The sequence below is a fragment of the Haemaphysalis longicornis genome, unplaced genomic scaffold (assembly GCF_048455015.1).
Source record: "Haemaphysalis longicornis isolate Haplotype H1 unplaced genomic scaffold, Haemaphysalis longicornis Haplotype H1 scaffold_1, whole genome shotgun sequence".
In the NCBI taxonomy this organism is placed as follows: domain Eukaryota; kingdom Metazoa; phylum Arthropoda; class Arachnida; order Ixodida; family Ixodidae; genus Haemaphysalis; species Haemaphysalis longicornis.
The window spans coordinates 46,701,738-46,769,232 of NW_027526203.1; the positions used below are offsets into that span (position 1 = coordinate 46,701,738).

Sequence of the window (67,495 nt, forward strand, 5' to 3'; positions counted from 1 at the left end):
AAGGCGCTTTTCCCACACGTGACTAGCGCGAGCTCGAAAACTGACTTCCGCCTCACAAATTCGTGACACTCTCCTGCTTCGTTTTCTTTCTTCCCATCGTTCGCTCGGTTACAACGCGGTCGCCGTTGGCACACCACGGTATAGCAGCCGGCAAAATTCGGTGCACTAAAACTACTCGCCGCACGCAACGTACTCCAAGCAGCGGGCACCGGTGGGCGTATATAGCTCCCTGCTGTAGCTATATAGAGGGACTCTAGCGCGCGTTACTATGCCGTCATCTCGTAGCGCGTCGGCGACGCCTAGAATACTGTTGTATATCGTGTTTGAACCTGCTACGCAAATATCACTTCTTCGGATATGACACCCAATAAGGACGACAACGAACCACCCGAAGGACCGATGAACGTAGAGCACGCAGTGCATTCTGGGCTTCTGGGCTTTTGTGAACTTGAAAGAAGAAGCTCGAAAACTGACCTCTCAATCACAAATTTGCAACACTCTCCTCCTTCGTTTTCTTTCTTCCCATCGTTCGCTCGGTTACAACGTGGTTGTCGTCGCCATACCAGGGTATAGCTTTTTCGGGTGCCACTTGACGCCGAAGGCGCTTTTCCCACACGTGACTACCGCGAGCTCGAAAACTGACTTCCGCCTCACAAATTCGTGACACTCTCCTGCTTCGTTTTCTTTCTTCCCATCGTTCGCTCGGTTACAACGCGGACGCCGTTGGCACACCACGATATAGCAGCCGGCAAAATTCGGTGCACTAAAACTACTCGCCGCACGCAACGTACTCCAAGCAGCGGGCACCGGTGGACGTATATAGCTCCCTGCTGTAGCTATATAGACGAACTCTAGCGCGCGCTACTCTGCTGTCATCTTGTAGCGCGTCGGCGCCGCCTAGAATACCGTTGTATATCGTGTTTGAACCTCCTACGCAAATGTCACTGCTTCGGATATGACACCCAATAAGGACGACAACGAACCACCCGAAGGACCGATGAACGTAGAGCACGCAGTGCATTCTGGGCTTGTGGGCTTTTGTGAACTTGAAAGAAGAAGCTCGAAAACTGACCTCTCAATCACAAATTTGCAACACTCTCCTCCTTCGTTTTCTTTCTTCCCATCGTTCGCTCGGTTACAAAGCGGTCGCCGTCCCCACACCACGGTATAGCAGCCGCCAAAATGCGGCGCACTAAAACTACTCGGCGCACGCAACGTACTCCAAGCATCGGGTTCCGGTCGAGGTATATAGCTCCATGCGGGAGCTATATAGAGGAAATCTAGCGCGCGCTACTCTGCCGTCATCTCGTAGCGCGTCGGCGCCGCCTAGAATACTGTTGTATATCGTGTTTGAACCTCCTACGCAAATGTCACTGCTTCGGATATGACACCCAATAAGGACGACAACGAACCACCCGAAGGACCGATGAACGTAGAGCACGCAGTGCATTCTGGGCTTCTTCGCTTTTTGTGAACTTGAAAGAAGAGGCTCGAAAACTGACCTCTCCCTCACAAATTCGCGACACTCTCCTCCTTAGTTTTCTTTCTTACCATCGTTCGCTCGGTTACAACGCGGTCATTGGCGCCACAACAGGGTATAGCTTTTTCGAGTGCCACAGGACGCCGAAGGCGGTTTTCCCACACGTGACTACCGCGGGCTCGAAAACTGACTTCCGCCTCACAAATTCGCGACACTCTCCTACTTCCTCTTCTTTCTTCCCATCGTTCGCTCTGTTACAGTGCGGTCGCCGTCGCCACACCACGGTATAGCCGCCGCCAAAATGCGGCGAAATAAAACTACTCGCCGCACGCAACGTACTCAAAGCAGCGAGTACCAGTTGACGTATATAGCTCCCTGCGAGAGCTAAATAGAGGAACTCTAGCACGTGCTACTCTGCCGTCATCTCGAAGCGCGTCGGCGCCGCCTAGAATACTGTTGTAAATAGTGTTTGAACCTCCTTGCAAATATCACTGCTTCGGATATGACACGCAATAAGGACGACAACGAACCACCCGAAGGACCAATGAACGTAGAGCACGCAGTGCATGATTGGCTTCTGGATTTTTTGTGAACTTGAAAGAAGAAGCTCGAAAACTGACCTCTGCCTCACAATTTCGCAACACTCTCCTCCTTCGTTTTCTTTCTTCCCATCGTTCGCTCGGTTACAACATGGTCGCCGTCGCCACACCAAGGTATAGCAGCCGCCAAAATTCGGCGCACTAAAACTACTCGCCGCACGCAACGTACTCCAAGCAGCGGGTACCGGTGGATGTATATAGCTCCCTGCGGGAGCTATATAGAGGAACTCTATCGCGCGCTACTCTGCCGTCATCTCGTAGCGCGTCGGTGCCGCCTAGAATACTGTTGTATATCCTGTTTGAACCTCCTGCGCAAATGTCACTGCTTCGGATATGACACGCAACAAGGACGACAACGAACCACCCGAAGGGCCGATGAACGTAGAGCACGCAGTGCATGCTGGGCTTCGGGGCTTTTTGTGAACTTGAAAGAAGCTCGAAAACTGACCTCTGCCTCACAAATTCGCGACACTGTCCTCCTTCGTTTTCTTTCTTCCCATCGTTCGCTCGGACAACGCGGTCGTCGTCGCCACACCCGGAAATAGCTTTTTGGGGTGCCACTGGACGCCGAAGGCGCTTTTATTACTCGTGACTAGCGCGAGCTCGAAAACTGGCTTCCGCCTCACAAATTCGTGACACTCTCCTTCATCGTTTTCTTTCTTCCCATCGTTCGCTCGGTTACAACGCGGTAGCCGTGGGCACACCACGGTATAGCAGCCGCCAAAATTCGGTGCACTAAAACTACTCGCCGCACGCAACGTACTCCAAGCAGCGGGCACTGGTGGACGTATATAGCTCCCTGCTGGAGCTATATAGAGGGACTCTAGCGCGCGCTACTCTGCCGTCATCTCGTAGCGCGTCGCGAAGCCTAGAATACTGTTGTATATCGTGTTTGAACCTCCTACGCAAATGTCACTGCTTCGGATATGACACCCAGTAAGGACGACAACGAACCACCCGAAGGACCGATGAACGTAGAGCACGCAGTGCATTCTGGGCTTCAGAGCTTTTTGTGAACTTGAAAGAAGAAGCTCGAAAACTGACGTCTCCCTCACAAATTCGCGACACTCTCCTCCTTCGTTTTCTTTCTTCCCATCGTTCGCTCGGTTACAACGTGGTCGTCGTCGCCACACCAGGGTATAACTTTTTCGGGTGCCACTGGACGCCGAAGGCGGTTTTCCCACACGTGACTACCGCGGACTCGAAAACTGACTTCCGCCTCACAAATTCGCGACACTCTCCTCCTTCGTTTTCTTTCTTCCCATCGTTCACTCGGTTACAATGCGGTCGCCGTCGCCACGACCATGGTATAGCCGCCGCCAAAATGCGCCGCACAAAAACTACTCGCCGCACGCAACGTACTCCAAGCAGCGGGTACCAGTGGACGTATATAGCTCCCTGCGGAAGCTATACATAGGAACTCTAGAGCGCGCTAATCTGCCGTCATCTCGTAGCGCGTCGCGCCGCCTTGAATACTGTTGTATATCGTGTTTGAACCTCCTGCGCAAATGTCACTGCTTCGGATATGACACGCAATAAGGACGACAACGAACCACCCCAAAGACCGATGAACGTAGAGCACGCAGTGCATGCTGGGCTTCGGGGCTTTTTGTGAACTTGAAAGAAGAAGCTCGAAAACTGACCTCTGCCTCACAAATTCGCGACCCTGTCCTCCTTCGTTTTCTTTCTTCCCATCGTTCGCTCGGTTACAACGTGGTCGTCGTAGCCACACCAGGGTATAGCTTTTTCGGGTGCCACTGGACGCCGAAGGCGGTTTTCCCACACGTGACTACCGCGGACTCGAAAATTGACTTCCGCCTCACAAATTCGCGACACTCTCCTCCTTCGTTTTCTTTCTTCCCATCGTTCACTCGGTTACAAAGCGGTCGCCGTCGCCACGACCATGGTATAGCCGCCGCCAAAATGCGCCGCACTAAAACTACTCGCCGCACGCAAGGTACTCCAAGCAGCGGGTACCGGTGGACGTATATAGCTCCCTGCGGAAGCTATATAGAGGGACTCTAGCGCGCGCTACTCTGCCGTCATCTCGTAGCGCTTCGGCGCCGCCTAGAATACTGTTGTATATCGTGTTTGAACCTCCTCCGCAAATGTCACTGCTTCGGATATGACACGCAATAAGGACGACAACGAACCAGCCGAAGGACCGATGAACATAGAGCCTGAAGTGCATGCTGGGCTTCTGGTCTTTTCGTGAACTTGAAAGAAGTAGCTCGAAAATTGACCTCTGCTTCACCAATTCGCGACACTCTCCTCCTTCGTTTTCTTTCTTCCCATCGTTCGCTCGGTTACAAAGCGGTCGCCGTCCCCACACCACGGTATAGCAGCCGCCAAAATGCGGCGCACTAAAACTACTCGCCGCACGCAACGTACTCCAAGCATCGGTTACCGGTGGACGTATATAGCTCCATGCGGGAGCTATATAGAGGAACTCTAGCGCGCGCTACTCTGCCGTCATCTCGTAGCGCTTCGGCGCCGCCTAGAATACTGTTGTATATCGTGTTTGAACCTCCTACGCAAACGTCACTGCTTCGGATATGACACCCAATAAGGACGACAACGAACCACCCGAAGGACCGATGAACGTAGAGCACGCAGTGCATTCTCGGCTTCTGGGCTTTTCGTGAACTTGAAAGAAGAAGCTCGAAAACTGACCGCTCAATCACAAATTCGCGACACTCTCCTCCTTCGTTTTCTTTCTTCCCATCGTTCACTCGGTTACAATGTGGTCGCCGTCACCACGACCATGGTATAGCCGCCGCCAAAATGCGCCGCACTAAAACTACTCGCCACACGCAACGTACTCCAAGCAGCGGGTACCGGTGGACGTATATAGCTCCCTGGGGAATCTATATAGAGTAACTCTAGAGCGCGCTAATCTGCCGTCATCTCGTAGCGCGTCGTGCCGCCTTGAATATTGTTGTATATCGTGTTTGAACCTACAGCGCAAATGTCACTGCTTCGGATATGACACGCAATAAGGACGACAACGAACCACCCCAAGGACCGATGAACGTAGAGCACGCAGTGCATGATGGGCGTCTGGACTTTTTGTGAACTTGAAAGAAGAAGCTCGAAAACTGACCTCTGCCTCACAAGTTCGCGACACTCTCCTCCCTCGTTTTCTTTCTTCCCATCGTTTGCACGGTTACAACGCGGTCGCCGTCGCCACACCACGGTATAGCAGCCGCCAAATTTCGGCTCACTAAAACTACTCGCCGCACGCAACGTACTCCAAAAAGCGGGTGCCGGTAGACGTATATAGCTCCCTGCGGGAGATATATAGAGGAACTCTAGGGCGCGCTACTCTGCTGTCATCTCGTAGCGCGTCGGCGCCGCCTAGAATACTGTTGTAAATCGTGTTTGAACCTCCTACGCAAATGTCACTGCTTCGGATATGACACCCAATAAGGACGACAACGAACCACCCGAAGGACCGATGAACGTAGATCACGCAGTGCATTCTGGACTTCTGGGCTTTTGTGAACTTGAAAGAAGAAGCTCGAAAACTGACCTCTCAATCACAAATTCGCGACACTCTCCTCTTTCGTTTTCTTTCTTCCCATCGTTCGCTCGGTTACAACGTGGTTGTCGTCGCCACACCAGGGTATAGCTTTTTCGGGTGCCACTGGACGCCGTAGGCGCTTTTCCCACACGTGACTACCGCGGACTCGAAAACTGACTTCCGCCTCACAAATTCGCGACACTCTCTTCCTTCGTTTTCTTTCTTCCCATCGTTCGCTCGGTTACAACGCCGTCGCCGTCGCCACACCAAGGTATAGCAGCCGCGAAAATGCGGCGCACTAAAACTACTCGCCGCACGCAACGTACTCCAAGCAGCGGGTACTGGTGGACGTATATTGCTCAGTGCGGGAGCTTTATGGAGGAACTCTAGCGCGCGCTACTCTGCCGTCATCACGTAGCGCGTCGCCGCCGCCTAGAATACTGTTGTATATCGTGTTTGAACCTCCTGCGCAAATGTCACTGCTTCGGATAGACACGCAATAAGGACAACAACGAACCAGCCGAAGGACCGATGAACATAGAGCCTGAAGTGCATGCTGGGCTTCCTTTCTTTTTGTGAACTTGAAAGAAGAAGCTCGAAAACTGACCTCTGCCTCACAAATTCGCGACACTCTCCTCCTTCGTTTTCTTTCTTCCCATCGTTCGCTCGGTTACAACGCCGTCGCCGTCGCAACACCACGGTATAGCAGCCGCCAAAATGCGGCGCACTAAAACTACTCGCCGCACGCAACGTACTCCAAGCAGCGGGCACCGGTGGACGTATATAGCTGCCTGCTGTAGCTATATAGAGGGACTCTAGCGCGCGTTACTCTGCCGTCATCTCGTAGCGCGTCGGCGATGCCTAGAATACTGTTGTATATCGTGTTTGAACCTGCTACGCAAATATCACTGCTTCGGATATGACACCCAATAAGGACGACAACGAACCACCCGAAGGACCGATGAACGTAGAGCACGCAGTGCATTCTGGGCTTCTGGGCTTTTTGTGAACTTGAAAGAAGAAGCTCGAAAACTGACCTCTCCCTCACAAATTCGCGACACTCTCCTCCTTCGTTTTCTTTCTTCCCATCGCTCGCTCGGTTACAAAGCGGTCGCCGTCCCCACACCACGGTATAGCAGCCGCCAAAATGCGGCGCACTAAAACTACTCGCCGCACGCAACGTACTCCAAGCATCGGGTTCCGGTCGACGTATATAGCTCCATGCGGGAGCTATATAGAGGAACTCTAGCGCGCGCTACTCTGCCGTCATCTCGTAGCGCGTCGGCGCCGCCTAGAATACTGCTGTATATCGTGTTTGAACCACCTACGCAAATGTCACTGCTTCGGATATGACACCCAATAAGGACGACAACGAACCACCCGAAGGACCGATGAACGTAGAGCACGCAGTGCATTCTGGGCTTCTGGGCTTTTTGTGAACTTGAAAGAAGTAGCTCGAAAACTGACCTCTGCCTCACAAATTCGCGACACTCTCCTCCTTCGTTTTCTTTCTACCCATCGTTCGCTCGGTTACAACGCGGTCGCCGTCGCCACACCACGGTATAGCAGCCGCCAAATTTCGGCGCACTAAAACTACTCGCCGCACGCAACGTACTCCAAAAAGCGGGTGCCGGTAGACGTATATAGCTCCCTGCGGGAGATATATAGAGGAACTCTAGCGCGCGCTACTCTGCTGTCATCTTGTAGCGCGTCGGCGCCGCCTAGAATACTGTTGTATATCGTGTTTGAACCTCCTACGCAAATGTCACTGCTTCGGATATGACACCCAATAAGGACGACAACGAACCACCCGAAGGACCGATGAACATAGATCACGCAGTGCATTCTGGACTTCTGGGCTTTTGTGAACTTGAAAGAAGAAGCTCGAAAACTGACTTCTCAATCACAAATTTGCAACACTCTCCTCCTTCGTTTTCTTTCTTCCCATCGTTCGCTCGGTTACAACGTGGTTGTCGTCGCCACACCAGGGTATAGCTTTTTCGGGTGCCACTGGACGCCGAAGGCGCTTTTCCCACACGTGACTACCGCGGACTCGAAAACTGACTTCCGCCTCACAAATTCGCGACACTCTCTTCCTTCGTTTTCTTTCTTAACATCGTTCGCTCGGTTACAACGCCGTCGCCGTCGCCACACCAAGGTATAGCAGCCGCGAAAATGCGGCGCACTAAAACTACTCGCCGCACGCAACGTACTCCAAGCAGCGGGTACTGGTGGACGTATATTGCTCAGTGCGGGAGCTTTATGGAGGAACTCTAGCGCGCGCTACTCTGCCGTCATCACGTAGCGCGCCGCCGCCGCCTAGAATACTGTTGTATATCGTGTTTGAACCTCCTGCGCAAATGTCACTGCTTCGGATATGACACGCAATAAGGACAACAACGAACCAGCCGAAGGACCGATGAACATAGAGCCTGAAGTGCATGCTGGGCTTCCTTTCTTTTTGTGAACTTGAAAGAAGAAGCTCGAAAACTGACCTCTGCCTTACAAATTCGCGACACTCTCCTCCTTCGTTTTCTTTCTTCCCATCGTTCGCTCGGTTACAACGCCGTCGCCGTCGCAACACCACGGAATAGCAGCCGCCAAAATGCGGCGCACTAAAACTACTCGCCGCACGCAACGTACTCCAAGCATCGGGTACCGCTGGACGTATATAGCTCCCGCAGGGAGCTATATAGAGGAACTTTAGCGCGCGCTACTCTGCCGTCATCTCGTAGCGCGTCGGCGCCGCATAGAATACTGTTGTATATCTTGTTTGAACCTCTTGCGCAAATGTCACTGCTTCGGATATGACACGCAATAAGGACGACAACGAACCACCCGAAGGGCCGATGAACGTAGAGCACGCAGTGCATGCTGGGCTTCGGGGCTTTTTGTGAACTTGAACGAAGCTCGAAAACTGACCTCTGCCTCACAAATTCGCGACACTGTCCTCCTTCGTTTTCTTTCTTCCCATCGTTCGCTCGGACAACGCGGTCGTCGTCGCCACACCAGGGTATAGCTTTTTGGGGTGCCACTGGACGCCGAAGGCGCTTTTCCCACACGTGACTAGCGCGAGCTCGAAAACTGACTTCCGCCTCACAAATTCGTGACACTCTCCTGCTTCGTTTTCTTTCTTCCCATCGTTCGCTCGGTTACAACGCGGTCGCCGTTGGCACACCACGGTATAGCAGCCGGCAAAATTCGGTGCACTAAAACTACTCGCCGCACGCAACGTACTCCAAGCAGCGGGCACCGGTGGACGTATATAGCTCCATGCTGTAGCTATATAGAGGGACTCTAGCGCGCGTTACTCTGCCGTCATCTCGTAGCGCGTCGGCGACGCCTAGAATACTGTTGTATATCGTGTTTGAACCTGCTACGCAAATATCACTGCTTCGGATATGACACCCAATAAGGACGACAACGAACCACCCGAAGGACCGATGAACGTAGAGCACGCAGTGCATTCTGGGCTTCTGGGCTTTTGTGAACTTGAAAGAAGAAGCTCGAAAACTGACCTCTCAATCACAAATTTGCAACACTCTCCTCCTTCGTTTTCTTTCTTCCCATCGTTCGCTCGGTTACAACGTGGTTGTCGTCGCCACACCAGGGTATAGCTTTTTCGGGTGCCACTTGACGCCGAAGGCGCTTTTCCCACACGTGACTACCGCGAGCTCGAAAACTGACTTCCGCCTCACAAATTCGTGACACTCTCCTGCTTCGTTTTCTTTCTTCCCATCGTTCGCTCGGTTACAACGCGGACGCCGTTGGCACACCACGGTATAGCAGCCGGAAAAATTCGGTGCACTAAAACTACTCGCCGCACGCAACGTACTCCAAGCAGCGGGCACCGGTGGACGTATATAGCTCCCTGCTGTAGCTATATAGAGGAACTCTAGCGCGCGCTACTCTGCTGTCATCTTGTAGCGCGTCGGCGCCGCCTAGAATACTGTTGTATATCGTGTTTGAACCTCCTACGCAAATGTCACTGCTTCGGATATGACACCCAATAAGGACGACAACGAACCACCCGAAGGACCGATGAACGTAGTGCACGCAGTGCATTCTGGGCTTGTGGGCTTTTGTGAACTTGAAAGAAGAAGCTCGAAAACTGACCTCTCAATCACAAATTTGCAACACTCTCCTCCTTCGTTTTCTTTCTTCAAATCGTTCGCTCGGTTACAAAGCGGTCGCCGTCCCCACACCACGGTATAGCAGCCGCCAAAATGCGGCGCACTAAAACTACTCGGCGCACGCAACGTACTCCAAGCATCGGGTTCCGGTCGAGGTATATAGCTCCATGCGGGAGCTCTATAGAGGAAATCTAGCGCGCGCTACTCTGCCGTCATCTCGTAGCGCGTCGGCGCCGCCTAGAATACTGTTGTATATCGTGTTTGAACCTCCTACGCAAATGTCACTGCTTCGGATATGACACCCAATAAGGACGACAACGAACCACCCGAAGGACCGATGAACGTAGAGCACGCAGTGCATTCTGGGCTTCTTCGCTTTTTGTGAACTTGAAAGAAGAGGCTCGAAAACTGACCTCTCCCTCACAAATTCGCGACACTCTCCTCCTTAGTTTTCTTTCTTACCATCGTTCGCTCGGTTACAACGCGGTCATTGGCGCCACAACAGGGTATAGCTTTTTCGAGTGCCACAGGACGCCGAAGGCGGTTTTCCCACACGTGACTACCGCGGGCTCGAAAACTGACTTCCGCCTCACAAATTCGCGACACTCTCCTACTTCCTCTTCTTTCTTCCCATCGTTCGCTCGGTTACAACACGGTCGCCGTCGCCACACCACGGTATAGCAGCCGCCAAAATTCGGCGCACTAAAACTACTCGCCGCACGCAACGTACTCCAAGCAGCGGGTACCGGTGGATGTATATAGCTCCCTGCGGGAGCTATATAGAGGAACTCTATCGCGCGCTACTCTGCCGTCATCTCGTAGCGCGTCGGCGCCGCCTAGAATACTGTTGTATATCCTGTTTGAACCTCCTGCGCAAATGTCACTGCTTCGGATATGACACGCAACAAGGACGACAACGAACCACCCGAAGGGCCGATGAACGTAGAGCACGCAGTGCATGCTGGGCTTCGGGGCTTTTTGTGAACTTGAAAGAAGCTCGAAAACTGACCTCTGCCTCACAAATTCGCGACACTGTCCTCCTTCGTTTTCTTTCTTCCCATCGTTCGCTCGGACAACGCGGTCGTCGTCGCCACACCCGGAAATAGCTTTTTGGGGTGCCACTGGACGCCGAAGGCGCTTTTATTACTCGTGACTAGCGCGAGCTCGAAAACTGGCTTCCGCCTCACAAATTCGTGACACTCTCCTTCATCGTTTTCTTTCTTCCCATCGTTCGCTCGGTTACAACGCGGTAGCCGTGGGCACACCACGGTATAGCAGCCGCCAAAATTCGGTGCACTAAAACTACTCGCCGCACGCAACGTACTCCAAGCAGCGGGCACTGGTGGACGTATATAGCTCCCTGCTGGAGCTATATAGAGGGACTCTAGCGCGCGCTACTCTGCCGTCATCTCGTAGCGCGTCGCGAAGCCTAGAATACTGTTGTATATCGTGTTTGAACCTCCTACGCAAATGTCACTGCTTCGGATATGACACCCAGTAAGGACGACAACGAACCACCCGAAGGACCGATGAACGTAGAGCACGCAGTGCATTCTGGGCTTCAGAGCTTTTTGTGAACTTGAAAGAAGAAGCTCGAAAACTGACGTCTCCCTCACAAATTCGCGACACTCTCCTCCTTCGTTTTCTTTCTTCCCATCGTTCGCTCGGTTACAACGTGGTCGTCGTCGCCACACCAGGGTATAACTTTTTCGGGTGCCACTGGACGCCGAAGGCGGTTTTCCCACACGTGACTACCGCGGACTCGAAAACTGACTTCCGCCTCACAAATTCGCGACACTCTCCTCCTTCGTTTTCTTTCTTCCCATCGTTCACTCGGTTACAATGCGGTCGCCGTCGCCACGACCATGGTATAGCCGCCGCCAAAATGCGCCGCACAAAAACTACTCGCCGCACGCAACGTACTCCAAGAAGCGGGTACCAGTGGACGTATATAGCTCCCTGCGGAAGCTATACAGAGGAACTCTAGAGCGCGCTAATCTGCCGTCATCTCGTAGCGCGTCGCGCCGCCTTGAATACTGTTGTATATCGTGTTTGAACCTCCTGCGCAAATGTCACTGCTTCGGATATGACACGCAATAAGGACGACAACGAACCACCCCAAAGACCGATGAACGTAGAGCACGCAGTGCATGCTGGGCTTCGGGGCTTTTTGTGAACTTGAAAGAAGAAGCTCGAAAACTGACCTCTGCCTCACAAATTCGCGACACTGTCCTCCTTCGTTTTCTTTCTTCCCATCGTTCGCTCGGTTACAACGTGGTCGTCGTAGCCACACCAGGGTATAGCTTTTTCGGGTGCCACTGGACGCCGAAGGCGGTTTTCCCACACGTGACTACCGCGGACTCGAAAATTGACTTCCGCCTCACAAATTCGCGACACTCTCCTCCTTCGTTTTCTTTCTTCCCATCGTTCACTCGGTTACAAAGCGGTCGCCGTCGCCACGACCATGGTATAGCCGCCGCCAAAAGCGCCGCACTAAAACTACTCGCCGCACGCAAGGTACTCCAAGCAGCGGGTACCGGTGGACGTATATAGCTCCCTGCGGAAGCTATATAGAGGGACTCTAGCGCGCGCTACTCTGCCGTCATCTCGTAGCGCTTCGGCGCCGCCTAGAATACTGTTGTATATCGTGTTTGAACCTCCTCCGCAAATGTCACTGCTTCGGATATGACACGCAATAAGGACGACAACGAACCAGCCGAAGGACCGATGAACATAGAGCCTGAAGTGCATGCTGGGCTTCTGGTCTTTTCGTGAACTTGAAAGAAGTAGCTCGAAAATTGACCTCTGCTTCACCAATTCGCGACACTCTCCTCCTTCGTTTTCTTTCTTCCCATCGTTCGCTCGGTTACAACGTGGTTGTCGTCGCCACACCAGGGTATAGCTTTTTCGGGTGCCACTGGACGCCGAAGGCGCTTTTCCCACACGTGACTACCGCGGACTCGAAAACTGACTTCCGCCTCACAAATTCGCGACACTCTCTTCCTTCGTTTTCTTTCTTCCCATCGTTCGCTCGGTTACAACGCCGTCGCCGTCGCCACACCAAGGTATAGCAGCCGCGAAAATGCGGCGCACTAAAACTACTCGCCGCACGCAACGTACTCCAAGCAGCGGGTACTGGTGGACGTATATTGCTCAGTGCGGGAGCTTTATGGAGGAACTCTAGCGCGCGCTACTCTGCCGTCATCACGTAGCGCGTCGCCGCCGCCTAGAATACTGTTGTATATCGTGTTTGAACCTCCTGCGCAAATGTCACTGCTTCGGATAGACACGCAATAAGGACAACAACGAACCAGCCGAAGGACCGATGAACATAGAGCCTGAAGTGCATGCTGGGCTTCCTTTCTTTTTGTGAACTTGAAAGAAGAAGCTCGAAAACTGACCTCTGCCTCACAAATTCGCGACACTCTCCTCCTTCGTTTTCTTTCTTCCCATCGTTCGCTCGGTTACAACGCCGTCGCCGTCGCAACACCACGGTATAGCAGCCGCCAAAATGCGGCGCACTAAAACTACTCGCCGCACGCAACGTACTCCAAGCAGCGGGCACTGGTGGACGTATATAGCTGCCTGCTGTAGCTATATAGAGGGACTCTAGCGCGCGTTACTCTGCCGTCATCTCGTAGCGCGTCGGCGATGCCTAGAATACTGTTGTATATCGTGTTTGAACCTGCTACGCAAATATCACTGCTTCGGATATGACACCCAATAAGGACGACAACGAACCACCCGAAGGACCGATGAACGTAGAGCACGCAGTGCATTCTGGGCTTCTGGGCTTTTTGTGAACTTGAAAGAAGTAGCTCGAAAACTGACCTCTGCCTCACAAATTCGCGACACTCTCCTCCTTCGTTTTCTTTCTACCCATCGTTCGCTCGGTTACAACGCGGTCGCCGTCGCCACACCACGGTATAGCAGCCGCCAAATTTCGGCGCACTAAAACTACTCGCCGCATGCAACGTACTCCCAGCAGCGGGTACCGGTGGACGTATATAGCTCCATGCGGGAGCTCTATAGAGGAAATCTAGCGCGCGCTACTCTGCCGTCATCTCGTAACGCGTCGGCGCCGCCTAGAATACTGTTGTATATCGTGTTTGAACCTCCTACGCAAATGTCACTGCTTCGGATATGACACCCAATAAGGACGACAACGAACCACCCGAAGGACCGATGAACGTAGTGCACGCAGTGCATTCTGGGCTTGTGGGCTTTTGTGAACTTGAAAGAAGAAGCTCGAAAACTGACCTCTCAATCACAAATTTGCAACACTCTCCTCCTTCGTTTTCTTTCTTCAAATCGTTCGCTCGGTTACAAAGCGGTCGCCGTCCCCACACCACGGTATAGCAGCCGCCAAAATGCGGCGCACTAAAACTACTCGGCGCACGCAACGTACTCCAAGCATCGGGTTCCGGTCGAGGTATATAGCTCCATGCGGGAGCTCTATAGAGGAAATCTAGCGCGCGCTACTCTGCCGTCATCTCGTAGCGCGTCGGCGCCGCCTAGAATACTGTTGTATATCGTGTTTGAACCTCCTACGCAAATGTCACTGCTTCGGATATGACACCCAATAAGGACGACAACGAACCACCCGAAGGACCGATGAACGTAGAGCACGCAGTGCATTCTGGGCTTCTTCGCTTTTTGTGAACTTGAAAGAAGAGGCTCGAAAACTGACCTCTCCCTCACAAATTCGCGACACTCTCCTCCTTAGTTTTCTTTCTTACCATCGTTCGCTCGGTTACAACGCGGTCATTGGCGCCACAACAGGGTATAGCTTTTTCGAGTGCCACAGGACGCCGAAGGCGGTTTTCCCACACGTGACTACCGCGGGCTCGAAAACTGACTTCCGCCTCACAAATTCGCGACACTCTCCTACTTCCTCTTCTTTCTTCCCATCGTTCGCTCGGTTACAACACGGTCGCCGTCGCCACACCACGGTATAGCAGCCGCCAAAATTCGGCGCACTAAAACTACTCGCCGCACGCAACGTACTCCAAGCAGCGGGTACCGGTGGATGTATATAGCTCCCTGCGGGAGCTATATAGAGGAACTCTATCGCGCGCTACTCTGCCGTCATCTCGTAGCGCGTCGGCGCCGCCTAGAATACTGTTGTATATCCTGTTTGAACCTCCTGCGCAAATGTCACTGCTTCGGATATGACACGCAACAAGGACGACAACGAACCACCCGAAGGGCCGATGAACGTAGAGCACGCAGTGCATGCTGGGCTTCGGGGCTTTTTGTGAACTTGAAAGAAGCTCGAAAACTGACCTCTGCCTCACAAATTCGCGACACTGTCCTCCTTCGTTTTCTTTCTTCCCATCGTTCGCTCGGACAACGCGGTCGTCGTCGCCACACCCGGAAATAGCTTTTTGGGGTGCCACTGGACGCAGAAGGCGCTTTTATTACTCGTGACTAGCGCGAGCTCGAAAACTGGCTTCCGCCTCACAAATTCGTGACACTCTCCTTCATCGTTTTCTTTCTTCCCATCGTTCGCTCGGTTACAACGCGGTAGCCGTGGGCACACCACGGTATAGCAGCCGCCAAAATTCGGTGCACTAAAACTACTCGCCGCACGCAACGTACTCCAAGCAGCGGGCACTGGTGGACGTATATAGCTCCCTGCTGGAGCTATATAGAGGGACTCTAGCGCGCGCTACTCTGCCGTCATCTCGTAGCGCGTCGCGAAGCCTAGAATACTGTTGTATATCGTGTTTGAACCTCCTACGCAAATGTCACTGCTTCGGATATGACACCCAGTAAGGACGACAACGAACCACCCGAAGGACCGATGAACGTAGAGCACGCAGTGCATTCTGGGCTTCAGAGCTTTTTGTGAACTTGAAAGAAGAAGCTCGAAAACTGACGTCTCCCTCACAAATTCGCGACACTCTCCTCCTTCGTTTTCTTTCTTCCCATCGTTCGCTCGGTTACAACGTGGTCGTCGTCGCCACACCAGGGTATAACTTTTTCGGGTGCCACTGGACGCCGAAGGCGGTTTTCCCACACGTGACTACCGCGGACTCGAAAACTGACTTCCGCCTCACAAATTCGCGACACTCTCCTCCTTCGTTTTCTTTCTTCCCATCGTTCACTCGGTTACAATGCGGTCGCCGTCGCCACGACCATGGTATAGCCGCCGCCAAAATGCGCCGCACAAAAACTACTCGCCGCACGCAACGTACTCCAAGAAGCGGGTACCAGTGGACGTATATAGCTCCCTGCGGAAGCTATACAGAGGAACTCTAGAGCGCGCTAATCTGCCGTCATCTCGTAGCGCGTCGCGCCGCCTTGAATACTGTTGTATATCGTGTTTGAACCTCCTGCGCAAATGTCACTGCTTCGGATATGACACGCAATAAGGACGACAACGAACCACCCCAAAGACCGATGAACGTAGAGCACGCAGTGCATGCTGGGCTTCGGGGCTTTTTGTGAACTTGAAAGAAGAAGCTCGAAAACTGACCTCTGCCTCACAAATTTGCAACACTCTCCTCCTTCGTTTTCTTTCTTCCCATCGTTCGCTCGGTTACAACGTGGTTGTCGTCGCCACACCAGGGTATAGCTTTTTCGGGTGCCACTTGACGCCGAAGGCGCTTTTCCCACACGTGACTACCGCGAGCTCGAAAACTGACTTCCGCCTCACAAATTCGTGACACTCTCCTGCTTCGTTTTCTTTCTTCCCATCGTTCGCTCGGTTACAACGCGGACGCCGTTGGCACACCACGGTATAGCAGCCGGAAAAATTCGGTGCACTAAAACTACTCGCCGCACGCAACGTACTCCAAGCAGCGGGCACCGGTGGACGTATATAGCTCCCTGCTGTAGCTATATAGAGGAACTCTAGCGCGCGCTACTCTGCTGTCATCTTGTAGCGCGTCGGCGCCGCCTAGAATACTGTTGTATATCGTGTTTGAACCTCCTACGCAAATGTCACTGCTTCGGATATGACACCCAATAAGGACGACAACGAACCACCCGAAGGACCGATGAACGTAGTGCACGCAGTGCATTCTGGGCTTGTGGGCTTTTGTGAACTTGAAAGAAGAAGCTCGAAAACTGACCTCTCAATCACAAATTTGCAACACTCTCCTCCTTCGTTTTCTTTCTTCAAATCGTTCGCTCGGTTACAAAGCGGTCGCCGTCCCCACACCACGGTATAGCAGCCGCCAAAATGCGGCGCACTAAAACTACTCGGCGCACGCAACGTACTCCAAGCATCGGGTTCCGGTCGAGGTATATAGCTCCATGCGGGAGCTCTATAGAGGAAATCTAGCGCGCGCTACTCTGCCGTCATCTCGTAGCGCGTCGGCGCCGCCTAGAATACTGTTGTATATCGTGTTTGAACCTCCTACGCAAATGTCACTGCTTCGGATATGACACCCAATAAGGACGACAACGAACCACCCGAAGGACCGATGAACGTAGAGCACGCAGTGCATTCTGGGCTTCTTCGCTTTTTGTGAACTTGAAAGAAGAGGCTCGAAAACTGACCTCTCCCTCACAAATTCGCGACACTCTCCTCCTTAGTTTTCTTTCTTACCATCGTTCGCTCGGTTACAACGCGGTCATTGGCGCCACAACAGGGTATAGCTTTTTCGAGTGCCACAGGACGCCGAAGGCGGTTTTCCCACACGTGACTACCGCGGGCTCGAAAACTGACTTCCGCCTCACAAATTCGCGACACTCTCCTACTTCCTCTTCTTTCTTCCCATCGTTCGCTCGGTTACAACACGGTCGCCGTCGCCACACCACGGTATAGCAGCCGCCAAAATTCGGCGCACTAAAACTACTCGCCGCACGCAACGTACTCCAAGCAGCGGGTACCGGTGGATGTATATAGCTCCCTGCGGGAGCTATATAGAGGAACTCTATCGCGCGCTGCTCTGCCGTCATCTCGTAGCGCGTCGGCGCCGCCTAGAATACTGTTGTATATCCTGTTTGAACCTCCTGCGCAAATGTCACTGCTTCGGATATGACACGCAACAAGGACGACAACGAACCACCCGAAGGGCCGATGAACGTAGAGCACGCAGTGCATGCTGGGCTTCGGGGCTTTTTGTGAACTTGAAAGAAGCTCGAAAACTGACCTCTGCCTCACAAATTCGCGACACTGTCCTCCTTCGTTTTCTTTCTTCCCATCGTTCGCTCGGACAACGCGGTCGTCGTCGCCACACCCGGAAATAGCTTTTTGGGGTGCCACTGGACGCCGAAGGCGCTTTTATTACTCGTGACTAGCGCGAGCTCGAAAACTGGCTTCCGCCTCACAAATTCGTGACACTCTCCTTCATCGTTTTCTTTCTTCCCATCGTTCGCTCGGTTACAACGCGGTAGCCGTGGGCACACCACGGTATAGCAGCCGCCAAAATTCGGTGCACTAAAACTACTCGCCGCACGCAACGTACTCCAAGCAGCGGGCACTGGTGGACGTATATAGCTCCCTGCTGGAGCTATATAGAGGGACTCTAGCGCGCGCTACTCTGCCGTCATCTCGTAGCGCGTCGCGAAGCCTAGAATACTGTTGTATATCGTGTTTGAACCTCCTACGCAAATGTCACTGCTTCGGATATGACACCCAGTAAGGACGACAACGAACCACCCGAAGGACCGATGAACGTAGAGCACGCAGTGCATTCTGGGCTTCAGAGCTTTTTGTGAACTTGAAAGAAGAAGCTCGAAAACTGACGTCTCCCTCACAAATTCGCGACACTCTCCTCCTTCGTTTTCTTTCTTCCCATCGTTCGCTCGGTTACAACGTGGTCGTCGTCGCCACACCAGGGTATAACTTTTTCGGGTGCCACTGGACGCCGAAGGCGGTTTTCCCACACGTGACTACCGCGGACTCGAAAACTGACTTCCGCCTCACAAATTCGCGACACTCTCCTCCTTCGTTTTCTTTCTTCCCATCGTTCACTCGGTTACAATGCGGTCGCCGTCGCCACGACCATGGTATAGCCGCCGCCAAAATGCGCCGCACAAAAACTACTCGCCGCACGCAACGTACTCCAAGAAGCGGGTACCAGTGGACGTATATAGCTCCCTGCGGAAGCTATACAGAGGAACTCTAGAGCGCGCTAATCTGCCGTCATCTCGTAGCGCGTCGCGCCGCCTTGAATACTGTTGTATATCGTGTTTGAACCTCCTGCGCAAATGTCACTGCTTCGGATATGACACGCAATAAGGACGACAACGAACCACCCCAAAGACCGATGAACGTAGAGCACGCAGTGCATGCTGGGCTTCGGGGCTTTTTGTGAACTTGAAAGAAGAAGCTCGAAAACTGACCTCTGCCTCACAAATTCGCGACACTGTCCTCCTTCGTTTTCTTTCTTCCCATCGTTCGCTCGGTTACAACGTGGTCGTCGTAGCCACACCAGGGTATAGCTTTTTCGGGTGCCACTGGACGCCGAAGGCGGTTTTCCCACACGTGACTACCGCGGACTCGAAAATTGACTTCCGCCTCACAAATTCGCGACACTCTCCTCCTTCGTTTTCTTTCTTCCCATCGTTCACTCGGTTACAAAGCGGTCGCCGTCGCCACGACCATGGTATAGCCGCCGCCAAAAGCGCCGCACTAAAACTACTCGCCGCACGCAAGGTACTCCAAGCAGCGGGTACCGGTGGACGTATATAGCTCCCTGCGGAAGCTATATAGAGGGACTCTAGCGCGCGCTACTCTGCCGTCATCTCGTAGCGCTTCGGCGCCGCCTAGAATACTGTTGTATATCGTGTTTGAACCTCCTCCGCAAATGTCACTGCTTCGGATATGACACGCAATAAGGACGACAACGAACCAGCCGAAGGACCGATGAACATAGAGCCTGAAGTGCATGCTGGGCTTCTGGTCTTTTCGTGAACTTGAAAGAAGTAGCTCGAAAATTGACCTCTGCTTCACCAATTCGCGACACTCTCCTCCTTCGTTTTCTTTCTTCCCATCGTTCACTCGGTTACAATGTGGTCGCCGTCACCACGACCATGGTATAGCCGCCGCCAAAATGCGCCGCACTAAAACTACTCGCCACACGCAACGTACTCCAAGCAGCGGGTACCGGTGGACGTATATAGCTCCCTGGGGAATCTATATAGAGTAACTCTAGAGCGCGCTAATCTGCCGTCATCTCGTAGCGCGTCGCGCCGCCTTGAATACTGTTGTATATCGTGTTTGAACCTACAGCGCAAATGTCACTGCTTCGGATATGACACGCAATAAGGACGACAACGCACCACCCCAAGGACCGATGAACGTAGAGCACGCAGTGCATGATGGGCGTCTGGGCTTTTTGTGAACTTGAAAGAAGAAGCTCGAAAACTGACCTCTGCCTCACAAGTTCGCGACACTCTCCTCCCTCGTTTTCTTTCTTCCCATCGTTCGCACGGTTACAACGCGGTCGCCGTCGCCACACCACGGTATAGCAGCCGCCAAATTTCGGCTCACTAAAACTACTCGCCGCACGCAACGTACTCCAAAAAGCGGGTGCCGGTAGACGTATATAGCTCCCTGCGGGAGATATATAGAGGAACTCTAGGGCGCGCTACTCTGCTGTCATCTCGTAGCGCGTCGGCGCCGCCTAGAATACTGTTGTAAATCGTGTTTGAACCTCCTACGCAAATGTCACTGCTTCGGATATGACACCCAATAAGGACGACAACGAACCACCCGAAGGACCGATGAACGTAGATCACGCAGTGCATTCTGGACTTCTGGGCTTTTGTGAACTTGAAAGAAGAAGCTCGAAAACTGACCTCTCAATCACAAATTCGCGACACTCTCCTCCTTCGTTTTCTTTCTTCCCATCGTTCGCTCGGTTACAACGTGGTTGTCGTCGCCACACCAGGGTATAGCTTTTTCGGGTGCCACTGGACGCCGAAGGCGCTTTTCCCACACGTGACTACCGCGGACTCGAAAACTGACTTCCGCCTCACAAATTCGCGACACTCTCTTCCTTCGTTTTCTTTCTTCCCATCGTTCGCTCGGTTACAACGCCGTCGCCGTCGCCACACCAAGGTATAGCAGCCGCGAAAATGCGGCGCACTAAAACTACTCGCCGCACGCAACGTACTCCAAGCAGCGGGTACTGGTGGACGTATATTGCTCAGTGCGGGAGCTTTATGGAGGAACTCTAGCGCGCGCTACTCTGCCGTCATCACGTAGCGCGTCGCCGCCGCCTAGAATACTGTTGTATATCGTGTTTGAACCTCCTGCGCAAATGTCACTGCTTCGGATAGACACGCAATAAGGACAACAACGAACCAGCCGAAGGACCGATGAACATAGAGCCTGAAGTGCATGCTGGGCTTCCTTTCTTTTTGTGAACTTGAAAGAAGAAGCTCGAAAACTGACCTCTGCCTCACAAATTCGCGACACTCTCCTCCTTCGTTTTCTTTCTTCCCATCGTTCGCTCGGTTACAACGCCGTCGCCGTCGCAACACCACGGTATAGCAGCCGCCAAAATGCGGCGCACTAAAACTACTCGCCGCACGCAACGTACTCCAAGCAGCGGGCACTGGTGGACGTATATAGCTGCCTGCTGTAGCTATATAGAGGGACTCTAGCGCGCGTTACTCTGCCGTCATCTCGTAGCGCGTCGGCGATGCCTAGAATACTGTTGTATATCGTGTTTGAACCTGCTACGCAAATATCACTGCTTCGGATATGACACCCAATAAGGACGACAACGAACCACCCGAAGGACCGATGAACGTAGAGCACGCAGTGCATTCTGGGCTTCTGGGCTTTTTGTGAACTTGAAAGAAGTAGCTCGAAAACTGACCTCTGCCTCACAAATTCGCGACACTCTCCTCCTTCGTTTTCTTTCTACCCATCGTTCGCTCGGTTACAACGCGGTCGCCGTCGCCACACCACGGTATAGCAGCCGCCAAATTTCGGCGCACTAAAACTACTCGCCGCATGCAACGTACTCCCAGCAGCGGGTACCGGTGGACGTATATAGCTCCATGCGGGAGCTCTATAGAGGAAATCTAGCGCGCGCTACTCTGCCGTCATCTCGTAGCGCGTCGGCGCCGCCTAGAATACTGTTGTATATCGTGTTTGAACCTCCTACGCAAATGTCACTGCTTCGGATATGACACCCAATAAGGACGACAACGAACCACCCGAAGGACCGATGAACGTAGTGCACGCAGTGCATTCTGGGCTTGTGGGCTTTTGTGAACTTGAAAGAAGAAGCTCGAAAACTGACCTCTCAATCACAAATTTGCAACACTCTCCTCCTTCGTTTTCTTTCTTCAAATCGTTCGCTCGGTTACAAAGCGGTCGCCGTCCCCACACCACGGTATAGCAGCCGCCAAAATGCGGCGCACTAAAACTACTCGGCGCACGCAACGTACTCCAAGCATCGGGTTCCGGTCGAGGTATATAGCTCCATGCGGGAGCTCTATAGAGGAAATCTAGCGCGCGCTACTCTGCCGTCATCTCGTAGCGCGTCGGCGCCGCCTAGAATACTGTTGTATATCGTGTTTGAACCTCCTACGCAAATGTCACTGCTTCGGATATGACACCCAATAAGGACGACAACGAACCACCCGAAGGACCGATGAACGTAGAGCACGCAGTGCATTCTGGGCTTCTTCGCTTTTTGTGAACTTGAAAGAAGAGGCTCGAAAACTGACCTCTCCCTCACAAATTCGCGACACTCTCCTCCTTAGTTTTCTTTCTTACCATCGTTCGCTCGGTTACAACGCGGTCATTGGCGCCACAACAGGGTATAGCTTTTTCGAGTGCCACAGGACGCCGAAGGCGGTTTTCCCACACGTGACTACCGCGGGCTCGAAAACTGACTTCCGCCTCACAAATTCGCGACACTCTCCTACTTCCTCTTCTTTCTTCCCATCGTTCGCTCGGTTACAACACGGTCGCCGTCGCCACACCACGGTATAGCAGCCGCCAAAATTCGGCGCACTAAAACTACTCGCCGCACGCAACGTACTCCAAGCAGCGGGTACCGGTGGATGTATATAGCTCCCTGCGGGAGCTATATAGAGGAACTCTATCGCGCGCTACTCTGCCGTCATCTCGTAGCGCGTCGGCGCCGCCTAGAATACTGTTGTATATCCTGTTTGAACCTCCTGCGCAAATGTCACTGCTTCGGATATGACACGCAACAAGGACGACAACGAACCACCCGAAGGGCCGATGAACGTAGAGCACGCAGTGCATGCTGGGCTTCGGGGCTTTTTGTGAACTTGAAAGAAGCTCGAAAACTGACCTCTGCCTCACAAATTCGCGACACTGTCCTCCTTCGTTTTCTTTCTTCCCATCGTTCGCTCGGACAACGCGGTCGTCGTCGCCACACCCGGAAATAGCTTTTTGGGGTGCCACTGGACGCAGAAGGCGCTTTTATTACTCGTGACTAGCGCGAGCTCGAAAACTGGCTTCCGCCTCACAAATTCGTGACACTCTCCTTCATCGTTTTCTTTCTTCCCATCGTTCGCTCGGTTACAACGCGGTAGCCGTGGGCACACCACGGTATAGCAGCCGCCAAAATTCGGTGCACTAAAACTACTCGCCGCACGCAACGTACTCCAAGCAGCGGGCACTGGTGGACGTATATAGCTCCCTGCTGGAGCTATATAGAGGGACTCTAGCGCGCGCTACTCTGCCGTCATCTCGTAGCGCGTCGCGAAGCCTAGAATACTGTTGTATATCGTGTTTGAACCTCCTACGCAAATGTCACTGCTTCGGATATGACACCCAGTAAGGACGACAACGAACCACCCGAAGGACCGATGAACGTAGAGCACGCAGTGCATTCTGGGCTTCAGAGCTTTTTGTGAACTTGAAAGAAGAAGCTCGAAAACTGACGTCTCCCTCACAAATTCGCGACACTCTCCTCCTTCGTTTTCTTTCTTCCCATCGTTCGCTCGGTTACAACGTGGTCGTCGTCGCCACACCAGGGTATAACTTTTTCGGGTGCCACTGGACGCCGAAGGCGGTTTTCCCACACGTGACTACCGCGGACTCGAAAACTGACTTCCGCCTCACAAATTCGCGACACTCTCCTCCTTCGTTTTCTTTCTTCCCATCGTTCACTCGGTTACAATGCGGTCGCCGTCGCCACGACCATGGTATAGCCGCCGCCAAAATGCGCCGCACAAAAACTACTCGCCGCACGCAACGTACTCCAAGAAGCGGGTACCAGTGGACGTATATAGCTCCCTGCGGAAGCTATACAGAGGAACTCTAGAGCGCGCTAATCTGCCGTCATCTCGTAGCGCGTCGCGCCGCCTTGAATACTGTTGTATATCGTGTTTGAACCTCCTGCGCAAATGTCACTGCTTCGGATATGACACGCAATAAGGACGACAACGAACCACCCCAAAGACCGATGAACGTAGAGCACGCAGTGCATGCTGGGCTTCGGGGCTTTTTGTGAACTTGAAAGAAGAAGCTCGAAAACTGACCTCTGCCTCACAAATTCGCGACACTGTCCTCCTTCGTTTTCTTTCTTCCCATCGTTCGCTCGGTTACAACGTGGTCGTCGTAGCCACACCAGGGTATAGCTTTTTCGGGTGCCACTGGACGCCGAAGGCGGTTTTCCCACACGTGACTACCGCGGACTCGAAAATTGACTTCCGCCTCACAAATTCGCGACACTCTCCTCCTTCGTTTTCTTTCTTCCCATCGTTCACTCGGTTACAAAGCGGTCGCCGTCGCCACGACCATGGTATAGCCGCCGCCAAAAGCGCCGCACTAAAACTACTCGCCGCACGCAAGGTACTCCAAGCAGCGGGTACCGGTGGACGTATATAGCTCCCTGCGGAAGCTATATAGAGGGACTCTAGCGCGCGCTACTCTGCCGTCATCTCGTAGCGCTTCGGCGCCGCCTAGAATACTGTTGTATATCGTGTTTGAACCTCCTCCGCAAATGTCACTGCTTCGGATATGACACGCAATAAGGACGACAACGAACCAGCCGAAGGACCGATGAACATAGAGCCTCAAGTGCATGCTGGGCTTCTGGTCTTTTCGTGAACTTGAAAGAAGTAGCTCGAAAATTGACCTCTGCTTCACCAATTCGCGACACTCTCCTCCTTCGTTTTCTTTCTTCCCATCGTTCACTCGGTTACAATGTGGTCGCCGTCACCACGACCATGGTATAGCCGCCGCCAAAATGCGCCGCACTAAAACTACTCGCCACACGCAACGTACTCCAAGCAGCGGGTACCGGTGGACGTATATAGCTCCCTGGGGAATCTATATAGAGTAACTCTAGAGCGCGCTAATCTGCCGTCATCTCGTAGCGCGTCGCGCCGCCTTGAATACTGTTGTATATCGTGTTTGAACCTACAGCGCAAATGTCACTGCTTCGGATATGACACGCAATAAGGACGACAACGCACCACCCCAAGGACCGATGAACGTAGAGCACGCAGTGCATGATGGGCGTCTGGGCTTTTTGTGAACTTGAAAGAAGAAGCTCGAAAACTGACCTCTGCCTCACAAGTTCGCGACACTCTCCTCCCTCGTTTTCTTTCTTCCCATCGTTCGCACGGTTACAACGCGGTCGCCGTCGCCACACCACGGTATAGCAGCCGCCAAATTTCGGCTCACTAAAACTACTCGCCGCACGCAACGTACTCCAAAAAGCGGGTGCCGGTAGACGTATATAGCTCCCTGCGGGAGATATATAGAGGAACTCTAGGGCGCGCTACTCTGCTGTCATCTCGTAGCGCGTCGGCGCCGCCTAGAATACTGTTGTAAATCGTGTTTGAACCTCCTACGCAAATGTCACTGCTTCGGATATGACACCCAATAAGGACGACAACGAACCACCCGAAGGACCGATGAACGTAGATCACGCAGTGCATTCTGGACTTCTGGGCTTTTGTGAACTTGAAAGAAGAAGCTCGAAAACTGACCTCTCAATCACAAATTCGCGACACTCTCCTCCTTCGTTTTCTTTCTTCCCATCGTTCGCTCGGTTACAACGTGGTTGTCGTCGCCACACCAGGGTATAGCTTTTTCGGGTGCCACTGGACGCCGAAGGCGCTTTTCCCACACGTGACTACCGCGGACTCGAAAACTGACTTCCGCCTCACAAATTCGCGACACTCTCTTCCTTCGTTTTCTTTCTTCCCATCGTTCGCTCGGTTACAACGCCGTCGCCGTCGCCACACCAAGGTATAGCAGCCGCGAAAATGCGGCGCACTAAAACTACTCGCCGCACGCAACGTACTCCAAGCAGCGGGTACTGGTGGACGTATATTGCTCAGTGCGGGAGCTTTATGGAGGAACTCTAGCGCGCGCTACTCTGCCGTCATCACGTAGCGCGTCGCCGCCGCCTAGAATACTGTTGTATATCGTGTTTGAACCTCCTGCGCAAATGTCACTGCTTCGGATAGACACGCAATAAGGACAACAACGAACCAGCCGAAGGACCGATGAACATAGAGCCTGAAGTGCATGCTGGGCTTCCTTTCTTTTTGTGAACTTGAAAGAAGAAGCTCGAAAACTGACCTCTGCCTCACAAATTCGCGACACTCTCCTCCTTCGTTTTCTTTCTTCCCATCGTTCGCTCGGTTACAACGCCGTCGCCGTCGCAACACCACGGTATAGCAGCCGCCAAAATGCGGCGCACTAAAACTACTCGCCGCACGCAACGTACTCCAAGCAGCGGGCACTGGTGGACGTATATAGCTGCCTGCTGTAGCTATATAGAGGGACTCTAGCGCGCGTTACTCTGCCGTCATCTCGTAGCGCGTCGGCGATGCCTAGAATACTGTTGTATATCGTGTTTGAACCTGCTACGCAAATATCACTGCTTCGGATATGACACCCAATAAGGACGACAACGAACCACCCGAAGGACCGATGAACGTAGAGCACGCAGTGCATTCTGGGCTTCTGGGCTTTTTGTGAACTTGAAAGAAGTAGCTCGAAAACTGACCTCTGCCTCACAAATTCGCGACACTCTCCTCCTTCGTTTTCTTTCTACCCATCGTTCGCTCGGTTACAACGCGGTCGCCGTCGCCACACCACGGTATAGCAGCCGCCAAATTTCGGCGCACTAAAACTACTCGCCGCATGCAACGTACTCCCAGCAGCGGGTACCGGTGGACGTATATAGCTCCCTGCTGGAGCTATATAGAGGGACTCTAGCACGCACTACTCTGCCGTCATCTCGTAGCGCTTCGGCGCCGCCTAGAATACTGTTGTATATCGTGTTTGAACCTCCTCCGCAAATGTCACTGCTTCGGATATGACACGCAATAAGGACGACAACGAACCAGCCGAAGGACCGATGAACATTGAGCCTGAAGTGCATGCTGGGCTTCTGGTCTTTTCGTGAACTTGAAAGAAGTAGCTCGAAAATTGACCTCTGCCTCACCAATTCGCGACACTCTCCTGCTTCGTTTTCTTTCTTCCCATCGTTAGCTCGGTTACAACGCGGTCGCCGTTGGCACACCACGGTATAGCAGCCGCCAAAATCCGGTGCACTAAAACTACTCGCCGCACGCAACGTACTCCAAGCAGCGGGCACCGGTGGACGTATATAGCTGCCTGCTGTAGCTATATAGAGGGACTCTAGCGCGCGTTACTCTGCCGTCATCTCGTAGCGCGTCGGCGATGCCTAGAATACTGTTGTATATCGTGTTTGAACCTGCTACGCAAATATCACTGCTTCGGATATGACACCCAATAAGGACGATAACGAACCACCCGAAGGACCGATGAACGTAGAGCACGCAGTGCATTCTGGGCTTCTGGGCTTTTCGTGAACTAGAACGAAGCTCGAAAACTGACCTCTCAATCACAAATTCGCGACACTCTCCTCCTTCGTTTTCTTTCTTCCCATCGTTCGCTCGGTTTCAACGTGGTTGTCGTCGCCACACCAGGGTATAGCTTTTTCGGGTGCCACTGGACGCCGAAGGCGCTTTTCCCACACGTGACTACCGCGGACTCGAAAACTGACTTCCGCCTCACAAATTCGCGACACTCTCTTCCTTCGTTTTCTTTCTTCCCATCGTTCGCTCGGTTACAACGCCGTCGCCGTCGCCACACCAAGGTATAGCAGCCGCGAAAATGCGGCGCACTAAAACTACTCGCCGCACGCAACGTACTCCAAGCAGTGGGTACTGGTGGACGTATATTGCTCAGTGCGGGAGCTTTATGGAGGAACTCTAGCGCGCGCTACTCTGCCGTCATCACGTAGCGCGTCGCCGCCGCCTAGAATACTGTTGTATATCGTGTTTGAACCTCCTGCGCAAATGTCACTGCTTCGGATATGACACGCAATAAGGACAACAACGAACCAGCCGAAGGACCGATGAACATAGAGCCTGAAGTGCATGCTGGGCTTCCTTTCTTTTTGTGAACTTGAAAGAAGAAGCTCGAAAACTGACCTCTGCCTCACAAATTCGCGACACTCTCCTCCTTCGTTTTCTTTCTTCCCATCGTTCGCTCGGTTACAACGCCGTCGCCGTCGCAACACCACGGTATAGCAGCCGCCAAAATGCGGCGCACTAAAACTACTCGCCGCACGCAACGTACTCCAAGCATCGGGTACCGGTGGACGTATATAGCTCCCGCAGGGAGCAATATAGAGGAACTCTAGCGCGCGCTACTCTGCCGTCATCTCGTAGCGCGTCGGCGCCGCCTAGAATACTGTTGCATATCTTGTTTGAACCTCCTGCGCAAATGTCACTGCTTCGGATATGACACGCAATAAGGACGACAACGAACCACCCGAAGGGCCGATGAACGTAGAGCACGCAGTGCATGCTGGGCTTCGGGGCTTTTTGTGAACTTGAACGAAGCTCGAAAACTGACCTCTGCCTCACAAATTCGCGACACTGTCCTCCTTCGTTTTCTTTCTTCCCATCGTTCGCTCGCACAACGCGGTCGTCGTCGCCACACCAGGGTATAGCTTTTTGGGGTGCCACTGGACGCCGAAGGCGCTTTTCCCACAAGTGACTAGCGCGAGCTCGAAAACTGACTTCCGCCTCACAAATTCGTGACACTCTCCTGCTTCGTTTTCTTTCTTCCCATCGTTATCTCGGTTACAACGCGGTCGCCGTTGGCACACCACGGTTTAGCAGCCGCCAAAATCCGGTGCACTAAAACTACTCGCCGCACGCAACGTACTCCAAGCAGCGGGCACCGGTGGACGTATATAGCTGCCTGCTGTAGCTATATAGAGGGACTGAGGGACTCTAGCGCGCGTTACTCTGCCGTCATCTCGTAGCGCGTCGGCGATGCCTAGAATACTGTTGTATATCGTGTTTGAACCTGCTACGCAAATATCACTGCTTCGGATATGACACCCAATAAGGACGACAACGAACCACCCGAAGGACCGATGAACGTAGAGCACGCAGTGCATTCTGGGCTTCTGGGCTTTTTGTGAACTTGAAAGAAGAAGCTCGAAAACTGACCTCTCCCTCACAAATTCGCGACACTCTCCTCCTTCGTTTTCTTTCTTCCCATCGCTCGCTCGGTTACAAAGCGGTCGCCGTCCCCACACCACGGTATAGCAGCCGCCAAAATGCGGCGCACTAAAACTACTCGCCGCACGCAACGTACTCCAAGCATCGGGTTCCGGTCGACGTATATAGCTCCATGCGGGAGCTATATAGAGGAACTCTAGCGCGCGCTACTCTGCCGTCATCTCGTAGCGCGTCGGCGCCGCCTGGAATACTGTTGTATATCGTGTTTGAACCTCCTACGCAAATGTCACTGCTTCGGATATGACACCCAATAAGGACGACAACGAACCACCCGAAGGACCGATGAACGTAGAGCACGCAGTGCATTCTGGGCTTCTTCGCTTTTTGTGAACTTGAAAGAAGAGGCTCGAAAACTGACCTCTCCCTCACAAATTCGCGACACTCTCCTCCTTCGTTTTCTTTCTTCCCATCGTTCGCTCGGTTACAACGTGGTCGTCGTAGCCACACCAGGGTATAGCTTTTTCGGGTGCCACTGGACGCCGAAGGCGGTTTTCCCACACTTGACTACCGCGGACTCGAAAATTGACTTCCGCCTCACAAATTCGCGACACTCTCCTCCTTCGTTTTCTTTCTTCCCATCGTTCACTCGGTTACAAAGCGGTCGCCGTCGCCACGACCATGGTATAGCCGCCGCCAAAATGCGCCGCACTAAAACTACTCGCCGCACGCAAGGTACTCCAAGCAGCGGGTACCGGTGGACGTATATAGCTCCCTGCGGAAGCTATATACAGGGACTCTAGCGCGCGCTACTCTGCCGTCATCTCGTAGCGCTTCGGCGCCGCCTAGAATACTGTTGTATATCGTGTTTGAACCTCCTCCGCAAATGTCACTGCTTCGGATATGACACGCAATAAGGACGACAACGAACCAGCCGAAGGACCGATGAACATAGAGCCTGAAGTGCATGCTGGGCTTCTGGTCTTTTCGTGAACTTGAAAGAAGTAGCTCGAAAATTGACCTCTGCTTCACCAATTCGGGACACTCTCCTCCTTCGTTTTCTTTCTTCCCATCGTTCGCTCGGTTACAAAGCGGTCGCCGTCCCCACACCACGGTATAGCAGCCGCCAAAATGCGGCGCACTAAAACTACTCGCCGCACGCAATGTACTCCAAGCATCGGTTACCGGTGGACGTATATAGCTCCATGCGGGAGCTATATAGAGGAACTCTAGCGCGCGCTACTCTGCCGTCATCTCGTAGCGCTTCGGCGCCGCCTAGAATACTGTTGTATATCGTGTTTGAACCTCCTACGCAAACGTCACTGCTTCGGATATGACACCCAATAAGGACGACAACGAACCACCCGAAGGACCGATGAACGTAGAGCACGCAGTGCATTCTGGGCTTCTGGGCTTTTTGTGAACTTGAAAGAAGAAGCTCGAAAACTGACCTCTCAATCACAAATTCGCGACACTCTCCTCCTTCGTTTTCTTTCTTCCCATCGTTCACTCGGTTACAATGTGGTCGCCGTCACCACGACCATGGTATAGCCGCCGCCAAAATGCGCCGCACTAACACTACTCGCCACACGCAACGTACTCCAAGCAGCGGGTACCGGTGGACGTATATAGCTCCCTGGGGAGGAATCTATATAGAGTAACTCTAGAGCGCGCTAATCTGCCGTCATCTCGTAGCGCGTCGCGCCGCCTTGAATACTGTTGTATATCGTGTTTGAACCTCCAGCGCAAATGTCACTGCTTCGGATATGACACGCAATAAGGACGACAACGAACCACCCCAAGGACCGATGAACGTAGAGCACGCAGTGCATGATGGTCGTCTGGGCTTTTTGTGAACTTGAAAGAAGAAGCTCGAAAACTGACCTCTGCCTCACAAGTTCGCGACACTCTCCTCCTTCGTTTTCTTTCTTCCCATCGTTCGCACGGTTACAACGCGGTCGCCGTCGCCACACCACGGTATAGCAGCCGCCAAATTTCGGCGCACTAAAACTACTCGCCGCACGCAACGTACTCCAAAAAGCGGGTGCCGGTAGACGTATATAGCTCCCTGCGGGAGATATATAGAGGAACTCTAGGGCGCGCTACTCTGCTGTCATCTCGTAGCGCGTCGGCGCCGCCTAGAATACTGTTGTAAATCGTGTTTGAACCTCCTACGCAAATGTCACTGCTTCGGATATGACACCCAATAAGGACGACAACGAACCACCCGAAGGACCGATGAACGTAGATCACGCAGTGCATTCTGGACTTCTGGGCTTTTGTGAACTTGAAAGAAGAAGCTCGAAAACTGACCTCTCAATCACAAATTCGCGACACTCTCCTCCTTCGTTTTCTTTCTTCCCATCGTTCGCTCGGTTACAACGTGGTTGTCGTCGCCACACCAGGGTATAGCTTTTTCGGGTGCCACTGGACGCCGAAGGCGCTTTTCCCACACGTGACTACCGCGGACTCGAAAACTGACTTCCGCCTCACAAATTCGCGACACTCTCTTCCTTCGTTTTCTTTCTTCCCATCGTTCGCTCGGTTACAACGCCGTCGCCGTCGCCACACCAAGGTATAGCAGCCGCGAAAATGCGGCGCAATAAAACTACTCGCCGCACGCAACGTACTCCAAGCAGCGGGTACTGGTGGACGTATATTGCTCAGTGCGGGAGCTTTATGGAGGAACTCTAGCGCGCGCTACTCTGCCGTCATCACGTAGCGCGTCGCCGCCGCCTAGAATACTGTTGTATATCGTGTTTGAACCTCCTGCGCAAATGTCACTGCTTCGGATATGACACGCAATAAGGACAACAACGAACCAGCCGAAGGACCGATGAACATAGAGCCTGAAGTGCATGCTGGGCTTCCTTTCTTTTTGTGAACTTGAAAGAAGAAGCTCGAAAACTGACCTCTGCCTCACAAATTCGCGACACTCTCCTCCTTCGTTTTCTTTCTTCCCATCGTTCGCTCGGTTACAACGCCGTCGCCGTCGCAACACCACGGTATAGCAGCCGCCAAAATGCGGCGAACTAAAACTACTCGCCGCACGCAACGTACTCCAAGCATCGGGTACCGGTGGACGTATATAGCTCCGGCAGGGAGCTATATAGAGGAACTCTAGCGCGCGCTACTCTGCCGTCATCTCGTAGCGCGTCGGCGCCGCCTAGAATACTGTTGTATATCTTGTTTGAACCTCCTGCGCAAATGTCACTGCTTCGGATATGACACGCAATAAGGACGACAACGAACCACCCGAAGGGCCGATGAACGTAGAGCACGCAGTGCATGCTGGGCTTCGGGGCTTTTTGTGAACTTGAACGAAGCTCGAAAACTGACCTCTGCCTCACAAATTCGCGACACTGTCCTCCTTCGTTTTCTTTCTTCCCATCGTTCGCTCGCACAACGCGGTCCTCGTCGCCACACCAGGGTATAGCTTTTTGGGGTGCCACTGGACGCTGAAGGCGCTTTTCCCACAAGTGACTAGCGCGAGCTCGAAAACTGACTTCCGCCTCACAAATTCGTGACACTCTCCTGCTTCGTTTTCTTTCTTCCCATCGTTAGCTCGGTTACAACGCGGTCGCCGTTGGCACACCACGGTATAGCAGCCGCCAAAATCCGGTGCACTAAAACTACTCGCCGCACGCAACGTACTCCAAGCAGCGGGCACCGGTGGACGTATATAGCTGCCTGCTGTAGCTATATAGAGGGACTCTAGCGCGCGTTACTCTGCCGTCATCTCGTAGCGCGTCGGCGATGCCTAGAATACTGTTGTATATCGTGTTTGAACCTGCTACGCAAATATCACTGCTTCGGATATGACACCCAATAAGGACGACAACGAACCACCCGAAGGACCGATGAACGTAGAGCACGCAGTGCATTCTGGGCTTCTGGGCTTTTTGTGAACTTGAAAGAAGAAGCTCGAAAACTGACCTCTCCCTCACAAATTCGCGACACTCTCCTCCTTCGTTTTCTTTCTTCCCATCGCTCGCTCGGTTACAAAGCGGTCGCCGTCCCCACACCACGGTATAGCAGCCGCCAAAATGCGGCGCACTAAAACTACTCGCCGCACGCAACGTACTCCAAGCATCGGGTTCCGGTCGACGTATATAGCTCCATGCGGGAGCTATATAGAGGAACTCTAGCGCGCGCTACTCTGCCGTCATCTCGTAGCGCGTCGGCGCCGCCTAGAATACTGTTGTATATCGTGTTTGAACCTCCTACGCAAATGTCACTGCTTCGGATATGACACCCAATAAGGACGACAACGAACCACCCGAAGGACCGATGAACGTAGAGCACGCAGTGCATTCTGGGCTTCTTCGCTTTTTGTGAACTTGAAAGAAGAGGCTCGAAAACTGACCTCTCCCTCACAAATTCGCGACACTCTCCTCCTTCGTTTTCTTTCTTCCCATCGCTCGCTCGGTTACAAAGCGGTCGCCGTCCCCACACCACGGTATAGCAGCCGCCAAAATGCGGCGCACTAAAACTACTCGCCGCACGCAACGTACTCCAAGCAGCGGGTACCGGTGGACGTATATAGCTCCCTGCTGGAGCTATATAGAGGGACTCTAGCGCGCACTACTCTGCCGTCATCTCGTAGCGCTTCGGCGCCGCCTAGAATACTGTTGTATATCGTGTTTGAACCTCCTCCGCAAATGTCACTGCTTCGGATATGACACGCAATAAGGACGACAACGAACCAGCCGAAGGACCGATGAACATTGAGCCTGAAGTGCATGCTGGGCTTCTGGCCTTTTCGTGAACTTGAAAGAAGTAGCTCGAAAATTGACCTCTGCCTCACCAATTCGCGACACTCTCCTGCTTCGTTTTCTTTCTTCCCATCCTTAGCTCGGTTACAACGCGGTCGCCGTTGGCACACCACGGTATAGCAGCCGCCAAAATCCGGTGCACTAAAACTACTCGCCGCACGCAACGTACTCCAAGCAGCGGGCACCGGTGGACGTATATAGCTGCCTGCTGTAGCTATATAGAGGGACTCTAGCGCGCGTTACTCTGCCGTCATCTCGTAGCGCGTCGGCGATGCCTAGAATACTGTTGTATATCGTGTTTGAGCCTGCTACGCAAATATCTCTGATTCGGATATGACACCCAATAAGGACGACAACGAACCACCCGAAGGACCGATGAACGTAGAGCACGCAGTGCATTCTGGGCTTCTGGGCTTTTTGTGAACTTGAAAGAAGAAGCTCGAAAACTGACCTCTCCCTCACAAATTCGCGACACTCTCCTCCTTCGTTTTCTTTCTTCCCATCGCTCGCTCGGTTACAAAGCGGTCGCCGTCCCCACACCACGGTATAGCAGCCGCCAAAATGCGGCGCACTAAAACTACTCGCCGCACGCAACGTACTCCAAGCATCGGGTTCCGGTCGACGTATATAGCTCCAAGCGGGAGCTATATAGAGGAACTCTAGCGCGCGCTACTCTGCCGTCATCTCGTAGCGCGTCGGCGCCGCCTAGAATAATGTTGTATATCGTGTTTGAACCTCCTACGCAAATGTCACTGCTTCGGATATGACACCCAATAAGGACGACAACGAACCACCCGAAGGACCGATGAACGTAGAGCACGCAGTGCATTCTGCTTCTTCGCTTTTTGTGAACTTGAAAGAAGAGGCTCGAAAACTGACCTCTCCCTCACAAATTCGCGACACTCTCCTCCTTCGTTTTCTTTCTTCCCATCGTTCGCTCGGTTACAACGTGGTCGTCGTAGCCACACCAGGGTATAGCTTTTTCGGGTGCCACTGGACGCCGAAGGCGGTTTTCCCACACGTGACTACCGCGGACTCGAAAACTGACTTCCGCCTCACAAATTCGCGACACACTCCTCCTTCGTTTTCTTTCTTCCCATCGTTCACTCGGTTACAAAGCGGTCGCCGTCGCCACGACCATGGTATAGCCGCCGCCAAAATGCGCCGCACAAAAACTACTCGCCGCACGCAAGGTACTCCAAGCAGCGGGTACCGGTGGACGTATATAGCTCCCTGCGGAAGCTATATAGAGGAACTCTAGAGCGCGCTAATCTGCCGTCATCTCGTAGCGCGTCGCGCCGCCTTGAATACTGTTGTATATCGTGTTTGAACCTCCTGCGCAAATGTCACTGCTTCGGATATGACACGCAATATGGACGACAACGAACCACCCCAAGGACCGATGAACGTAGAGCACGCAGTGCATGATGGGCTTCTGGGCTTTTTGTGAACTTGAAAGAAGTAGCTCGAAAACTGACCTCTGCCTCACAAATTCGCGACACTCTCCTCCTTCGTTTTCTTTCTACCCATCGTTCGCTCGGTTAGAACGCGGTCGCCGTCGCCACACCACGGTATAGCAGCCGCCAAATTTCGGCGAACTAAAACTACTCGCCGCATGCAACGTACTCCAAGCAGCGGGTACCGGTGGACGTATATAGCTCCCTGCTGGAGCTATATAGAGGGACTCTAGCGCGCACTACTCTGCCGTCATCTCGTAGCGCTTCGGCGCCGCCTAGAATACTGTTGTATATCGTGTTTGAACCTCCTCCGCAAATGTCACTGCTTCGGATATGACACGCAATAAGGACGACAACGAACCAGCCGAAGGACCGATGAACATTGAGCCTGAAGTGCATGCTGGGCTTCTGGTCTTTTCGTGAACTTGAAAGAAGTAGCTCGAAAATTGACCTCTGCCTCACCAATTCGCGACACTCTCCTCCTTCGTTTTCTTTCTTCCCATCGTTCGCTCGGTTACAAAGCGGTCGCCGTCCCCACACCACGGTATAGCAGCCGCCAAAATGCGGCGCACTAAAAGTACTCGCCGCACGCAACGTACTCCAAGCAGCAGGTACTGGTGGACGTATATTGCTCAGTGCGGGAGCTTTATGGAGGAACTCTAGCGCGCGCTACTCTGCCGTCATCACGTAGCGCGTCGCCGCCGCCTAGAATACTGTTGTATATCGTGTTTGAACCTCCTGCGCAAATGTCACTGCTTCGGATATGACACGCAATAAGGACAACAACGAACCAGCCGAAGGACCGATGAACATAGAGCCTGAAGTGCATGCTGGGCTTCCTTTCTTTTTGTGAACTTGAAAGAAGAAGCTCGAAAACTGACCTCTGCCTCACAAGTTCGCGACACTCTCCTCCTTCGTTGTCTTTCTTCCCATCGTTCGCTCGGTTACAACGCGGTCGCCGTCGCCACACCACGGTATAGCAGCCGCCAAATTTCGGCGCACTAAAACTACTCGCCGCACGCAAGGTACTCCAAGCAGCGGGTACCGGTGGACGTATATAGCTCCCTGCGGAAGCTATATAGAGGAACTCTAGAGCGCGCTAATCTGCCGTCATCTCGTAGCGCGTCGCGCCGCCTTGAATACTGTTGTATATCGTGTTTGAACCTCCTGCGCAAATGTCACTGCTTCGGATATGACACGCAATATGGATCACAACGAACCACCCCAAGGACCGATGAACGTAGAGCACGCAGTGCATGATGGGCTTCTGGGCTTTTTGTGAACTTGAAAGAAGTAGCTCGAAAACTGACCTCTGCCTCACAAATTCGCGACACTCTCCTCCTTCGTTTTCTTTCTAGCCATCGTTCGCTCGGTTACAACGCGGTCGCCATCGGCACACCACGGTAAAGCAGCCAAAATGCGGCGCACTAAAACTACTCGCCGCACGCAACGTACTCCAAGCAGCGGGTACCGGTGGATGTATATAGCTCCCTGCGGGAGCTATATAGAGGAACTCTAGCGCGCGCTAATCTGCCGTCATCTCGTAGCGCGTCGGCGCCGCCTAGAATACTGTTGTATATCTTGTTTGAACCTCCTGCGCAAATGTCACTGCTTCGGATATGACACGCAACAAGGACGACAACGAACCACCCGAAGGGCCGATGAACGTAGAGCACGCAGTGCATGCTGGGCTTCGGGGCTTTTTGTGAACTTGAAAGAAGCTCGAAAACTGACCTCTGCCTCACAAATTCGCGACACTGTCCTCCTTCGTTTTCTTTCTTCCCATCGTTCGCTCGGACAACGCGGTCGTCGTCGCCACACCAGGGAATAGCTTTTTGGGGTGCCACTGGACGCCGAAGGCGCTTTTCTTACACGTGACTAGCGCGAGCTCGAAAACTGGCTTCCGCCTCACAAATTCGTGACACTCTCCTTCATCGTTTTCTTTCTTCCCATCGTTCGCTCGGTTACAACGCGGTAGCCGTTGGCACACCACGGTATAGCAGCCGCCAAAATTCGGTGCACAAAAACTACTCGCCGCACGCAACGTACTCCAAGCAGCGGGCACTGGTGGACGTATATAGCTCCCTGCTGGATCTATATAGAGGGACTCTAGCGCGTACTACTCTGCCGTCATCTTGTAGCGCGTCGGCGCTGCCTAGAATACTGTTGTATATCGTCTTTGAACCTCCTGCGCAAATGTCACTGCTTCGAATATGACACGAAATAAGGACGACAAAGAACCACCCGAAGGACCGATGAACCTAGCGCACGCAGTGCATGATGGGCTTCTGGGCTTTTTGTGAACTTGAAAGAAGAAGCTCGAAAACTGACCTCTGCCTCACAAATTCGCGACACTCTCCTCCTTCGTTTTCTTTCTTACCATCGTTCGCTCGGTTACAACGCGGTCATTGGCGCCACAACAGGGTATAGCTTTTTCGAGTGCCACAAGACGCCGAAGGCGGTTTTCCCACACGTGACTACCGCGGGCTCGAAAACTGACTTCCGCCTCACAAATTCGCGACACTCTCCTACTTCCTCTTCTTTCTTCCCATCGTTCGCTCGGTTACAGCGCGGTCACCGTCGCCACACCACGGTATAGCCGCCGCCAAAATGCGGCGAAAGAAAACTACTCGCCGCACGCAACGTACTCAAAGCAGCGAGTACCAGTTGACGTATATAGCTCCCTGCGGGAGCTAAATAGAGGAACTCTAGCACGTGCTACTCTGCCGTCATCTCGAAGCGCGTCGGCGCCGCCTAGAATACTGTTGTAAATAGTGTTTGAACCTCCTTGCAAATGTCACTGCTTCGGATATGACACGCAATAAGGACGACAACGAACCACCCGAAGGACCAATGAACGTAGAGCACGCAGTGCATGATTGGTTTCTGGATTTTTTGTGAACTTGAAAGAAGAAGCTCGAAAACTGACCTCTGCCTCACAATTTCGCAACACTCTCCTCCTTCGTTTTCTTTCTTCCCATCGTTCGCTCAGTTACAACACGGTCGCCATCGCCACACCACGGTATAGCAGCCGCAAAAATTCGGCGCACTAAAACTACTCGCCGTACGCAACGTACTCCAAGCAGCGGGTACCGGTGGATGTATATAGCTCCCTTCGGGAGCTATATAGAGGAACTCTATCGCGCGCTACTCTGCCGTCATCTCGTAGCGGGTCGGCGCCGCCTAGAATACTGTTGTATATCTTGTTTGAACCTCCTGCGCAAATGTCACTGCTTCGGATATGACACGCAACAAGGACGACAACGAACCACCCGAAGGGCCGATGAACGTAGAGCACGCAGTGCATGCTGGGCTTCGGGGCTTTTTGTGAACTTGAAAGAAGCTCGAAAACTGACCTCTGCCTCACAAATTCGCGACACTGTCCTCCTTCGTTTTCTTTCTTCCCATCGTTCGCTCGGACAACGCGGTCGTCGTCGCCACACCAGGGAACAGCTTTTTGGGGTGCCACTGGACGCCGAAGGCGCTTTTCTTACACGTGACCAGCGCGAGCTCGAAAACTGGCTTCCGCCTCACAAATTTGTGACACTCTCCTTCATCGTTTTCTTTCTTCCCATCGTTCGCTCGGTTACAACGCGGTAGCCGTTGGCACACCACGGTATAGCAGCCGCTAAAATTCGGTGCACTAAAACTACTCGCCGCACGCAACGTACTCCAAGCAGCGGGCACTGGTGGACGTATATAGCTCCCTGCTGGAGCTATATAGAGGGACTCTAGCGCGCGCTACTCTGCCGTCATCTCGTAGCGCGTCGCGAAGCCTAGAATACTGTTGTATATCGTGTTTGAACCTCCTACGCAAATGTCACTGCTTCGGATATGACACCCAGTAAGGACGACAACGAACCACCCGAAGGACCGATGAACGTAGAGCACGCAGTGCATTCTGGGCTTCAGGGCTTTTTGTGAACTTGAAAGAAGAAGCTCGAAAACTGACCTCTCCCTCACAAATTCGCGACACTCTCCTCCTTCGTTTTCTTTCTTCCCATCGTTCGCTCGGTTACAACGTGGTCGTCGTCGCCACACCAGGGTATAGCTTTTTTGGGTGCCACTGGACGCCGAAGGCGTTTTTCCCACACGTTACTACCGCGGACTCGAAAACTGACTTCCGCCTCACAAATTCGCGACACTCTCCTTCATCGTTTTCTTTCTTCCCATCGTTCACTCGGTTACAATGCGGTCGCCGTCGCCACGACCATGGTATAGCCGCCGCCAAAATGCGCCGCACAAAAACTACTCGCCGCACGCAACGTACTCCAAGCAGCGGGTACCAGTGGACGTATATAGCTCCCTGCGGAAGCTATATAGAGCAACTCTAGAGCGCGCTAATCTGCCGTCATCTCGTAGCGCGTCGCGCCGCCTTGAATACTGTTGTACATCGTGTTGAACCTCCTGCGCAAATGTCACTGCTTCGGATATGACACGCAATAAGGACGACAACGAACCACCCCAAGGACCGATGAACGTAGAGCACGCAGTGTATGCTGGGCTTCGGGGCTTTTTGTGAACTTGAAAGAAGAAGCTCGAAATCTGACCTCTGCCTCACAAATTCGCGACACTGTCCTCCTTCGTTTTCTTTCTTCCCATCGTTGAGTGCTGAGGTACGTCACGCTAAAGCCAACACGATTAATGAAATACTGGTAGGCGGAGAGCTTACCCGAGATAAAAAGGTCATATAAGATGCTTTTGTACAACATTACACTACACTCTTCAGTCTTGCCGTTCCTAACATCGAAGACTTCAAACAAGACTTCGTTCGCTTCATGCCACGTCTGGATGACGATGTTGAAAATACATTAGAAGAACCCATAACGTTAGGCGAAGTAGAGAGAGAAATAGGCAATTTAAAGGAAGGCAAGTCTCCTGGCCCGGACGGCTTGAGTGCCGTTTTTTACAATAGGTTTTCAGACATCCTAGCGCCATTTTTGTATAGGGCATTATGTGAAGCGTTCGAGGCGGGTGCTCTGCCGCTTTCTTTTTCGCGAACGCATAGTGTCTTAATCCCAAAGTCAGACGACAGGGCAAAACTTCAGTGTGTAACTGGCTACAGGCCAATCACCTTAGCCAATACAGACTACAAAGTACTGCTGAAGATTATAGCAAGTAGATTACAGGGAATAGTAACCACACTAGTAAGGCCGAATCAGACATGCGGCATACGAGGTAGACGCATACTAAACAATGTTCATATCGCAGGTAATGTATTACATTGTTGTGATGTATTCTGTAGAAGAGTAGCAATGCTTCAGATTGATTATGAGAAGGCCTTCGATAAAGTGTGTCACGAAATCTTGTTCGGCATTCTGGACTATGTTAATGTTGGCGATGTTGTGAAAGAGAATGTACGTATGGCGTATCGTGAATGTTTCACAAAATTGATTGTAAACAAGCATGTATCCAAAAGTATTCCAGTTTTATCTTCTGTGAGATAGGGATGCGCTGCCTCACGCTTGTTCTTTTGCAGTTTTTGGAACCTTTTTCTTTGTGCATAATCAATGATGGTGGTTTGCGCAGGTTTCGTCCCCACTTGAGTGAGGTCAGACTATAGGCACGTTGCGCTGATGCTTTCCTCGCAAGCATCAGCGCCGTTTTCAATATCCTGGTGGTTCGCGGGGTCATTTTTGTTGTGAAATATTCCACGCATATCACGGGCTCGGTTCGTATAATTCATATTACATAAGTGTCCGCGCTTTGTCCCAGACACCAAAAGCCGGGATTATCACGAGTCGCGCACAGGCGCCCACACAAAGAAGGCATCTAAGGTTGCGTCATGATAACAAGGACAAGAAGAACGAACATCTTAAAGTGGCGCAGACGAAAATACGCCAGTCGCTGCTATTGTAGCCGACCAGTCAGATTGCAGATAATAAAAATGGCAGGGAGGAACCGATGCATTCATCACGGCCCTCTTTATTTACACCATGTCTCAGTGTCAACCCCATACATAGTTGGCACGGCATGCTATGTATACAGGCAATAGGTGATACCTGCTCGAGAAATCGCCGCTCCTTTATCGATGCCCTAGCGTGCGCGGCAGGCAACTTTAGTAGGAAAAGTGCTGCGGTCACAGCGACCTCTTTGCTGTGCAACGTGCCTATTAACATATGCGGATGACATGGCGGTATTTTGTGAGGTTGTTGTTGTTGTAATCCTTTATTTCAAAGGGAAGGCCATGAGGCCATAATAAGAGAAGACGGGGAAGAGGCAGGGAGGAGTAGCCGAGTAGCACAAATGGTGGGTCCTTGAACGCCATAGAAGCGATCACTGCGGTCAGCAGAGCAAGGCTATTGTTATTGGGATCGTGTGAGTGCAGTCAAGTCAACTGTTACGACCGGAATAGGCCCCGGTTTACACTAATCTCGAGAGACCACTCTCTGGCCGAACACCCCGAGGGCTGTGAGAAAATTAGCGTCTTCGAAAGGGGGTTCGTCTTGAGGGAATCACGTGGCAAAGCGTTGACAAGTATTGGGCGGTACAAGGAAAATGCGGCGCAGTGCCAGATTAAGTGGTTGAGGGTGGTGAACACTGACGTTTCACAACAGGGGCAGTAAGGAGGTGGAGATCTTGCCGGGTGAATCCATTTTCTCATGATGTGGGATGAGAGGGCTGCGTTAGCAATAGTTTTGTTGAAGATTTCCGCAGAGCGAGGCATCGGAGGAGCCAGAGCCAGGTAAGCCAGCGGGAGTCCGGACGCAAGGCGTACCTTCCGAGCATGGCGTGCGCGGTCAAGTTGAAGGCGAGGGTCAGGAGAGGGGCGCGACGCGTCGTCGTCCAGGGGAGGGGTACTAGTGAGACGCTCCCTTGCTTCATCGTGTGCAGCCTGGTTGCCCCCATCCAAGTCAGTGTGACCCGGCACCCATGCCAATCGGGCAGTGGTCGCACTGCGAGGCAGAATGGCGATCACGTGTTGGATTTCGTGCACAGTTGGGTGGTCACTGAAGGGCTTGCGGAGTTCTTGAAGTACCTGATGGGATTCCGTGAGGATCCGAAAACGTAGAGGGGGTGGCGTTGTATAAGCGACCAGGCATAAGCGACCATTCCATACTTCATTTTACGTTGAAAGCTCGGGTACCTTCAAATAAGTCTTTTAAAGTGATACAAGACTACAGCAGAGCTGATGTGCCGTCAATCACAGCTGAGCTAGAGGCGTTTCTCGCCGACTATCTTCCTAACTTTTCCGATCGCACGGTTGAAGAAAATTGGTTCCTTTTTAAGAACAAGCTGTTATCTCTGATAGACAAATATGTCCCAAAAAGAAAGGTAGCAAATAACCCACGTTCACCTTGCTTTTCAAATTCATTAAAGCGGCTCCGTAACGAAAAGAAGCGCATGTTTCGTCGCGCGAAGCGAACAAATCGGCCCGAACACTGGTCGGCCTATCGTAAAATTAATACTGACTTTAACGTAGCCGCTTCGAATGCAAAGGAGTCGTTTTATACTGATACGATGCCATCATTGTTACATTGTAACCCACGAAAGTTCTGGAGCATAGTCAGCGGCAGTGAAAACAAACTTATTCAACTTGTTCAATCAAATACCCCAGTCTCCCCAAGTCAATGCTGTTCCATTCTAAACAATACATTTTCCGCTGCTTTCAATCGCGTTGTTTCTACCGTTAGCCACCTTTCCCACCTCCGCAGTTCCTGCCAATGGATCCCATTATTATTGATTCTGTTGGTATTGATGCATTGATACGTAATCTCAAAATTTCATCCTCTGCTGGCCCTGACTGTATTAATTCTAAAATGCTCAAATGTACTCATGTGTATTCATCTGTTATTCTTTCAAAAATTTTCGAGCAATCTTTGTACCATTCTGTACTGCCTCGCGATTGGAAGGTGGGAAAGGTGTCTCCTGTTTTCAAATCTGGTGACGTTCATTGCCCCGATAATTATCGCCCCATCTCATTAACATCTATGCCTTGCAAAATGTTAGGACACATAATATATTCCCATTTAATTGAATTTCTTGAGTCCAATTCCTTTTTCACTAACTGTCAACACGGGTTCAGAAAAATGTTTTCTTGTGAAACGCAACTACTAACATTTACTAACGATTTGCTCGCAAATGCTGATTTGGGAATTGAAACTGTTTGCATATTCATAGATTTCGCTAAAGCCTGTGATAGTGTTCCTCGTGATTTATTAATTTTCAAGCTCGGCAAACTAAACATTGATCCCAAAATTTTCGAATGGATTAAAGACTTTCTTTTCAACCGTTCTCAATTTGTTATTGCTAACGATTACTCATCTGCTTTATCTCCGGTAGAATCAGCGTGCCACAGGGATCGGTGCTAAGACCACTTCTTTTCCTTGTTTATATCAATGACCTTCCAGACTGTGTTCAATTCTCGTAACTTAAGCTATTCGCGGATGATTGTGTAATTTACCACAAAATTTCTAACCTTGCAGATATTCGAATTTTGCAAAATGACCTTAGCAGTGTAACTAACTGGTGTAACAAATGGCACATGAAGATTAACATTACGAAGTGCAAAATTATGAGGATATGCCGGCAGCCCAATAAAACATATACGCATGCGTATTTTCTTCACGATATTCCTCTTGTACATGTTAACTCGTATAAATATCTTGGTGTACATATTTCTGATAACCTGTCATGGAACACTCACATTGACCACGTAATAAAGAACGCTAGTCGCATGCTAGGTTATTTGCGCCGGAATTTTTCTTCCGTACCTTCATCTTTAAAATTAACCCTGTACAAAACACTCGTCCGTTCCAAATTAGAATACGCATGCGCCATATGGGATCCTCACCAAACCACGCTCACCCTGGCTCTAGAATCTGTTCAAAACCGTGCCGCTCGTTACATATTATCATCTTATTCACGTCTTGCCAGTGTCTCATCTATGAAAAATACGCTTAATCTCACCAGCCTTTCACACCGTCGCAAATGCTCTCGTCTTTGTTTGTTTCACAAAATTTATCATCACAACCCTACTTTAAAGGATCAACTTATCACTCCCCCCCCCGTTACGTGTCATCTCGAATTGACCATTTCAGTAAAGTTGGTGTACCATATTGTCGTACTGATATGTATCATGAATCATTTATCCCCAAAACCAGCATAGAATGGAACCGCCTCCCTCCCACCATCGCTGCCATTATTGATGCCACTCTCTTTAAAGCAGCCATTCACAACGCTTCTTGTTGAATCGCTCTTTTGTTCTTGATTTCTGTTTCTATGCCGTTTGTGTAAAACAACTGCACCTTATGTATTTATCTTACCACTCCTTTCTGTTGTGCCCTATGGGCCTTGAAAGTATTTTCAATAAATAAATAAATAAAATGTGCTCCACAGCTTGGAAAGGCCTATTTCTTTACCGAGCTTAGCACAGGGACTATTCCAATGCTTGTTGGAAAGGGAGCGCTTGTAATGTCGGATGATTTGGTACTAGCGACGAATCCGGATCAGGCCTCGGGGACGTTTTCCGTTGCTAAGATAGCGAGTCGTGAGGGTTTGCACGTGCTTCCAGAGGTTAGTAAGATGAGAGTCCAGTGCGGGTGTTGAAGAGTTGCATAAGATTTCCTCCGTAGCGTGTGCTTTCGCAGAGTGCATGGCAGCAGTAAACTGCGGTAGGGTTGCATTCTGAGGGATACGGAGGGCGGTTCGAAAAGTTTGCCAATCAATGTGCGAAAGATATTAGCGAGTGCGGAAGCGCTTGCCTCGGAGAGTGAGAAGAATAGGATAATGATCACTACCCGAAGTGGTGTTATAGGGGCTCCACGTGCGAATCACTCCTGTAGAAGCAATGGTTAGGTCAGGCAAACTGTTTTGCTGCCGTCGATAAAGACTCACACGGGTGGCTAACGTAGGGTCATTAGGAAGAGAGAGACCGCAATCGTCCATCGCCGCCTGAAGGCACGAGCCTCGACCATCCGTAGAGTCATATCCCCACGTAGTGCTTTTCCCATTAAAGTCCCCGCCGATGCTAATTGGAGTGTGGGGATACTGCACGACAAGGTGGCGGAACCAATTATAGTTGATAGATTTCGGAGAGCAGGAGAGTGGGCGGTAGTACACAGACGCTGCGAGTAGTGGTTTCCCATCAGGCAGGCGCACCTGCACTGTAACCACTTCGTGATCCTTGGAGCATTGGCCCGCGACGGACACCTTGCAGCAACCAAGGTCTCACCGCACTAAAACAGCCGCTTGTTCCACCACTGATGATTGGGTGGGAGATGGGACTTTGCCTTGGTGCGTTATGGATGGTTCTGAGTAAGTTGTGTAACCTCTAATTTTTGGCATGGATCTGGTCTCTTGAAGAAGGATGAGAACAGGCAAAATTTGGGCTAATCGACTTGAAAGAATGGGAACCGATTGATTAAAACTGCGACAATGCTACTGCAAAACGCAGAGAGACCACTTCATTGTCCAAGGGTACTGCGGGGAGTAATCTTTCTTGGAGGTGGGTCCGCTTCGTTTGGAACACCGGGAAGGGTTTGGATGAAGTTCATCATGGCCGTAGTTTGCTGAGCATACTGTTGTGTGAAGGTCCGGAGCTTGTCCATATCAGCCAACCGAGCACGGCGTTCTTGCTGGATGTCTGCGCGAATGGTTTTTAACACTTGCATAATATCGTTCGTTTCAGTACCCCTTTGCGAGGTAGCGGTACGCTTGACGCAAGTACTACGGCTTTTCCGTTGCTTCGGCACCGAGGGTAGGGGGTTACGGAGGGCCGACTTTGCAGGTGTAGTCGTGGATACAGTTGGGAGGGGTTGAGTACCAACAGCTGATGTTGCTGGCGCTGTTGTGCTAGAGAGAGCTGTTTGGGCGGGCACGCTATGGGACCCTTGGCGGTATGCTGCAAGTTCAGCCTTGAGCTGCACGTTCTCTTCACGAAGCAGGTGGAGTTCAGAAGGTAGGCTATCAAGCTGGGATAGTACGGTTTGCAGAATCGAATCCCTTGTTGGCGAAAGTGAAGGTGAGGGATCAGCTGTAGCGCCAGCTGGGGGAGGCACTCCATCGGCAGTGTTGGTGCTCGATGTGCCGTGACAACGTCCACGATCCGCCCAGGATACTCCATCTTGCACTTTGTAATAGGTAAGAGGAGGGGGAGGCAGTGCGGGCAGGACACGTGGGGTCCACCGCCAGGTGACCATCTTTTTTACAATTAAGCCACACAATAAAGTGTGCGCTCGCATGGCTCAGCTTCAGCATGACCGCGCCCACATTCGCGGCACACCGGTTGGTGCGGGCAGTACTTCGCCCAATTCCCGATGCTGTGGCTTGCGAAGCAGACCATTCTCTTTGGCTAGTAAGGTGGCACTTTAAGTATTGCCATGTAATATTTAACCAGGTGTGGTATTGTAGGGGAGTCGAAAGTCAGGACTGCTCTATTTGTTTTGCCTATTCGTTGCGCCGCCAAGACATCCGCTTACTCGCATCGAATCCAATTCAAAATTATTTCATTTGAATCTTCAGGCTACTCTGTGATGACCGCGAGTGAAGTGTTGGCACGATTTAGGGAGTGTCTGACCTCTATGGGAAGGGTGACCATACGGTTATTGGCCTGGAAGGAGAGACTGGTAGTTGCAAGGAGGCGGTTCGCGTGCTTTTGGTCATATAGTGTAATCTGAATGCAGTTTGCAGCAATATCGTAGCGGTGCGTAGCGAGTTCGGCCATTTCGGAGGTGGGGGCAAGAGTTCCTAACAGATGTGCGAGGGCATTTTTGGGTGTAGCGCGCACACTGATTTTTGTGAGTGGTCTCAACAAGAAAAGTGCTCGGGGCCTACTTACCCTGTCCAGGCGAGTTATTGCGGTCTTCCGATGTGGCTTGACTCGCGTTCATATCTTCCAGGGGCCGTCATTGTCAGGATTGCTACCGTCTTGTTCCATCACTTGAGCGTCCGTGTCTTCAGGGGTACTAGTTGCAGGGGTGGAGGCTTTAGCTTGCGATAGCGCCCAACGGCAGAGAAGCGAGCACCAGTTGAGCGGGGGCCAGCAAAGTGCCACTGGGGGCATGAAGCGCCGATCTTTAAAGTTGTGGAAGCTCTGAGGGAGGCGGTGGTGCCACCACCGACATCATGCGCGAGCACGCAGGAGGAGGAAGCGCGAGGAGTCCGAGCACATGCGAAGGAGCGCCATCGCAGCCGGCAGCCTCGCTGCCGTGCAAGAGGCTTAGCTGGGCGGGCACAGTTCTAGTGGCCAGGAATGCGTCACCCCGTGGTCACATCCGCTGGAAACGAGCACGAACGGGAAGCTGGTCAATTCACGACACTTTAGAGCACACACTCAAGGGGATAACACCAACGGCTCCGGCACTACCAGAGGTCGAAGACGGAGCCTATGGAACACATGTCTACCTTCAGCAAAGCAATCATCAAAGCAAAGGAAAGCATCAGCAAAGCAATAATGATAACAAAAGAATTTTGTCGCGTTACAAAGATTTCTGGTAATTGTTGCAAAGTCTGTGGGGTTTCTTCCTGGGGAGTGGGCAATCCATCAGTTTTAAAGCAAAGCTTTTTACCTCTACCCCCAAAGGTTCTTTCGCGACCATTGGTGTCAACAGAAAACTCCCGCGAACAAATAAACGAAATTAGTTGCACCGCCAGGAATCGAACCTGCAACTAATACAGCAACAAAGCAAAAGCCCCTTGTTTTACCGATTGAGGTACGAGCCCACGCGGAGACGGGGATGACAGGTGGTGCCCTCACCAAGCAGATCTGCGGGTTTAATCTCAGCATTCTCGCTGAATGCCACGCAATAGCGATTAAAGGAAGCTCACACGAACGCATGGCATCTCACTTTTAGTACGACAATGGGTGAAGCCTGTGGGCGCCAGTGTTCTCCACAAAAATCAGAGATCCTTGTCAAGTGGGCATGGCAGCAGCACAAACGGCAACATGTTAAGGAATCCGTTCTGCTTTGTTCTACAGGTGATGGCGATTCTTCTTGGAAACGCGCTCACTCCGTCCGGCTGCAGTGCAGAAGCTACACGTGCCGATCAGATTGCAGGAGCAGGCATCCGGCTATCATCAAGTGGCGATCACCTCGTCACCAGCACGAGCCTGTTCCTCGTTCAAGAATATGCATGGATGCCGACACGAGGAGCGCCAAATCAGATGACGTCACACCTCGTCCAGCCCGCGACCAATATAAGGGAAGGAGCACCGTCGTCCTTCAGTGGGCACGGCAGCAGCACAAACGGCAACATGTTAAGGACTCCGTTCTGCTTTGTTCTACAGGTGATGGCGATTCTTCTTGGAAACGCGCTCACTCCGTCCGGCTGCAGTGCAGAACCTACCCGTGCCGATCAGATTGCAGGAGCAGGCATCCGGCTATCATCAAGTGGCGATCACCTCGTCACCAGCACGAGCCTGTTCCTCGTTCAAGAATATGCATGGATGCCGACAGGAGGAGCGCCACATCAGATGACGTCACACCTCGTCCAGCCCGCAACCAATATAAGAAGGGAAGGAGCACCGTCGTCCTTCAGTGGGCACGGCAGCAGCACAAACGGCAACATGTTAAGGAATCCGTTCTGCTTTATTCTACAGGTTTGTAAACATTTGCCTGCGCATTGCTACCGCAGCGATGACCGTTTTTTAGTGCTGTTGCCTTGTCCCACAATGATAAAATGTGTAGTTAGCTGTATTTGTTCCTTACCAACAAACTTGTTAGTTTGAGGCGATATTGAATCAAATTCTGGTCCCACGGAAAAGGAGATGTTGGAAATGCTCCTCGCTGGTCAAGCGAAAACTAATGAAATTATAGAAGCTATACGCAGCAACAAGAACGTAATCGAAAATAAGATATCGAACTTAACTGAAAGGGTTCAGCGGATTGATCAGCAGCTATTGCTGTTGAACAAGTTGGGGAACCAAGTCTGCGAAATAGAAACATCAGTATCTAATTTTGAACAAGGATTATCGTCGCTGTCTAGAAAAGTAGATGACTTGGAAAATAGGAGCCGTAGAAACAACCTAATTTTATATGGCCTAGGCGAAGTTAAGGGAGAGACAGGGGAATGGCTGCTAACAAGAGTAAAGGATAAGGTATTCCAAGAAAAACTAGAGTTAACCGCCGAAACTATTGAGCGGTGCCATAGGCTTGGCAAGAAACAAGAGAATAAGACTCGCCCGGTAATTATAAGGTTCATGGATTACCGAGAAAAAGAGTCAATACTAATGACGGCGCACAAGGTAAAAGACACACCGTTTTCGCTGTCAGAGGACTTCTCCTTCCGAGTTCGGGAAATTCGAAGGAAATTGTGGAAAAGCGTTGTAGAGGACAAAGAGAATGGTGCTAAGGTAAAGCGTATCTATGACAAACTGAGTATCGACAGCGTATTGTTTGGTTGGGATGAACTTAGCGATTCACGAATTAGAATTACAAACAAGCAGAACTGACGGTACAAAGCTGACCCTCAGTGCTTGAAAGTTCTTAACGTGAACTGTAGAAGTGTTGTAAATAAGATAACTGAGCTAGAGGCCTTGTTGCTCACGTATGATCCACATATCGCCATTCTAACCGAAACCTGGTTACACAATGACATATACGATAGCGAATTTGCACCAGCTGGCTACAGCGTATATCGAAAAGATCGGGGTAGTAAAGGGGGAGGAGTTGCTCTGATATATAAAAATTCCTTGAACGTCATTAGAATGCGTGATATACCTAATGTTGAAGGTGTTTTTTGCAAGGCCTATCATGGCAGCACAAAATTCCTCATAGGAAGTATCTACATGCCCCCCACCTCTACTATGACAGTATTGGAAGAGCTGCGGACATACCTTGACAAACATGTACAGCTGGGTGATCGTGTTATTTTGACTGGGGATTTCAATTTGCCTGATGTTGAATGGAAACCCTTCTCGCTTAAAACCCGTAATAATAATTTATTTAGCGAAGAAATGTTAGATATTGCCTTTACGTTTGATTTATTGCAAATTGTCGATGACTTTACCAGCGTACAAGGTAGCTCTTCGGCAATCCTTGATCTTTTTTTTGTTAGCGGGTCAATTTCTTCCAAGACAGTTTGTAGTGTTTTTCCGGGAATATCGGATCACAAGGCTGTGCTCCTAGAACTATCAGATGTTTCCCTAAACAAGAACTTAAAAACTAAAACTTTCCCAAACTCCTCTCGCGCAGACGACACATCAATCATAGATATGCTGTCATTTACCTTTGATTCCTTTTCGCACAACAATCTTGACGTTCAAAGCCTTTGGAATTTCTTTAAAGATATTGTTAATGAATGCGAAGAGCGATTTGTTCCACGCATCATAAAAAATGTCAAAGAAAAATTCCTGGATCACTCGGAACACATTACGCTTGAAAAGGCAATTAAAAAGGCTAAAAAACAGCAGTCACGCAAATGCACTTCTTGTAGAAGCACAAAAATATCTGAAATTAGCTGCAAGCTCAAAATTAAGCTGACTGAAGATAAAAACAGCTATTATAGTGAGTTCTCCCAAGATTTATAGCCGCAACCCCTGACAAATTTTGGCAGACAATCAGTCCCACATCTTCAGTCTGTGACGTGTTCGATATTGACGGTGTACGAGTAAACGATGAATCTATTATCTCCAATGCATTTAACAAGCACTTTAAATCTGTCTTAGTACAAGATAATGGTTCGCTTCCGATATTTGAAGCAAATTCTCCCCCTATGTCAGACGTAGTAATAAGTGAAGGTATTCTTAATATGCTTTTAAAGCTTAATGTCAAAAAGTCGCCTGGACCGGACAATATCCCGAACATATTCTTACAGCGTTACGCAGAATGGACTTCAAAATGTCTGGTGTTCTGTGAAATCTTATTCTGTGTGAAAAATGACTAAAGACATAGCAAAAATGAAGGAGGAGATACGGCCGGAAGTTGAACAGCAACTTCGAGCTGAGATAAAGGCATCACGTGAGGCATTTGAGAGAGAGATGCGAAATGAATTACGCGACCTTCGAAATGAGCAAAAAGGGATTGTTCAAAGCTTGGAACACTCCCAGGCTGACATTGATGACTTGAAGAAACGGCTAGAAGTTGAACTTACAAAGAAAGAAAAACTAAGGAGCGAAAATGATGCCCTGGACGAAATGTCAAGTTCTTGAAGACAGGATAGTTGATCTGCAGAAGAGAGTCCTTCAAATCGAGCAATATTCTAGGAATTGCAATCTTGAGATCCAGGGTGTTGAAAAGCAAGAAAACGAAAATGTTGTCGAGATTGTCTCTAAGCTTGGTTCGGTCATCAATGAACCCATTTCTCAGGGTGACCTTGTAGCCTGCCACCGCGTTCCAACACGGAATTCTGACAAAACGAACATTGTTGTACAATTCAGATCTCGCGATAAACGTGAATGTGCTCTGAAAAAGGCAAAAAAAAATGAGGTTGACAAACGAAGACCTGGGATATGAAAGCACATTGCCTATCTATGTTAATGAACATCTGTGTCCGACCCTGAAGCGTTTGCTTGGCATGGCTGTCAAAAAAAAAAGCACGACCACAAGTGGAAATCAGTGTGGTCGTTCAAGGGCAAGATATACGCAAAGAAAACTGAAACTTCACCAATGATCCATATAGCCAACGAAAGTGACCTTGCCAAAATACAGTAAAGTCAATCCGAAACCGCCTTACCGCAGTAATAATGGATCAGTCCGCTTACCGACAGTTCGTTTTGCCAGAATGTTTCGGACATCAAAACTTCAAACAACATTCCTTGATACACTTTAATGTACGCTCCGCTACTAACAAAGAAGAAGAAATTTACATTTTTTTAAGCCAGTTTTCCTTCCGATATAATGTTGTCATGATTACTGAGACGTGGTATAGTGATGGTTGTAAAATGCTTCAACTTCCGGGTTACAATAACTTCTTTATGAACCGTCGTGATCGGCGAGGAGGGGGAGTCGCTATTTACGCAGAAGAAAACATGCACTGTGAATTAGTTTCGAAATTTTCAGTAGTCACAAATGACTACGAGATAGTGGCACTCAAATACGACAAAGACATCATGGTTGCTGTATACCAGCCACCACAAGGCAATATCTCACAATTTCTGCATTTCTTCGAAAATATCTTAGACCATGTGTCCGACAATGGTTTCCGCATTGTTTGTGCCGGTGACTTCAATATAAACGTCTTAGAAGATAGTGCAACAGTCACCAAATTTTGCACTACACTTAGTTCAGTTGGATTTCTAAACCTAATCAAAACACCTACACGCGTCACAGCAACCAGTTCATCTGCCCTTGACCTGTTCATTACAAACGTTGAAACTGTAGTTTTTTCTGCTGGTACTATTGCATCAAGCCTAAGTGATCGTTGTCCAGTTTTTATGATATATGATAACAAAACAAGAAGCATCACTCTGAGTCTATCAAGACCCAGCTGGTGTCTGCGACGGCTTTAAAATCGTTTAAATGCGAACTAAGCGCTTGTGATCGGTCATTTGTATATGATATGAATTCGGCAAATGGCGCCTATTCTGAGTTTATGAAAACGTTTCTCGCCATTTACAATAGGCACTTTCCGTTCACAACCTTCACGTAATCCAAGAAAATGAGAAAGCCTTTGGTAATGCGAGCTCACATGAAAATGATCAAACGAAAAAACAAACTGTATCACGCATTCTTGCGAACAAGACTGCCGACGACGCTGCAGGAATTCAAGAAGCAGCGTAATCTACTCAACAAAGAACTAAGACGAGCAAAAGCTGCTTATTATCATTCTCTGTTCGCAGATATAGATAACAGGCACCCGGATACTGCGTGGAAAGCTATAAACCGCGTTTTGGGGCGGGGACGAAATCATTTCACACCCGACAAAATCCTGGTAAATGGTCGCGAGGTAATCGGTAGTGACATTGCTAATCAATTTAACACGTACTTTGTCAACACCACAATTCAGACACATGCTCGGCCGTTTATCGAAGAGTCTGAATGTGTTCAAAACAATGTTATTGGAAGCCTTTTTCTTAATCCAACCGATATAAATGAAATTTATCGAACATTTATAAACCTGAACAATAGCAAAGCTTTGGACATCAATGACATCCAGATCAAACCAGTTAAATACGTCATAGAACACATTGCTCCCCACTAGTTCATATTTATAATCTAGCCATAGAATTAGGTGTATTTCCCGCTGAGATGAAGAAAGCAAGGGTATCTGTAATACATAAAGGGGGGGATAAATCAACACTGTCGAACTACAGACCAGTAGCTGTTCTTCCAGTTTTTTCTAAGGGCCTAGAGAAAGTGATCTATCATCGCATGGAAAATTTTTTTCTGACAAAAATATTCTATCTGATGCACAATTTGGTTTTCGTAGTGGTCGATCAATGGAAACCGCGCTACTCACACTTAAAGAACACATAATAGATAACATTGAGAAAAAACTATACACTGTAGGTCTCTTTATTGACTTCAGTCGAGCTTTTGATTGCTGGACCATGATACCTTAATAAAAAAATTATCTGCATGTGGTATTCGTGGAAAGGCTTCGTACTTGCTAAACTCATACTTACACAACCGTCAGCAATGCGAAGCATTTTGGGGCCCTTGCTCTTTAACGTGTATATCAATGATATCACAAAAATAGATACAACTGCAAAATTTATTATGTACGCGGACGACAGCACTATACTTATTTCCGGTACTGATGTCAACGATTTAATTGCGAAATGTAACGATGTGCTTCGGAAGCTATCCGTTTGGTCGCAGTCGAATCAAATTAGCATTAATTCCAATAAGACCAAAGTAGTTATCTTCAGGTCTAAAAATAAAGCACTTAACCTGCAAAGTAACGTAATTTATGAGGATAAAGTTATTGACATAGTACACGAACACAAGATTCTAGGTGTTACATTTTCTGCACACCTAGGTTGGGACACACACATAGTTAACCTTTGTAATAAACTGTCCTCAGTCACCGGAGTATTACCGCGATGCCGGGATTTCCTTCCTGCACAGGTCAAACTGCAAATTTACAACGCATTATTTGCATCGCATGTCAACTATTGTAGTCGTGTGTGGGCTACGACAAATAAAACAAATGAAATAAAAATTCTGAGGTTGCAAAAGGGAATGATTCGAAATATCGCCAGTATTCCGTATTTGGCATCAACACAGAATGCTTTCCCAAAATACAACATTATCAAAGTAAACCACTTGTACAGATTTCGTATTTTAAGTACATTTGTTTCTGCATCAAACGCACTAAAAAGCGTTTTAATATCACTCTCATCCCTCACAGCAAGGGATGCCGATTCACGCACGCGCAGCACAGAACAATGGGTAGTGCCGCGGTTCCGCACTAATTATAAATATCAGTCAACATTCCCACCATTCTAAATTAACATAGTCATACACATTGCTTTTCACGCAAACAGTTGCGGCAATACACCGTAAACTTGTAGTTTCCATTACTGTTACAATCATTTCTGGTGTTTTGTATTTATGTGCTATTGCTGTTGTTTCGTGTCTTCCTGTGTATAGAACTGTCTTTTTGTGTTAATTTGTACGAATTGCGAATTTTGAAACCATAATTCTTGTATAACTTTTCGAATTCAGCTTATTGTGAACTGCGTACGAAGGATGTACTCTTTCAATTGCTTTCGTTATGAGTGATTTTTTTTTTCTTTCTTGAACCCTGCCAAGTGAGGGTTTCCGGGCCACTGGCAAGCTGTATTTTATAAGCTTTTAGCCCGGATGACCTTCCAGTTTCTTCTGGAAAAAATAAAGATTATCTTATCTTATCTTAAATATTTACATGTCTTGTTGTCTAGATCTTTACACGAGGGACAATTGCCGAGTGACTGGAGAACCGCCAGAGTGAAGCCACTGCATAAGACAGGACCCAAGCATATTATTAGCAACTACCGTCCAATTTCTTTAACCTCACCTTGCTGCAAGTTACTAGAACACATTATACACGATCACATGTCTGAATTTCTGGAAACACATAGTGTACTAACCATCTTAAAAATCCTACTGCGCGCAAATTAACGAGGACGTGAACGTAAGATGCGTCAATACCAACTCGCCCAACTTTCGACCCTTTTACATGTACTAACCAACTGTCAACATGGTTTCCGGAAGGGATACTCTACTTGTACCCAGCTGGTACAGACAGTGCATGACTTTGCTATATCTATTAATAAGGGCAATCAAACTGACGCCATTTTCATGGACTTCTCAAAAGCCTTTGATAAAGTCTCACACAAAAAATTGCTTTTCGAATTAGATAAAATTTTCCGGAACACCCAATTACTTAAATGCATCTCGGCATACCTATCAGACCAGGAACAGTTTGTTAATTTTAAAAACGGCAGCTCTTGTAGGCTAACGGTCAGTTCTGGCGTTTTCCAGGGCTCGGTGCTTGGACCCATCCTCTTTCTGGTATATATTAATGATATAGTTGGAAATATTCCTGTAAAAATAAAACTTTTTGCAGATTATTGTGTAATTTACTCTGAAATAAGCAGCTCATCAGATCAATTTCTTCTAAACCATGCCCTTCAAAAAGTTATCACATGGTGTGAACAATGGCAGATGGCTGTAAACTTCGATAAACCCGTAGTCATGAGAATTATACAGAAAAAAAAATCATTTTGTCTTTGATTACTCTGTGAACACAATCACCCTGACGGAAGTAACTCAATATAAGTACCTAGGTTTATGGATAACTAATAATCTTAATTGGAATAAGCACATTGATTCCGTGATGGCTGCCGCGAATAAAAAGCTTTTCTTTCTTAGACGAGCGCTGAAACTTTCCACTCCTAATGTCCGTTTACTTGCGTACAAAGCAGCAGTTCGACCAGCATTAGAATATTGCGTCGTTATTTGGGATCCTCACACTAAGGCAAACGTCAGCAGACTCGAAAGCGTACAAAAGAAGGCTGTGCGCTACATATTTAACAAATTTGGGCGCACTTCAGTTACCGAGCTTCTAAGATGAGCCGATTTACCGTCGTTAGCACACAGGAATCTTTTATCCCGACTGAAGTTTTTCTATCAAATAATCAAGGGGCATTATAAAATAGATTTTTCAGGTGTGATTTGATTTTCAGCTGGGTACGCAACCAGACAAAGGCACCAACTAACAGTCACCCCCCATCGCACACGTACTAACTGTTATAAGTATTCCTTCTTTCCTAGAACCATTTCTGATTGGAATAAACTTCAGAATTCACAAGTTCTACAGCCTTCTCTAAATTTGTTTGAGTCCCACCTTAATTAGCATTGTATAACAAATCCTCTGTTGTTTTTAGTTGTGTGTGATATTATCTGTAACAAATTTTCTACCCGAAAAGAAACGAAGCCGTTTCATCTGTGTTGCATTGTACAATTGTTGTAAACCATGTATTCTTTTATGCCCTGTAACCCACCTGCTAAAATCCCTATCAGGGATTGCAGTATTTATAAATAAATAAAAAAATACGCCCTCAAGCCAAACGCCACATCAAGAAAGGCATTCAAACACTCCTTGATGACCGAGACGTCATTCCAAGCCCCAGCATCAAGATCGTGTGCCTACGTCTCCAGGCCAACACCGAGTGACGTATCCTTGCAGAGTGTCGAACACATCATCAATAAAATCATACCCATGATCAGGCGAGTCACCACTGAGAAGCGAGGCCTCAATGAAGCCGATACCTTTCCATTATTTCAAGCTTTTGTCCTCTCGAAAATCACTTACGTCAACCTCCTGTCTCCTTCTCGGCAAGGAGGACATAAAGATGTTTTATATAAGGATTAGAAAGGCGGTTGAGCAGGTTTGAGCAGGTTGAGCAGGTTTGAGCAAGGGTTTATCTTGGTCTTCCCATGAGTGCGTCCACAGAGAGGCTGCTTAGGATTGGTCTCCACAACACGGTGAAAGAGCTGATAGAGGGCCATCTTTCTAACCAGGAGCTCCGACTGAGCAGACCTGCAGTGGGTCGCCGCATCCTTCACCAGATTGGCTGGACAGCACAGAATGTCACACCGCGTGATGTGCTCCCGGACCAGTGGCGGATCCAGAGGGGGGGCCCTAGGGGCCGCCCCCCCCCCCCAAGGCACCTGTTCACCCCCCTTGCTTTCCCCTTTTGTACCCATTTCCACCCATCCGTTTCATCCGCCAACAACGTAATGTTCCTCCATGTGTGCATGGCTTTGGGCTCATAGCAGGCACATGTCGACTTCGCGCCGCCTCACTTTTCACCCCCCCCCTCCTCCCACCCTGGCGGCTCGTTCAATGTTTCCCATTCCCGCGGTTTTCGCTGCCAAGCGCTGCCCCACAGCAGCCGCCAAGGCCATGGGCAAGGGAGCACTGCTCGGCAGCGCCGATGCAGACGACAAAGATTGAGCAAAAAAAAAAAGGGAAAGCTCCCGAGATTTGTGCAACACCTTTAGTCTCTTTGCCGGTCCAGAGCAGTTTTGAGCAGCTCCATGGCAGTCCAGAACTGCCCCCGCATAAAGCAAATGAAATAAGAATAATACACGAAATTAAGAATAGACGTGGCCTTGATTTTTACGACAGCAAATGGGTAGAAAACGCGGTAAAAACAATGTTTTAATGTTCTGACCAAAAAATACAAAAATAATAAGCTGGCGCGCGAGCCACGAGCGCGAGCGCAACACCAAGCCGAACAGTAACAGGTTCCGACAGGGGGTGCGGGACCGTTGCGGGCGGGAAAATTGAAGTTAATTTAGCTAAAATGTACGGCGTTTGTCATGGGAACGAGCGGGGAAGAGCGCGAGGGTGGGGGGTTGAGAGGGAATGTATGGCGTGGCAGTGGCTGCAGAAGACTATCGTCTTCCCACGCCATTTGCAGAGAAGCGAGCAGATACGCAGCCAATTTTTTTTATCTCGTGACATTCCAAAGTTTTTTTCGTATTTTGGTGACGATGGCTCAATGAAAGTTCCATAAACTTCGCATGTTAGGGCCCTGTCTCCCTCAGAACGCAATAATGTAATCCATTTTAACCGATAACAAATCACATAGCCCACAGCAAACGCTGTTGAAATCTGTGAGGTCACAGCGGGATAGTGCGGGAACATCAAGGCGTCTTCACTTTCTATCTGTGTTTAATGCGTAAGTATTTCTATGCCTACCCCAAGCGTAAATCTGCCTGTCCACACTTAACGTGAGACGAATCACTTGGTTGCAGGCGATTAGTGAGAAATGTTTACGCATCTCGATAAGCCCTATAGAGGAGTTTGTTTTTATTTTTCGTTTTGTTTCTTCTGCATTTTATGGTTTATTATAAGCCTTCTCTCGGCAAGGGTGGCGTTTTTGGAATTGTGCAATGGTAATTTACTAATACGAGTGAAATAGATTTTCCGTTCTTTATTGTCCCTTTGACACATTGTCCGTCGTAGCTTTTTCCACATACTGTGGTGAAATTTGTTGTGAGCAGCGCACCAAACCAGTGAATAATAAATTGCTATTTTAAAAAGTGTTAAGTGAAATATTATTTTCATTGTATTGTTGTTGTTATCATTAAACTCCCCATCAGGCTGGAAATAAATGAAGATGTGAACAATTTGTTAAAATTTTCTTGAATGTAAAACCATGCCTGGTCATTACACGGTAAACATTGAATATTGGTTGATATTTTTTATGCTTTGTCATTCACATAATTTTAAATGGTAGAGGTGGACAGAACCATTCGAAAACTGAAGAGACCAGCCCCGAGGACCCTGGACAGCTTCTTCAAGCGGCTAGCAAGGGAAACTCCCCTTGAAGGCAGCATTACCACTGCTGCCGGCAGCACTGACACTACTAGTCCAACGTCATCGACGGTTCCAGACGTCCATACTTCTTGCGTTGCAAGCTCTTCCAAACCCATTCTTCATTCAGCTTTTTCTTGCGGCGAACCAACAGATCACGGTGACTACAGTCCTGCCTCCTATATTCCACGTGCAGCAGTAGACCCGCCAGGTTACATTGAGTCTCCCGCAGCGGACAGCAAGAATATAGTTCCGAACGATATCGGCAGCTGTATCGGGAAGCCACTTCATGATTTCTGGAAGAACAAGTTGCTACAGGAGCACTGGAAACCCCCAAAAGGCTACACATTTCCTTTTTTCTTTTCATAAAAAAGATGGAAAAGATGTCTGACGTCATGCCACACGGGATCATTTGGATAGGTTTGAGTGGTTGGTCCTCTCGGATATTCACAAAGGATTTTACTGCAAGTACTGCACCCTTTTTGTGCCGGGAAACGTTGGCGGCAAGCACAAAACGGTGCCTCTTTAGCAGCTAGTTTCGAAGCCATTAACGCAGTTCAAGAATTTGCTGAAGAAGGACGGTAGCCTGACTACTCTCGCAAAAAAAAAGCTATCACTTGGCTGCTGTGAGTTCTGGGAAGGAGTTTCTCAAGCGCATTAGCGCGCCTGAGAGAAGCGTAGAAAACCAGCTCAACGCCCATCGATTGTGTCAGGTTAAAGAAAATCGACGAAAGCTAGTGCCAATCGTCAATACTATAATTTTTCTTGGCCGGCAAAATATTTCTTTGCGGGGACACAGAGATGATAAGGCGCGCTTGAAAGAAGGTGAAATGAACTTTTCTTCTTTCGCGAACAAAGGAAATTTCAGGGAACTTTGATGTTTCCGGATTGAAAGCGGAGACAAGGAGCTCGCTGAACACCTCACTCGTTCGTCACGCCGGGAGACGTACATCAGCAAGACCATCCGGAGCGACTTTATATCCTGTTGCAGTACTGAAATCAGCTCTATCATCACAGAAAGAGCTAAACTGCGGTTTTATACAGCATCATGTTTGATGAGACTACGGATATCGCCCACGAATCGCAACTAGCGTTGCTGTTGCGCTATGTGCATAACGGCGTACTCCGCGAGGACTTCCTTGAATTTATCTCTTTGAGAAGGCCATCTGCCGATCACTCTGAGACCATGAATCAAAGTGTCCACGAGCCAACCAATACAGGTAACGATCTGGGGCGCACTGTTCTCGCCATCCTACAAAGGCATGGACTGAATTTTAAAAAACTGTGTCGGAGTTGGGACAGATGGTTGTAGCACTATGGTGTCTGAAACGAAGGGAGCGGTAGCAAAGGTTCAGAGAAGTGCGTCGCATGCTCTAAGATGCCCATGCTACAATCACGCTCTTAATTTATCAATTTCGAGATCAACTGAAGTGCATGATATCCGAAACGCTGTCGGTGTGATAAAAGAAGTAATTGCATTCTTCACAGCTTCGTCTAAAAGGAATGAAGTTCCCAAACAGATGTTTGGAGGGCAACTCTCAGGATTCTGCGAGACCTGATGGGTCGAACGCCATGAAAGTGTTCAGCAGTTCCGCAGCTCTCTCCCGAAGATCGTAGAAACGTTAGATAACATTGCTTACTGGAGGGAACACCAGAGTGCGTCCAGAGCTGCAACACTTCTCGCTGCGGTATCTGATAGCCACTTCATTATTGCTTTGATGGTCCTAAAGGATCTTTTGGCCCACACGCATCCGCTCAGAAGGTGTTTCAAAAGCCATCGATAGACGTTAAGACGGCTCAAGACGCTGTACAGGACACGCTGACAGTACTGCGGGGAAAGCGACGTTTGAGCGAAAGCGGATTTTCTAACATTTTTAACGAGGCCACTGCACTAGCTGAGGAGATCGGGACAGATCTTCGCCTGAAGCGCGCACCGAAACGACAGGCTTGCTCCCAAAATATGTCCACGAGTGACGTTGCCACTTACTTCAGACAACTGTCTACGTGCCTCTGTTGGACAATGTGATCATGGACATCATCCCAAGATTTCCATCTGAGACGCTGGATATATTCCAGCTCGTTTCTTTGTTGCCTTCTAATTTAGTACATGCTAGTTGCACTTCCGGAGCTAGCCTGATTTGCAGCAGCTTTGCAATGAAGTACGGCTCAATTACTCGCATGCCACCGACTAATCCTGAACAGGCGTTCCGCGTTGAGTACGACTTGTGGTTTGCGAAGTGGTGCCGAGAAAAGGAATGTGGTGCGCGCATTCCGTCGACAGCCATTGAGGCCTTCGGCGCTTGCGATAAGGACATTTTTCCAACCATTCACACACTCCTGCAGGTCCTGGTGACGCTGCCGATCAGCGTTGCGTCAGCAGAAAGGTGCTTTTAAACTCTTCGCAGACTGAAGACGTGGATTCGGTCCACCATGTGCGTAGGTTGTTAGGACTTGCTTTACTGTCTACGCACCAGGACATTTTCATCGACGTAAATAGTGTAATTGAGCGATTTGCTCATGGTGGGAACCGCAGGTTGCTGCTATCTCTGTAATCCGTCTATAGCGGAAAAACGAATGGCTGTAGATTGAGTGCTGTTATCTTTGTAATCCGTCTACAAGCAAAAAACGAATGGCTGTAGATTGACTTTCTTGTGTCGGGTGCGTTAGTGTATGCCTCTTTTTGTATCATTCACATCAATAATTTGTGTGTTTAGAAGCTGAGAAATTTATTTCAAATGTTTATTTAGGCACAGTATGCACCTTCAGTTTATGCTGTCTGGTGCTTGAGCGATTCTATGTGTCTGAAAGTATGTCATATGCCCTAGTGGAATTTTTGTTTGTGCTTTTTCGGCGTTGTGGTTCAGCCGCCGACGCTCCCTTTGCATTAAATAAATTATCAGAACAATGTATACTGACTCTTTTTTGCTTTTTGCTTGACATTTTCTTCCGATACATAGCATATATATAGTAAATCCTTCCGTATTAAGTGTCGGCAAAATTGTACTTCCAGCTCTGACTAGAACTTAACGGCAGAAATCACGACGGATGTGCTAGGATTTGTCTTGCAAACATCTTAGGCCACTGCGACTAACTGACCAGTCGCACGTGCACCACTGCGTACTTTTCCCTAGTTTCGTCAGGACAAAAATAGCTCAGCGCATTTTCAGAAAATTATGTAGCGCCGCAAGGTTAGTTTTCTTCTACGCCTTTAAAATAAGCATGCTTGGGGTACACAGGTTTCGTACACGTAGCAGCACGAAAAAGCATTGAGTATTTGCGTGGATTTTTTCAGGGGGCAACTTTCATCTCGCTCTCCGCGCCTTCCTGTTTCCTGCTATGCAAATGTAGTGAGGCCGCCCCCCCCCTTGGTGCCACCCTGGATCCGCCCCTGTCCCGGACTCTTGGCGACAAGAACTAAAGAAGTTCATTTTGCTTATAAATATGAACCCGTCACACGACGACGGTGTCTGACAAGCATGGGCTCAAGCGGTCAACACAACCCTCGGGGGGATCATGCAGCTATCTACACAGACGCCTCCCAACATCGAGAGTAGCAATACGTCATCATCGTGGCTACTTCAAGAACCAACCTCCTTGCGTGTGCCTCACTCAAGCCCCAAGACATGACGGCAGAAGAAGAGGTAGCCATCGTCTTGGCTCTCACTCAACCAGGGCTTCGGAAGCTAGTCACCGATTCCAATGTTCCTACCGGAATTACCAGTAGGGGTGCGTCTCCCTGAGTTGCACTGCGTGTGCTAAAAAACCACTCCCCAACCGATTCCATTCAGCTCATCTGGACGCCCGCTCACGCTTCCATGGAGGGCAACGAATACGTCCACTAACAAGCCAGCGCTTTTACCCCCAGGCTACGGAGCTGCACGAAGACAGTCAACCACTCGTCACGTTCAAGCGCATTATCGCCTTCAGAGGCAGACCCTACCCTTGCCTTAAGCTGACCTTTCCAGAGCAAAACAAACTACCCTACGGCACATACAATCCGGCTCCTTCCCACACGGGACGCGTCTTCACTTAATGCACCCGAATCGCTACGACGCTGAATGTAAATATTGCTCCGAAGTAGGAACAATCCGCCACATAATAGGGGTGTGCGACTGTAGCCCTGGCACCCTCCTCTCTTTCCGTCAACTACCCAACAAGAGAAATTGGAGATGCTGCTGTCCAGCCCCGGTCTGCCTATCCAGCTTCAGTTGGTGGACAGAGCACAGGCGACGCGGATTGCATATGGGCTCCAGTGAAGAAAGAACCACTCCCCTGGGCCACACTCTGGGCCACTCAGAAATCTAAATAGTGTGAGCGCGAAGCTCCGAACAGTAGAAAATCATTTATTTCACTGCTCCATTATCCCCACCACAAAACACATCGAGGAACGCTTCGTCTTCCACGAGACGGATCATCATCTTCGTTGGTTGCTGGACCGGTGTTCCGAGACGGCTTAGTCGTAAAATAAGAGCCTTACCTAACCGAGTACCCAAGGCCCTTACAAGTGGTGGAGGTTGCGCTCGATCCCGTCCTCAACGCCTTCCAAGCAGACCCCTGGAGACCCCTGGATCCGGAAGGAATTTTTGTTAATGCTTTTGTGGATACTGGTGCAAGCGTTTCGGTTATTCATGCTGATTTGTGTTCGCGTCTCCGTAAGGTTAAAACTCCATACACTGGTCCTTCGCTGTGCAATGCTAACGGAGTCGTACTGCAACCCTCAGCGCAGTGTACAGTTCGAGTATTCATAGATGGAAGCCGTCATCACGTTTCCTGCACGTGCAGTGCTTACTCCGTGAGCACACCAACTGATTCTGGGGTGAGACTTTCTATCTTCGGTGTCCGCTGTCATTTCCTGCAATTCCTGCATTTCCCGCTGTCATTTCCTGCATCAACGCTGGAGAAGTGGGTAGCCGTAAGTTCCACAGCCGGTAGGCTGTGGAACTTACGGCTACCCACTTCTCCAGCGTTGATGATGAGGAGCCGCCTCGGTTGGTGGCACAAGCTGATCAGGTTTTGCTCCCTGGGCAAGAGACACTAATGACAATGTGCTCAGATATGATTCAAGATGGTGACATTTTAGCCGTTCCTGCAGGGTCCTTCCTTCCTAAAGGAGTCGTCATTACCACCTGCCTCGTTCGGTTTTCAAATGGGTCAGCGGTACTTGCTGCAACGAACGTCAGTTCAGAGCCGATCTTGCTGCCCAAAGGTGCTGCTATTGCTACTGCTGCTGCTGAGAGCCATGTCATGTCTGTTATGCCCATTTGCTCGTCGTCAGCAGGCAGCGCCTTTCGAATCCTGCATCGTCATCGGCCGCTCTTCTCGCAACCATTAGCTCTGACCACAGCCCTAAAGAGGCAGAGTCCCTCCTTGCTTTGCTTGAAAAACACGCAGCTTGTTTTGACTTCTCTTCGTCAAAGCTGGGGCAGACTTCCGCAACAGCACACCGCATTGACACGAATGGCTCTCGTATCATCCGCCGCCGTCCGTATCGTGTATCTTCGTCTGAACGAAAGATCATCGAGCACCACGTTTCGGACATGCTTGAACGCAACATCATTCGCTTTTCTGTTAGCCCGTGGTCGTCGCCCGTCGTTTTGGTTCGTAAAAAAGACGGATCAGTGCGTTTCTGCGTTGATTATCGTGCACTAAACAAAATTACCCGAAAAGATGTATACCCCATGCCCCGAATAGAGGACGCTTTGGACTGTTTACAAGGTGCGGAATATTTCTCGAGCATTGACCTCCGATTCGGTTATTGGCAAATCCCGATGCATGAATCTGACAAAGAAAAAACCGCGTTTTCCACCCCGGACCAACTTTATGAATTCAATTGTCAGGGGCTACGAAGAATTCGCTGGGGGCCGACGAACGAAAGGAAAGAAGTACGAACGGAAAGCGGAGAAGACGGCCATGCAGCGTATACGACACCGCCACAACTTTACGCCGCCAACGCCTCCCCGAGACGCCGCCAGTGTTTATACGTACCATCACGTGGCCCCGAGACGGCGCCAGCGTTTATACGTGTTGTGTGCGTGTGGTTCAGATTTCGGACTCTCGCTTGCGAGGGTGAACTGAACTTCGTGCGCGGAGAGTCGCCCCACCGCCGCGCATCGCGACGGACGTTCTCAGTGCTATTTCCCCGATCCTATAACGCAATGTAATCAGTTCTCCTGTCATTAAACAGTTTAATCTCTTTCCAAGACAAGTCCTTACTAAAACCGGCCACTCTGACACAATGTTATGCCTTTTGGATTATGTAATGCCCCCAGCTACTTTTGAGTGTCTCATGGATACAGTCCTGCGTGGACTCAAATGGAGGACATGTTTATGTTATTTGGATGATGTTGTGATCTTCTCATCGACTTTCCCTCAACATCTTGAGCGCTTGAACGAAGTACTTACATGTTTAGCAAATGCTGGACTTCAGCTAAACACAAAGAAATGCTGTTTTGCCAGCAAAACAATCAAAGTCCTCGGTCATGTTGTCAGCAAAGAAGGCATCCAACCAGACCCTGACAAAATAACAGCTTTGCTCAATTTTCCTCGACCGCTACAACAAAAAGCCCTCCGCAGTTTCCTCGGCCTTGCCTCTTACTTTCGCTGTTTTATTCCCGGTTTTGCCACCCTTGCTTCACCTCTCAACAGGCTTCTGCAATCCGGCGTTCCCTTCACCTGGTCCGACGACTGTGAAAAAGCTTTTCACGCTCTTAAAGGTGCGCTTACTTGTCGCCCAGTGTTGTGCCACCTCGATGAGACAAGACCCGCACTTCTCCATACCGACGCCAGTGGGACCGGTATTGGCGCCGTTCTCCTCCAACGGGATGACCAATCAAGAGAGCGGCCTGTTGCTTACGCCAGTCGCTCTCTCACGCCCGCCGAAAAAAACTACAGCATCACAGAACAGGAATGCCTTGCCGTCGTTTGGGCTGTCCAGAAATTTCGGCCATATTTATACGGCCGCCATTTCACCATTGTAACCGATCATCACGCACTCTGCTGGTTATCGACTTTAAAGAACCTTACTGGACGCCTTGGACGGTGGATTCTTCGTTTACAAGAAAACGACTTCTCTGTCACATACAAGTCGGGCAAGAAACACCTCGATGCAGACGCGCTATCACGCTGCCCGCTATCGCCTTCACATACTGCTTGCGTAACGCCGCCGGCAAAAGCGTTGCCGCTTGCTCCATTGTCAGCTCCATTGCGGTCGGTGAACGCTTTCAGCTTAAAAAGCTCCAACAAGAAGACCACTATTGTGAAAGGATAATTTCGATAGACTGAGTGGTAAAACACAGCCTCCAAACAGTCGCTTGCGCTGCCAGCAAACAAAATTTCGGGTTGTTGATGGCGTGTTGCATCGTCAAAATTACCATCCTACTGGAGGAAAGTGGGTTCCCGTTGTACCCCGGGCACTGCAGCAGAAAATTTTGGAGGCCTTTCATGACGATGCGAACGCTGGCCACCTCGGATATCAGAAAACGTATGACTGCATGCCGCATCCGAGCCCGTTTCTTTTGGCCTGGCATGTCCACAAGCGTATCCAAGTACGTCGCGTCCTGTACCTCCTGCCAGCGTCGCAAGCGCCCTACATCACCTCCGGCTGGAAAGCTACAACCTATTTCGTGCCCCGCTGAGCCTTTCGACGAGGTTGTTGGGATTGATTTGTACGGGCCGCTACCTAGAACTCCTACCGGTTACCGCTGGATCGTCACCGCTGTGGACCATCAGACACGCTATTCTGAAACGGATCCCTTGCGTACTGGATGTGCCGAAGAGGTCGCTAGCTTCTTTTTGCACCGCATCGTCTTGCGGCACGGCGCCCCTCGTGTCCTGCTAAGTGACCGATGGGGGGGAGAGAGAACGTTTCTCACGAACATCGTTGCAGAAGTCCTGCATGCCTCACGAACTGTTCACAAATTGACCACCGGATATCACCCTCAAACTAATGGACTTACTGAAAGATTTCATCGCACGCTTTCTGACATGCTTTCAATGTACATTGCACCTTATCACAGCAATTGGGACCACATACTCCCTTTCGTAACATTCGCTTACAATACGGCTACCCAACGCACCACCGGTTATTCCCCATTCTTCCTCGTATACGGCCGCCAACCGTCCTCGCCACTAGACACCTGTTTCTTTACCGCCCCTGTATCACGTTCTGCTACAAGCACTGAACAGTTCATCTCTCGCGTGAACCGTGAAGTATTGCCGCCAAATTGCCCGTGACCGCACTACTGAGTGTCAGCAGGACAGGACAGAGCGCTACAACGCATCTCGCCGGACTGTTGATTTCCGATCTGGCGATGAAGTTTTGTTATGGACCCCTTTCCGGGTTCCTGGACTTTGCGAAAAATTCCTTCACCGTTTCCTCGGACCGTACACCGTTCTATAGAAAACCTCACCGGTCAG

At 50.2% G+C, this 67,495-nt stretch overlaps 1 protein-coding gene across 1 annotated transcript; it reads left to right on the forward strand.

Annotated features, from left to right (window-relative positions):
* Positions 1 to 48,464: 48,464 nt before the first annotated feature.
* LOC144167239 (uncharacterized) lies at positions 48,465 to 57,712 on the forward strand. The gene is made up of 2 exons (XM_077696599.1): positions 48,465 to 48,926; positions 57,635 to 57,712. The coding sequence occupies exons 1-2, from the start codon at positions 48,465 to 48,467 to the stop codon at positions 57,710 to 57,712; spliced, it is 540 nt and encodes a 179-aa protein (XP_077552725.1).
* The last annotated feature ends 9,783 nt before the right edge of the window (positions 57,713 to 67,495 follow it).

What these genes read in the sequence shown, in the direction of transcription:
- LOC144167239 (XM_077696599.1), top strand. Translation starts at nt 48,465, where the DNA reads ATGCCGACACGAGGAGCGCCAAATCAGATGACGTCACACCTCGTCCAG. An exon ending in CGTTCTGCTTTATTCTACAG is followed by an intron (nt 48,927 to 57,634) that starts GTTTGTAAACAT and finishes TTCGCTGCCAAG; the next exon opens with CGCTGCCCCACAGCAGCCGC.